The following is a 69,631-nucleotide window of genomic DNA, read 5'->3' as shown; positions in this document are numbered from 1 at the left end:
GTGTAGCCCCCGAGCCCCCGGGTGACTCGAGTTGAGTCGCTCGGGGGGTTGTGCCGGCCCCTTTGTGGGTAAGGCTGAAGGACTTAGTTTTTCATCAATCGGGTGTTTTTCCGAGTGGGTCGTGTCGTCCCGTTCGCTGGGGATTGAATCGGAGCTGTCATAACTGGTGCTTCTGCCCTTGATGGCGGATCGTTCGTGGATTCCTTTTTAGTTGGGCCGGTCGGCGAGTGTCTGGGCCCTTGGTGGTCCAAAGAGAAAAGAACAGGCCTTTGTGGCTGGCGCTTCCCCGGTGGGTAGAGAGTCCGGATTCACTTGGGGAAGGCGAACCGTCCACCGAGATTTTTGGGGTGAGAGGATAGGGACTGCAGGCGCGTGTCCCGCGACGTGACGCGGTGGCGCGCGTGGCAGGCCCAGAGATCGAGGCGGACGGTTGCCCTTCTCGCATCCGTCGCCCCCTATAAAACCACGGGGTTTGCCCCCAGGATCCCGTATTTCGCTCCCCTTCCTTTGCGTTCTGAAACATCCGTCGCCAATCTTTCCAGCCTCTCGCGCCCGCATCGCTTCCGTCGACCGGCCTGCGTTCGTGCTCCAGCCGCCGTTAAGCTCGCGCCTGTCCTTCCTCCCTACTGCTTCAATGGAGTTGTGGGGCAGATCAAGCATCACCTCCCAGCGTCTGGAGGGCCTCGTCCGCCATGGCCTTCTCCGCCCACTGTCTGCCGTCCAGGAGTGGTTACTTCCTGGCGACGAGGGTGAGCCGGTACCGCCTGAAGGGTATGTTGTCTCTTGTGCCCTATTCCATGAGCGGGGATTCGGGGTACCCGTGCATAGATTCCTTCGGGGGCTATTAGATTACTATGAGGTAGAGCTGCAGCATCTAACTGCCAATGGGATACAACATATGGCAGCGTTTGTTGCCCTGTGCGAGGGTTTCCTGGGGATCGATCCCCATTTTGATCTGTGGCGGTATTTCTTTAGCGTTAGTCTATCGAAGAGGAAGATTGGGGTGACAGAAGTGAACGTGCCGATGGGGTGTGCCAGCATTCATCTGCGCCATACCCGGTCGAAGGGTTACCCGTACATGCGTCTGGCTACATCCAACAAGGGATGGCATTCGCAGTAGTTTTATGTTAGGGATGATGTGAGTGCCCCCCTACCAAAGTACACCGGACGTCTTATTGTGGATGCTCCGACGTCGTGGGGCTGGGGCGTCCAGGCTAAAGACAAGAAGCACATCTCTGACCTTCTCTCCGCCCTCCATGCCCTGAAGGGTCGGGGTGTAAAGGGGTCGGGGATAATCGGTGCCTACCACGCGAGGAGGGTGGCGCCACTGATGGCGCGTGTGCTTCCCCTGCATCGGATGATGCCAGGGATATCGTTCGAGGGGACGGTGCTCGTTGACGAGGCGCTCCCTTATTCGGAAGTGGCGTAGCGTGTCAAGGAGGCAACGGAGCCAACGAAGGATTCTGCCGGCATGGTCCTCGACATCGTGTATCCGGTGCCCAGGCATCCTCCAATGTGGCCGGAGCCTGGGTTCTTTGAATTCGTAAGCCCTCTTCTCCTGCACTCTTTTCTTTCTCCTGAATCTCCCTTTTTTAATACTTGCTTTTGTGATGTTGGGGCTAGCCGAGGGGGCTAGTCTTCAAGGATAGTCCGGCTCCACTGCCGAAGGACAGGGCTGTGGCGGCGGCGAATCGACTCGTGGCCGAGCGGGACAAGAAAGCAAAAGAGGAGATGAAGAAGGCAAAACGACTAAAGCAGGAGGCACGGGATCGGGGAGAGGACGTGAGCAGTGAGGATGACGACGATGATGATGATGACGACGATGACGACGAGGTAGCCGTCGACGTGGATTGGGGCGTCCTGGAGGATGAGGAAACGCTGACAAGTGGCCACCCACCCGTGCAGGGGCCCTTCGCTTTTCACGCAGAGGGAAGTGAATCAATGAGGTCAGTGGAGGCCGACGAGTCCGCCGCTTCGCACGGCGTGCCGGCCGAGGATCGGTGGATGGGGGACGCCGGGCTTGCTGCCGCCGACCCTGAGGCGATCGTGGAGAGGGGTGGTACTGGAGTCGCGCTCGGCTTTGGTGCCGCGCCTCGTGAGGTGATGGAGGGGAGCAGCTCCGGTGCTGCGCCCCGTGAGACGATGGAGGGGGGCGGCTCCGGTGCCGTGCCCGACAAGACGATGGAGGGGAACGACTCCGGCGCCGCGCCCGACGAGATGAACCCCCCCTGCCCCGGAGCAGGGGGCAGGCATGAAACGGTCCCGTCCAGACGAGTCAGGGCAGGGATCTGGGGATCCATCCCCAAAATGCTTCCGCCGGCCGAGGACGTCAACGTAAGCTCTTGACTCCTCTATTTTCATCTTTTTTCCATTTTTATTTTGACTTATCGGTTATTACCTTTGTGTAGGTTCTTGCAGACGGGTCACCCTCTGGGGCTGGCACCCAAGAAGAGTCTCGCCCTTCAAGTGGGACAGACGGCGTCGCCTGGAGTCACCCCTGTTTCGGGCAGGAGTGGTGCCGATGTCGGGGCCGCGTTGGCCGAACCGACGGCGTCCATGGTGGCTCCCATGCCCGCGGAGGTGGAACAGCCGACCGAGGAGCGTATACCGCCGGTGAAGGTGATCGTGACTGCGCCAAGCCAGGATCAGCCAGGCGCGGTCGTGGTGGCACCTGAGGGCGTGGTGCAATCCACGCCGCCAGGCGCCCATGTGGATCCGCCCGTGGCGCCCGAAGCGGTCTAGACGGAGGAGGGTCCAGCCGGAGGGTCCTTGAGTGCAGCGATGGTGCCGCACAGGGTCAGAAGGGAGCCGCCACCGGCCCCTTTGTCGGGAGGAAGCCGCTCCCCTGCGCGGGGGGAGCCACCGCTCCAATGGATGGCCGCTCAGGACCCGTCGTCGGCTCTTTTCTCGCTCGATGATCATTCCGAGAGCATGCAGCGGGAGGGTCTTGATGTCGGGATCTCGACCATGCTGAACGCCCTGGACCAGGCCAGAGGGGCCCTCCGTGAAATCATTATCCCTACCACTCAGGTATTTTCTGGGCTTTCTTCTTTCTTCGTATGTTTTTGTGTTTTCGCATTTCTGATATCTGTCTTCTTCCTCCTCAGATTCTTGTTGCTCGTAGCCGGAAAAATCCCAATTCCTCCATGAGCAAAAGGCGGAGCGGGATCGCCTCTCCGAGGAGGCCCGGCTGCGAGCAAACATGGCCGCCCAGCTTGCTATCGTCCAGGAGCGGGAGGCCCGGGCGCGTTAGGATGCGGAGGAGGCGCACGGGATGTTCGAGGACTTGTCGGCGAGGTCCAAGCTGGATGGAGAGGAGATTGCCAGGCTCCAAAAAGAGCGAGACGAGCTGCTGCAGAGGAATGCCGCGGCCAATGAGAAGGCCGGCGAAGTCCTGAAGGAGCTAGAGATGGAGCGGGACCTCCGGCAGAAGGCCGAGAGTAGGGTCACAGCCCTCCAGCAGAAGGTGGACGAGGACGTCGAGGTGGTCCGCTCTCTCCGGGCGGAGCTTGATGATGCGGTGAAAGGAAAGTTGAGTGCCGAGAACGTCGCCACCAAGCTGGAGAAAGAGGCTGCCTATACGCGCAGGGCCCTTCAGGAGGAGAGCGATGAGCACGATCATCTACAAGCTGCGGTCGGGGTGGTCCTTAACGCCCTGAATGTGACGGAGCCGGTGGAGACCGGCCCGCTCGCAGCTCGTGTCGGAGGTATCACGGCTCGGGTGGGCCAACTTGAGGAGAGTGCCTTTCACGCCGGGATTACCCAGGCCTTCACCGTCGCCCATGCCCATTATGAGAAGGAAATAAACCTGAGGGTGATGAGTGAAGGCTTTCCGTCCACCTATGAGGATGAAGAGCTGGAGGAAATGGAGAAGATGGTCGCTCCCCTTGCGAAGAACCTGGCAGACAGTCTGAAAGAAATGGTTCTCCCTTCACAGGAGTAATTAATCGAACAATTTTGAGAACAGCTTATATGTAATATGTGGACAAGTGTCGGTACTTTTCGAGTCTGGACGCCTTTCGTGCTTTTGCGTCTTAATTTTGTTTTGTTTGATTTTTTGCGATTTGATTTTTTACGGTCTTACCAATATGTTCCCCTGAATTATGCCGCTGATTATAATGCGAGGAGATTGAGGAGGTAGCCGTACCTTAACAGCCCCCGAGTAAGGTCCGACCCCCGCACCTGCTGGGGTCGGGTGTTACTGGAGACCGGAATCGTGGTTTTGGTGACAATGGATGTCATCGCAATAATCCCCACCCTGTCTTCCAACAGAAATCCCAACTGGGGACTCTATGGGCTCGGCAAGGTGGGGCCTTTGAACCTGTGTCCCTGCATTTGTTTGGCCCGAGCCCCTGAGCCTTGTTAGGGTCTGATAGGGGTCGGCCATTATTTGCGTGTTACCCCGTCCTCGGTTTTCGCAATCGGAGGGGCTGAGTGAACGACACTTGCCTCGACGGCTTGAGTACCGCGCTCAACGAGCTCGCTAACGGGTACGTTCGTGTGGAATCCGGGTCCATCATTTGCTGATGGGGTCGGCAGAGCCCTCTGGTGGCACTCCACAACTTCTTAACCCGCCTCCCGGTAGATGCCTGAGTCGTTCGATAAGCTCAGGGGGCCCGATGGCCTCTCCTCGATGGAGATTCTGTGGGTTTGGCTCGAGGTTAGAATCGAACGAGAGAAGGTCGAGACGTCCCGGTTCGCTTTTGAGCGGGATCGGGCAGGGCTGCTGGGGCTCGTCTTGGTTATCTCTCCCTGACCCTGTTCGGCGTGAGGCGGCCTCGAGCCCTTCGTGGGCCGACCTTCGAACCTCAGCCTATGGTTGCCTATATCGAATGAGGCGACAGCCGTTTCGTGGTGCGACACGAATCGTTGGGATGCAATTTTTTGCATATGAAATGTTTTGAATGCAACATTTAATTGAAAATAAAGGCGGGGTCAGTAACGTTACCTTGGTGATATGAGTGGCGGAAAAGCTCCTACCAGATGGGTTCGGGCCCTGACGTTTGTGACGAGGTTGAAAAAACCTGCGTAAGAATTGATATTCTTTGTTTTCGTGTCTCGGTGACGATCCGAGCCGTTCGATTAACTTGGGCAGCCTGACAGCTTCTCCTTTGGGGGAGACTCTGTAGGCGGACCCCTCCGATCCCTTCTTTGAGAAGGCAGACATCGAAACTAGAGACGCGAGGGGCGTTGAGTAGGATTTTTCTGGTAAACAGAAACACCATAGCTATCGGGGCGTAGGGTTTGCTAGTTTGTCTAGTTTTACTCAAAGCTTTGTGCCTGTATGTCGCGCCCTTAGTTTCAGGCGTACGGAGGGGTCGGATGAAGAGGATGTCTAGACTGGTAGTCATCCTCGGTAGCCCCCGAGTGATGCTCGCGTCCCTGCTACTTGACGGGGTCGGAATCTTGCGAACGAATTTTAACGCATAAAGTGAGAAAGCTGAGAGGCTTATCTTTCTTTGGTCGTTCGTTCGTCGTGTCTTTTGGGCCGAACGGTCAACCCAGGAGATCTGAAAGGTCCCGTCGTCGGGTTGTCCGTGGTCCTGCATGGGGAGGCGAAAAGTTGTCTGCCTATGTGGGTGCCTTAATCGCCGCGTCCGGAGCGGGTCAGTGGCGGGCCATACCCAGGCAGTGTTTAGTTTGACCGAAGAGGGACGCCTCGCAAACCGGGGTTTGTCCCGTCACTTCTGGCGCGTCCCCTCATATATCAATCAGCATTGATTGCATATTAAAAAAGAGGGAAGGGAGAGGGTTTTTCGTCCGACCTTTCGCCTTTCCTTAGTTACAGCGCTTCCTCTTTAAATAGGGAGGGGGAGAGGAGCTCTCATCCCACCTCCCCTTCTGCCTCCAAGCCGCTATCTCTCCTTCTTCTTCCTTTCCGCCAAACGCGTCCGTGCGTCGCGGTGGTTCCTGAGTGAGGAAGAGTAATGCTAGAGGGAGATAGAGAACTTACAACCTTGCTCGTGAGTCTGGTGCGTGATGTCAAGCCGGAGGTTATCCAACATAGATGAGATGGTGCGCGCGGCCCTTGGTGAGGAGTCGCTGCTGCTGAAGGAGAAAAGACGTCGGTGGGCGTCGTACGTCGTTGACTGCGCCGTCGTTCGCTGCGCTCCTCCCTTGGCGGGAGGCGTTTCCTGCCCATACGCCGTTGTCAGGGTTATGGCTGGGGATGATGGCGTAGTCCCCACACGCCATGATAGTGGCGTTGCTGCCGGGGTTGCGGCTGACGACGATGGCGTAGTCCCCGGACGCTCCGGTGGAGGCGTCATAGATGGTGGCGCCTTCGAGGATCCAGCGAAGATGTCGCCGATGGAGAGCGTGGCACGGCATCCGCAGTAGACGAGCTGGCCCATGTACACGCCCCGGTCGTCACCGATGGAGCGCGTGGCACGGCGGCCGCAGTGGACGAACTGGCCCGTGTACACGCCCCCGATGTCGCCGATGGAGAGCATGGCGCGGCGACCGTAGTAGCACTTGTGGTAGAGCTGAGCCGAGACTGTAATGAAATAACGTTGTGGGGTAGCCCCCGAGTAAACAGTCTTCAGAGTATATTGTTCCTTTTTTGTAATGACATCGCTTTGTAAGTGGTGAATTCGTGCAAAAAATGAACAAAATTACATCCTTTGCTTATGGCAAGTCATTTTAGCGCTTTCCAACTCTTCTCATGGTCTAAGTCATAGGAAGCTAGGAACGTGGGCGAACTAATTCTGATTGAACTGGTGAGCAAAGAGGTTGCAGCCACTGGGGCGTGGGTGTCTCGTAGTCCTACCAGTTGTATTCAGAATTGGTTCCCAAGATCTTAGCCCTCGAGACTCATTTACGAGGCGAATGGAAAACTTATAGAATGTTTGTAAGTATAACACAGGGATTTTTTGCAAGCGCGATACTTGTATTACACATAACATATGTTACGATCACATGCCAGCCCCTGAGTGAGGTCTGACCCCTCACGATTTGTAGGGGTCGAAAATCACTAAGGATCGGGGTTCTGTTAAGACAAAAACTGATAAAGAAAAGTGTAAGCTTATTTTAAGGATAGAAACGACGTAGCTGCTCAATGTTCCAGGGGTTGGTGAAGACCTCGCCTTTGATGGTTTTCAACCGGTAGGCGCCTGGGCGAAGTATTTCCGTGACGATGTAGGGCCCTTCCTAGGGCGGGGAGAGTTTGTGACGATCCTTGTTGCTCTGTACAAGGCGGAGGACGAGGTCTCCGACATTGAAGGCTCGACCCCACACCCGTCGGCTGTGGTACTGCCGCAACGCTTGCTGGTACTTGGTTGAACGGAGGAGGGCGATGTCGCGGGCCTTGTCCAGCTGGTCCATGGCGTCTTGGTGAGATGCCTCGGCTCCCTTTGCGTCATATGCTCTGATTCTTGGTGCTCCATAGTCGAGGTCCATCGGGAGAACGGCCTCGGAGCCGTAGATCATGAAGAAGGGTGTGTAGCCGGTGGTCCGGCTAGGAGTCGTCCTTAGGCTCCAGAGCACAGCCGGGAGCTCAGCGAGCCAACACGCGCCGAACTTGTTCAACCGGTTGAAAATTCTGGGTTTGAGGCCTTGAAGAAGCATGCCGTTTGCGCGCTCAACCTGTCCGTTCGTCCGGGGGTGCGCGACGGCTGCCCAATCGATTCGGATGAGTTGGGAAGGTGTCGTCCTTCTCCTCCGTGTCGTTAGTGGTGGGAACAGGCTCCTTCCCCTGCTCCTCCTTGTTCAGACCCCCGGCCAAGTATTTGCGCATAAGGCCGCATTCCTTGTATAGGTGCTTGGCCGGAAAGGCGTGGTTTGGGCATGGCCCCTCGAGCATTTTTTCGAAGTGGTTCGGAGTGCCCTCCGCGGGCTTCCGGCCACCTTTGCGGTCGGCAGCGGCCATGAGCGAGGTGTCGCACCGTTGCTTCTTATTTTTTCCTTTGGCGGGATAGTTGGAGGCGCCTTCACTGGCGTCCTCGTCCCGCCTTGTCTTTCCGTCGGAGCGATCAAAGATGGCTCCGACCGCCTCCTCTCCAGAGGCATGACTGGTGGCGATGTCCAGAAGTTCCTTGGTAGTTCGCGGGCCCCTGCGTCCTAGCTTGTGGACCAGGGATTCACAGGTTGTTCCGGACAGAAAGGCTCCTATCACGTCGGCGTCGGCGACGTTCGGAAGCTCGTTGCACTGTCGGGAGAAGCGCCGGATGTACCCGCGGAGGGTTTCATCGGCCTTCTAACGGCAGTTCTTGAGGTCCCATGGGTTTCCAGGGCGTTTGTACGTGCCCTAGAAATTACCCACGAAGATCTCAGTTAGATCTGCCCAACTCTAAATAGCATTGGACGGTAGGTGCTCCAGCCATGCTCGTGCCGAGTCGGCCAAGAACAGCGGGAGATTGCGAATAATAAAATTATCATCACTCGCACCACCGGCCTGACATGCAAGCCGATAGTCTTCGAGCCAAAGCCCGGGATTTGTTTCGCCAGAATATTTAGGAATGTTCGTAGGTGGTCGATACCTTAGGGGGAACGCAGCGTTGAGGATGTGCCGGCCAAAGGCCTGAGGGCCTGGCAGAACGGGGCTCGGGCTTCGGTCCTCGTTGCTGTCGTAGCGCCCGCCACGTCGGGGATGATAGCCGTGGTGCGCTGCTTCTCCATCGTCGCCGTGGGCACGTCTCCGGGTGTCGATGATGCTACGTACGTCGCGGCCACGGCCGAGGCGTTGATGTACAGGGACAACGGAGGGCTGCCCGTCGGCTGGCGGTGTTTGGTGTACGGATGCATCTTTGGTGGGACACACTGAGGGCACGCGCTGGCTGGTGTCGGGTTCGCGTCATCGAGACAACAAACTTTCCGCCTGCTGCGCTGCTGCACGCTCGAGCAACGTGCGAATCTCCCGATGAGCGCGTCGATCCTCGGACGTCGTGGCCTCCGGGAGGCCATGCAGCAAGGCGGTTGCTGTGGCGATGTTCTGGCTGGCTCGAGCAAAGTGAGGAAAGGCCCCATCGTCGGTGAGGATCCTTTGATGTACGGTGCGGGCTGTGGCGCGCGCGCGCCCCCCGTCTTTGCGGCGTTCAATCTCGCGATTGATGTCCGCGTATTCCCGTGCGAGCCCTTGACCGGCCTCATTGATTTCCTGTTGACGAGCCTTTAGCTGCTCCATCCTCAAGTGAGATGGGGCTGTCCCCTCTTCCCCGGATCTGCTGTCAGGATTGTTTGTAGGGGTGGCCTCTTCCCTGGAGGCGCTTTCGACGTGACCCTCGGGGGTCTGCGTCATGTAGCATTCCCGGGAAGGGTGGTGACTCCCCCTACTGGAATCTGAGCTAGAGAGCGATACGGGCTCCTCGTTGAGGAGCTCGTAGAGGGTCTCCGTATCCCGCTCAATCGTCCCCACGAACTCGATGTCCGTGGGTGGTTGAACCACACGTAGCGCCAGAAGGCGGCCAGCGGTTGCCGCAACGTTGCGGAGACCGAACGGAAATGCTGTCGGGGCGCTCCATACGGACCCTTCCGGACACATGGTGGCGTTGTGAGAGGTCTCCTTGGGTGGCGGGACTCCCCAGGAGTTGCCCGGTGGGCCCTCAAGCCTGAGACGGCTGAGTTTGATCGAGGGGGGAGATGGGGCGGCTGAGTGAGTCAGCGCCAGTTCTCCTCCTAGTGTGATGATGAAATCCAGGTCGCCGAAACGCACGCATGTGCCCGGGGCCCAGGTGATTACGTGGGTGGCCATCCGAGACCTGATTTGGAACACGCAAAGCCCCTACCTGGCGCGCCAACTGTCGGTGTTTCGTACAAGCACCGGCAAGTAAATTTATAGTAATGCGCGTTAGGCTCGGATGGTGCACTAAAGGACACAGGATTTATACTGGTTCGGGCGGAACGTCCCTACGTCCAGTTTGTTGTTGCTTGTGTTATTAGCACCGTGAACGGTCTGTAGTAAGGGATACAAACTGCCAAGAGAGGGATTGGTCCTAAGTCTCTGATCGAAGGATTGAAAGGTGGTCGAGAGCTTCGTAGCTGCTCGTGTGTATGAGTGCGTTCTATTGTTTGGTCCTATTTTTTCCGTCCCTTTGATGGAGGATGCGCATCCCCTTTTATAGATGAAGGGGCTGGCTTTACAAGGGTGAGGACTCCAGGATGCGTATTCTACTTAGTCTTGTGGCTTACGTCTATCCGATCAGGTCCTTCATTCTGATGAGTGCGAAGGAAGATAAGTGCTTACAATATTGTCGATGTCTCTGTAGGATGTCAGGTTAGTCACAGAACGCTGCCCTGCACGGGGTATGGGCTGTAGTACGGTGGTTTTGACTTATGAGCCTCTCCCAGCCCCGCTCCATGCGCCTTCTGGTTCCCATGATTCCTTGTTGGGAGAGTTCGGGGTCGGGGTCCGGTGTGGCACCGTGGCCAAGGCCTTCCGACTGGGAGGACCTGAGGGGTCGGGAAGCGGGCGCCGCTCCCTCGGGTCCACAGCGTGGTGACGGAATACCCGTCGTCCGTGGAGATAGCAAATCCGTCCTTGGAGCGTAGCGGTTGTCGTATATCTTCGTTGGGTTCCATGTCCCAGAGCTGAAGGCGGCGCCTACAACTCTACAGGGTGAGGCGTACACACCTGTAATACCTTTTGGGCTCTGCGGCGCCCGAAAGGGTCTAAAGTATCAGTCTTGTCGTTCCCTGGCAGTCCTTTTCCTACCAGGGCGCAGGGTATGGTCGTTGGAGCCATGGTTGACCCGAATGTCTTGTCTCGTCCTGTACCCATCATTATGAGGGATAGATATCGATCAGGGCGAGGCTCGTTCTGGGCCGTCGGGTGAGGCGGAGATCAATCCCTATCTCTTGGGCGAGACTAACCCTATCCCTCTGGGATCGGGCGAGGCGGAATCCATCCCTTAGCCCTCGGGCGAGACCGAGCCCGCCCTATAAGCGTCGGGCGAGACGGAGTTTGGCTTTGAACCTTTGGGCGAGACAGGGTTATCCCACAAAGGCGTCGGGTGAGGCTGACCCTGTCCCTCCGGGATCGGGCGAGACGAAACTCATCCCTTAGCCCTCGGGCGAGACCGAGCCCGCCCTCAAGGCGTCGGGCGAGACGGAGTTTATCCCTCGGCCCTCGGGCGAGACCGAGCCCGTCCCAAAGGTGTCGGGCGAGGCGGAACCGAACTCCTGTTACTCGAACAAGGGATGACATGACGCCTTTATGCGTCCGGAAGTTTTTCACGTTTGGTGGTTATCGGTTCCGCCTTCTGGGGTACCCCGGTATTAGGTCCCCGACACCAAGCTTTGAGCACTTGATCATCACCATGGCCTCCACCATCGTCATGATCATCCTTCACTTGCTCCACCACTTGGATTGTACTAACCAATCTCATATTCACTTAGAGATAAAGGTTAGCACTTAGGGTTTTATTAATTCACCAAAACCAAACTAGAGCATTCAACCTTAAAGTGGCTTGTGACCAAGTGGCAATACTTTTGTATGAACTTTCAAGAATCTTGTACTAAATATTTTAGTCCCTAAACTATTTCAAATGAAAAGTTTTGAACTGAAAATTTTTAGATCTCATCCAACACTACATATTTGGTTTAGGGTGTTTCTCTCCATCCGAGGCCGTATGAAAAAAATTTAAATATAATTTTCAAAATCTAAGAACTTAAAACATATTTTTGGAACTTTAAATGATTTGAAATAAATTTTTTCAAGCTATATGTCTCTTTGACCTCTACAACTTTAATATAAAGTTTGTCTTCATCCAACTTGATTTGGAACAAAGTATGAATTTTTTTTGTGAGATGTACTTATTTTTAGAGGTGGGCCACATTGTTAGTCACCTCTAAGTTGATTTCGACATATGAGTGATATTTCTAGTTACCTCTAGAAATGCATCTATTTCTAGACGCGGTTGGAAACGCCAGCCACCTCGCCTATGAAAATAGAAGCCCCATTTCTAGAGGTAGATCCGTAGATAGAAACATCAGCCGGCTCTAAAATTCAATTTCTAGAGACAGATCATCTTACAAAACCATTTTTAGAGACCTAGAAAAGAAAACAGAGGCGTCTATAAAAATTGTTAGCAAATGTTACTATAATTAATAGCAGGGTCAACTTTGTAATACTCTATCCTGTGGCTAGTCCGGTTGAACAAAATGCGCTATCTCGATGACGTGAGGCCAGAAGCATCCTATTGCCGGCATTGGCGGGATGTGTAGGCCAACAATGGGCTTAGGAGTTGGGACATTGGTTTGGGGAATGGCGGGACATGGTAGATCAATATTGGGCTTGGTAGTTGTTTCTTGGATCATTTACAAGCGGTACGATATTCAAGCTCTTATTTTTGGAATGGTAGTCGCATAGGTGAATCCATGAAAGGTCGTCATCGTTGAATTAATTAGTTTTCAAAATAGTCTTCTTTTAGCTTAGCCCAATTTATATATATGATTTCGGATAATTCTCTTAGTTGGAAAACTAAATGATTCGAAGGTTGGAAAATTCTCTTAGTTGGAAAACTAATTTGAAGGCTTTAAGTAGACAATCTAGAGTTGTTGGAAAGAGAATAGACTATATATGGAAGATATAAAGTTTATACTAGATATGTGCCTGTGCGTTGCACGGAGTAGATGATGGTGTTACGGACACTCCAAAAAACTTGAGTTGAGCAACCAAACACACATCCAATCGCTATTCTTGCTTGGTAAAGTGCCACGATGCGTGGCAAAGGATCCATGGAGGTCCATCTCTTAACTTCCATAGTTTTTCATGGGTCCAACAACACTAATCTCTATTTATCAATCATATTTTAGGTACCTTTGGTATAGCTCTGCTAGCTCTGTGGATGCAGGGTGACAGGGTCTGTTTAGTTGCTTGCTACATTTTGCCATGCCTAAGGTTAAGAATTTGTCATATTGTGGCTTGCCACATTCTGTGGCAAAATCGATATGTTTGGTTCGTTACTAAACCGTGGCAAAATTGTGTGGCTGTTGTTTACATGGCTGCCACAAAAAATTGAACCCAAATTGCCACATATGGCTTAGATCAATTTATGTTAAAATCAATCACAAATTTGTACGATGTTTCTAATGAACAAAGAATAAACATGTAAATTAAGACTAATATAGATAATTAGTGGTCTAGAATACCCTTCTATTTTTTCTTTTCTTAAGTTTTCATTTATTTTATTTTTCCTTCTACTCTCTCTACCCCACCAGACTTCCTTTTATTTTTCTTTCTTTGATTCCTCCCCACGGACGTTATCTTCTTCATCCAGACTCCACCGCACGCGATGCGCCCACCCCAGGCGGCCTGACGGCAGCGCGCCCCCGCGGCCACGCACCGGCGCTCCCACGTCCCCGCGCCAGCGCTCGGGCGTCCCCGGAGGCCCGGCGGCTGCACGCAGGTGCTCGTGCTTCCCTTCGCCGCGACGGCCCGGCGTCCGGGTCTCGGCGCTCGCGCGTCCCGGCGCCCCGTCCACCTCGCGCGTCCCGACGCCCCGACGGCCTCGCGCGTGCGCTTCCCATCGCGGCCGTGCTCCCCGGTGGTCCGGACTCCTTCACCGCGAGTGCCGTGGCAAAGCAGTTCTGTGGCAGGAAAAAAACGGTGGCTCCTTCTCCGTTCCCGGCGGCCAGGCCCGATGCCAGCGCGTGGCAAAACACAGGTCGAGAACATCGCGAAGCTCCGCACGTCAACGCCCTGGCGGCCGCGCGGCCGCTAGGCCCGATGCCAGCGCCCCGACCCCAATGGCTGTAGCCGTGTGTCCTGTTCCGGCGGCTCCTTCTCCGTTCCCGGCGGTCGCGCTCGGCAGCTCCTTCGTCGTGCCCGGCGCCCGCGCCCGCGTCGACGGCTGCGCCGGGCGCGCGTACGGATCCTATTCGGGATCGGACGACGCGCACGCCCGCGCGCACACGAAGGCCTGTGTACGAAACCCGTCGAGGCTTTTTAGGTGGTAATAATAGATATGCATTCAGGTTGACGTAGTCAGTTTAGATCTATATCCTTAATGTCGTGAAATTGGGTAATTTGGTTACTGCTTTCGTTTTTATTTACAATTAGTGTTCAATCATGGATTAATTAGACTCAAAACGTTCGTCTCGTGATTTCCATCCAAACTGTGTAATTAGTTTTTTTCGTCTATATTTAATGCTCCATGCACGTATCGCAAAATTGTGATGGCTACCGTAGTACTTTTTGAAAAAGTTTTTGAAAACAAAACACAGCCTAAGACAATCATCTTTTGTGCGGGACATAGGATTGGGGATAGGTGTACAAACCCATGCATGGGTTTTGTGCTAGCACGTTCGCATGGGTTTGTGCTATTACGTTGAATGCATGGGCTTTGTGCTAGCACGTTCGCATGGGTTTGTGCTATTACGTTGAAGTCTAGGCCATGTTTAGTTCCCTCCAATTCCAAACTTTGATACTATAAAAAAAAAGATTCTCCGTCACATCAAACTTGCGGTACATACATGGAGTACTAAATGTTGACGAAATCAAAAACTAATTACACAGTTTGGTTGTACTTTGCAAGACGAACGTTTTGAGTCTAATTAGTCAACGATTAGACAATTGTTACCAAATAAAAACAAAACGATACTGTACCTACAGTGATTCGGCCGGCGCCAAATCGGCCGAACTAAACGTGGCCCCAGTGGTATGTTGAACCCCCCTCCCCCGATGAATCGGATACTCGTCGTGCCCATAGACCACGTCAGTGCAAACCCGATGACCTCATGGAAACAAAATTAGTAAACGAAATCGCAAAGCACATCCCACACAAGTTTATTAAACCGCAGATAATAATAGTGCATAAATTCTTTGTCGAGTGTTTTTTAGGCTTTGCGAGTGTCTGTGGCATACAGTAAAACTACTGTTGTTTCCGGTAGTGAGCATTGGACGAAGACTTATACTAATCTAATCTAAACTCTAACTTCCCCTGGCGAAACTATTCCAACCGACCGGCCGCTTTAATTTCTCTGCACTTCATCGTTCTACTTGTCACTGCAAATCAAAACGAAAGCAGATTAGTCTTGAATAACAAGATAACTCATACATATGGGAGACCGATCTACAGAAAAACAAGTGAAAAAAGAGGATCAGGATCAGGATCGGATGGTGGTTACCATATTATGCTGCCGGTGGTGCGGATGCTGACGCATCCATCGGCGGCACAGGCCCCCCTGTCAGTCCAATTCAGTCACAAAATTCACAGTGGATCGCATTAGCAATTAGTCAATATACACTCGAGAAGAATGTAGCATGCAGCTGGTTTACGTGTGTGTATGACTTACTGATGCACTTGCGAAGCGTGCCAAACGGCACAGCGACGCGGCACATGCGGGGGAGCGCCATCACGCGCAGGCGTAGCACGGGTGCCGACAGAACCTTGCCGAGGTCGCCGTTCATGGCGTGGCAGAGGCAGATGGGCGCGTCCTTCACCAGCGACTTGAGGCCGTCGCAGCACGTGGCCGCTGGGTGCGCCGAACCGCTGGTGGCGTTGGTGAGGAAGTTGGCGCACGGCGCCAGCCCCGACAGGGACGTGCGGCACTCTGTCGGCTGCGGCGGGTCGACCGGCGAAGGTGGCGCGCCGCCGCCGCCGCCTGACGACGACGATGAGTCGTTGTTGCAGGGCAGCAGCCACGGGAGCCGCGGCAGGCCCGGGATGCAAGGAAGCGGAGGGAGCGGCGGGTGCGGGACGATCGGTGCGCCGCCTGATGATGACGATGAGTCGTTGTTGCAGGGCGGCAGCCACGGCAGGCCTGGGATGCAAGGAAGCGGAGGGAGCGGCCGGGGACGCCACGCCGGCGGCCGTGGAGAAGAACCTGCTTCTTGGTCTGCGTCGAGGACTCTGGTCGCCGCCGACGGCTGCAGGGTGGCCGCCACCACGGCGAAGGTGATGGCGAATGCGAACCACATGCGCTTGGACGTCGCCATCTTCCAAGCTAGGTTTTGTTTCGCGTGTTGTTGGGTATGATGAACGACGCGCGGAGGGGTTTATTTATAGGGAGAATCTAAACGGTATAAGCAGCTGCAGCAGATCTAGAACTTAAAATTTTAGATTAGAGATCCCTCTGCGTACGAGCAATTTATCTCGAGTTTAAGCTGTATACTGTACGTATATCCTGTTTGTTGTATTTGTATAGGCGCGTATAGTATATATATATATCCGTATATCTCAGCATCTTTTTGACTCACAACAACAACAATGCCACACATAAGGATATACAAGTCCCATGGATATACATTATTAGTATATATTTATTGATTAAAATCGTGTTAGACGGTTTTGTAGCAGTCCCATGAACAACAATAACGTTACGTATGCCAATTTTCTCGTCTCTTGCACATAAAACGCGTGTTCCTAGACGAGTTGTGTCATTCTAGTATATGGCTTCTCCCCCCTCCGATCCGTTTATGTAACTCGACGTTGTTTCACTGCTACAGAAACACTATTATCGTTGAGATTTACAACTTTGTTAGTGCTAATTTTTCCATTGAGATTGTTTGCAAAATTTGAATTTAATAAAAAAGTAAGAACTTCAATTATAAACTTGGGACCATAAATGATTCCTAATAAAAAAGTTATCTACTACAAAGTTGTAGATCTCATCTACATCTACAACTTTGCTTCATTTTTTCGTCCGAGGTCGTTTGCAAAATTTGGATTTCAAAATGTTAGAACTTCAAACATAATTTTGGGACCCTAAATGATTTCTAATAAAAGAGTTGTCAATTGAAACTTTCACATCTCATCCATATCTACAACTTTGTTTCTGGTGATTTGAACATTTAAAAAAAAATGAATTTCAAACTATGAGAACTTCAAATAGATTTTTGGGACCATAAATTATTTCAAATGAAAAGTCATCAACTACAAAGTTATAGATCTCGTCAAGATATACAAATTTGATAAAACATTTGTTTTCATCAGACTTCTTTAGAAAAATTTCCTTGCATGCAAACCACATTTGTTCTCATCAATTACAATTTTTTTTTTTTGACTGTCAACGGGGGGAGAGGCTCCCCACCTGCTTGGATTTATTTCATTGATCTAGGCTCAATGAGCCCATCAGATTCAAGGATTACAACATCATCATTTACAAAACTGTTTACTGATTACATAGAGGCAACAAAAGTTGGCACCAAACATCTGCTACCTCCCTGTCTTTCTTGGGCAATCGTAACCTCCACAACTTTGCATCGTTGTGCATTAACAAGAAGACTTGACGGTGTGTGAGAGACTCTTGTCTGAATATTGCTGCATTCCGTCGTTTCCAGAGATGCCAGTAGTCATTAATTACAAATTTGCTTATTCCAATGTACCTAAATAATTTATGAAGTAGTGAAAATTCGATTGAGGTTGTGCAAGTGTAAGTATGTTGCCAATGTGTGGATGGCATACATACAGTAACGGGCTCTGATCAAGTTTGCCAACGTTGTTTTGATATTCCTGATGACACATCTCCTGCCATCCCTTTCGATTGCAGTGTTCTTTTCTGATTCTGATCATGGTACCCCATCGATGGATGACATTTCAGCCAAAAAGAAAGTGCTTTGTTGATGATCCTGATGAGGACTACAAGTTTGATTTTGATCTTCGGCAGATAGATGACTTGTCTCTTTTTTTTAACCTAGATAGATGACTTGCCTGATGAAGATGAGTTTTTTCGTGGGCATCATAGAGGAGACTGAGCCCGGTGGACAGAGGAGTTTGATGTCTTTGGCAATGGAGGGGGCGTGTAGGAACGGACCTCCTCGGTCCTCATGTGCCGCCTGTCGAGAACGACACCCCATCGAGGACGTGGATGGAGGGTCATCGCTGGCTGCCAGAACACGATAAAATAGGATCGGGGGAGGAGGGTGATGGAGGTCATCGCTGGCTGCCTGAATGAACACGATAAAATAGGATCGGGGGATGGTGATGCCGCCGTTCGCTTGGTCCGCCTGTTGCCACTCCTCCGGAATGCATGGTCGGCGCGGCGGCGCCGTCTCCTTCGACGAATCCACTAGTAGAAAGCGCAGCATGGGACAGGGATGGGAGACCTAATTTTAGCTTTGGGTTAGCCGGTTAGGGCTGGACTCAGCAGGGCGGGTTGGACAGCTAGCCATCCGTCTATGTAATAGAGCGTGCACGTTGGGCAGTAGTACCGTGGCATATTTTGCATGGATGACAGTTCCTAAATATTATTATTATAAGAATACTTCTAATAAACTTACTTATGATCGACATGCACGCTGTAAACAAGGTATGCAACTACTTACAGCTAACACACTGCTGCAGTGCTGCATGCATGCTACGTGAACACTAGGAACACTGGATGCCTATCAGCTAGAATCCTAAAAAGCATATCTAATTTGACTAGACTACTACTTGTGAAATACTGGCCGTAATTAAGATGATGGGGATGGAGTCGACGGCGACTCCGGTGGCGTAGCCACTGGCGTCGGCGGTGGATCGGACGGTGATTCTGGTGGCGTAGCTGTTGGCGTCGGCGGTGGATCAGATGGTGATTCCGGTGGCGTGGCTGCTGGCGTCGGCGGTGGGGTGGAGGGTGATTCTGGTGGTGATTCCGGTGGCGTAGCTTCTGGCGTCGGTGGTGGGGTGGAGGGTGATTCTGGTGGTGGAGTCGAGGGTGGGGAGTTAGGTGGCGCCACCGCTGGTGTGGGAGGTGGAGTCGATGGTGATTCTGGTGGAGGAACAGAGGGTGATTCCGGCGGTGATGCCGCTGGTGGAGTCGACGACGGTTCCGGTGGCGATGCTGCTGGTGATGGTTCCGGTGGTGATGCTGCTGGCGGAGTTGACGGTGATTCCGGTGGTGACGCTGCTGGTGGTTCCGGTGGTGATGATGCCGGCGGGGTCGATGGCGGTTCCGGTGGTGACGCTTCCGGCGGCGTCGATGGCGGTTCCGGTGGTGACGCTTCCGGCGGAGTCGACGGTGGTTCCGGTGGTGATGCTTCCGGCGGAGTCCATGGCGGCTCCGGTGGTGATGCTTCCGGTGGAGTTGATGGTGGTTCCGGTGGTGATGCTGCTGGCGGAGTCGGTGGCGATTCCGGTGGTGATGCTGCTGGCGGAGTCGGTGGTGATGGGGTTGGCTCAGGCGCCGGTGGTGGAGTCGATGGTGGAGGGTTCATCGGCGGCACAGGCCCCCCTGTTTAATTAAATTAAATCGACACGTGTATATTTGTTTCAATCAATCAATATAACAATGTAGCCATATATAAAACTCAAAAGGAAAATTGTTGCTTAATATATGATCAACTCACTGATGCACTGGCGAAGCGTGGCACGTGGGAAGGGGATGATGGCGCACAAGCGGGGGAGCTCCACCATGCGCCGCGGTATCATGGGCGCAGGCAGGAGCTTGCTGATGTCGCCGTTGACGACGTGGCATAGGCAGATGGGCGCGTCGGTGACGAGCGACCTAAGGCCGTTGCAGCAGGCGCTTGAGGGGGCCGGCGGCACCCCGGTGCTGGTGAGGAAGTCCGTGCACGGCATCAGCCCCGACAGCGATGTGTAGCACTCGGCTGGCTGCGGCGGCGGTGGGGAAGGCGGCGAGCAGGGTGGCAGCCACGGGGGCCGTGGCCGGCCCGGGATGCAGGGGATCGGCGGGAGCGTCTGCCGTGGAGCTTCTTCATAGGCGTTGGTGAAGGTGAAGGCAAGCAGGAGAGATAATAGAAAAACGCACAGGCACTTAAACTGCGCCATGGCTTGGATTGGATGGCGACCTGCTTGGGTTTGATGGTACGGTGCAATATATGTGGGGACTGGGATTATATAGATCGGGTGGGTTTGAGACAAAGGTGATTCTCCCTAGCATCTAGGCCTGAAAGACCGCATGCGCTAGGAACGAGTATGACGGGGGATCTAGTGCCTCCCGTAATTTCCTAGCCTCATACGCCGCTCCCGTCGGGTAGCGTTGGTTCCACCGCGAGTCACGTAGCTCTCGGCTGCCGAGTCGCATGGACTCATAGATGCCCAACGGGCCGGCCCGGTCCGGCACGGCACGGGCCTGATGGGGGTCGGGCCAGCATGGCACGCCAGGCCGCTCGGGCACCGTGCCTGACATACGGCCCAGGCACGGCCTGTTGGGCTGTTTTTCGGGCCGGCCCGGCCTGAGAAGCACGGCCAATCTAGCGTGTCAGGCTGGCCCGTGGCCCACGAGGAAGCGTGACCAGCCAGATAGAGGGGGAAGGGGAGGATCTGGCGTCGGGCAGAGCTCGGGGCCAACGAGCTCGCTCTTGGCACCGGATCTGGCGTCGGGCGGAGCTCGGGGCTAGCGAGCTCGCTCCTGCGGCGGCCTAGGCCGGTTCCGTAGCGGCATCGCTCGAGGAGAGGGAGAGGCAGAGGCCGTCGGCGCTGCGAGGAGAGGAGAGGTCACGCGAGGAGCCGAGGAGAGGGAGGAGGCGTCCCGGTCCTGACGGCCAACGCGAGGGAATGGGAGGGGGCGTCCGCGGCGCCGGTGCAAAGGTGAGGGACTGAGTGGAGGAGGAGCGAGTGCGAGCGTGCGACATTGTATCGTGGGGAGGTCGGGAGTGGGCTGCGTGAGGGGGCGGGGCCACGGGGGGAGGCTGGGAGGGGAAGAGAAAGGGAGCGAGACAGAGAGTTAGGGTTTGGGGATGAGGGCTTAGCAGGTCAGCTAGCCGGGCCGCTACCGGGTCGCGCTCTGTGGACCGGGCCGTGCCGTGCCAGCCCACGTGCCTGAGGAGCGGCCCAAGCACGACTTGCTCCACCGGACCGGGCCAGCCCGGGCTCACTGACCATCGGGCTGTGCCGTGCTTGGGCCAGACCAAAATAGCGTGCTTCGTGCCGGGCCGTCGTGCATCATGCTACGTAGACATTTATACATGGACTCTAACCGGTCACCGCCGCCGCCTGATCAATTAGCTATCTGGCCGGTGTATATTAATTTTTTTTGTTCGGTTCATACATGCAGGCGTCAGAGTACCCCAGGCAGATCAGACCTGGTCTAGTGGTGTTTGCATGTGGTCTTGGTAGAGACCTGTATAAGTATCGTGTGAGTGTACAACATTTTTTTTAAATAAAATACCCAGCCACAACTTTGGCGCTTTGGCTACTGTTTCACCAGATTTCGGCGCACAATCAGTTTTTAATTTCCAGTCATCAAAAAGTGGTGCCAACAGAGGATAAATTTGTTCCATTGCATTAATAAATGAGAACAGGCTGTCGAAACAGAAATTCTCATTTAATAAAGGAGTAAATAAAATGAGATGTCTTGATTAACAACACAGTTACATATTTTCATCAGAATTTAATAACTTTCTAGCAGATAAGGACATCGCAGCTTCTTGTTGAACTCCACGTAAGAGTTTGACATTGTTCATACACACAATTTGTAAAGTTTGACATTGTAGCATTAGCATCTCCGCCTCGGATGAATGGAGCAGCCATGGTTGAAGCATTTGCAAAATTAGGCATTGTGTAGCTACCAACATCAAGGTCCTGTGTCATATATATGAAATTGTTTGTAACAATTGTTTGTAAGTATATAAAATATGAAAAAAAAAATAATGAGCTCAAGTCATTTAGATCAAATGGTTTGGACCAGCGCTTTCATCTATATTCACTACTACTAAAATTATTTTCGGAGGCGGTCATTTTTTATTAACGAAGGCGGGCATTGCATCCTCCAACAAAATGCCTTCGTTAATCCCGCCACGCCTTAAAACGTTCACCTCTACGAACTCGCGCCGCGCCTTAAAACGTTCACCTCTACGAACTCGCGACCTAACTTTCAGCACAACTTGTCTCTATTACCATTGTATACTGCACACACATTTCTGTCTATATAATATGCTAGCTATCGTTTTATATCCACTTCTCATAATCTTATATTGGATATTTTTGCTACTAAATGAACTCAAATGAAAAAAAAACATTTAATTATAAAGTTTTAAATCTTGTTAAGTACTACAACTTTGGTATATGATGTATCTCCATCCGAGATTGGCTGCGTTCGGCTGGTATGGAAACCAGCCAGATTTCACTGTTCCCAGATCAAAACACTGTTTACGCTCTCATAAATTCCTTCAGATTCCTCTAAATTTCTCCAAGCGAACAGGCCCATTGTTTGAAAAATTCAAAAAAATGAATCTTAAAATATGTGAATTTACATATTTCATACTCTAAACGACTTTAAATAAAAAACTTACCAATAGCACACATGTAGCTCGGATCGGCCACTACAACTTTTGTATTAACTATGTGAACATTCATGACCGTTTAGGGATTCTAAATTTTGAATTTCAAATTCTGTAAACTTAGAACACATATTTGGGACTTTAAACGACATCAAATACAAATTTTTTAACTATAAAGTTGTAGATTGTATTGAGAACTATAACTTTCGTATAGATCGTCATGTCAATATCCGAGATTGTTTGATAATTTTAAATTTCAAATTCTAAAATCTGTGAATTTACTATAATATTTTGGGACCCTGAACAGTTTCAATTCAAAAAAAGTTTAACTACAAAGTTGTAGATAATGTCGAGAGCTACAATTTTAATATAAAGTTTGTCTTCATCCATGTTCATACGAAAAAGTAATGAATTAATTTTTGACGCAACTATTTACGGAGGCGCCATCAACCAATTTTAGGATACGAACGCTCAAAACAACCACCTTTGAAAATCAGCGATTAATAAAGACGGTCGTCTTAAGATGACCGCCTTTGATAATCGATTACGGAGGCAGTCGTCCCCCGTTAATCGATAATTTTCTTAGGCGGTCGTTTTAGATGCCCGCCTCCGTAAATGATTTTCAGAGGCAGGCAATTTCCTGCAACCCCTTGACCATTTACGGAGGTGGTCGCTAGGTGTGCGCGCCTCCAAAATAATTTGACATTTTATCCTAAAATCAATTTTTTATTACTGATTTTCTACAGCATTATTTGGACCTCCTCCTGTACCAGATATAAATTAAAAATGTGTCTACATACCTATCGATTCATACTTCCGGCAAGAACATGTAATGACATATTCGGACTGTTGAAAACAGTTGTTGCTCCATGATTTGATAGCATATGCGTAACCATATATGACAAGATTGACCCATCAGTATGTAACAATTTACAAGAGAATGAAAAATGTTCTTTAAATTCTTCCTTAAACTCCAGATACATCTTTCTTGTATATGATTCAACTGCGGTTTTCAATAGAGGTAACTTTGGGATGTAAGTAACAGGGTCCTTTTGACGTGAATTAAAATATGCATCTAACTCATTTTCATGAAGACTGTTGGAAACCTTCTCACATTCCACCAGGAGTTCAATAAGTCTAAGTTTTCTACGAAATCTTTTCTTGAAGACAATATTCATACCATCACTCATTTGAGTTGAAGTTATATTAGTTGTAAAAGAGTCACGGTATACAGCCCCCCACTTTTTCCTCAAAGCATATAGGTTTGTCATCCATTTGTTGTTCTCAAGGTTATATTTAACAATTCCTGATTTGTCTTCATAATACACGCATCTCTTAAAATCATGTAAGAATGTGTAAGGATAATTCTTAATTATGTGCCCTAGATGTTTAGCACCATTAAGATAGATATGCACAAATAAAGACAATGGCTTGTATTTCTAAATACGTAGGCAATTGCTCCTACCATGGCCGCGTCTTGATCAGTGAAAAATTGTGCTGGGATGCTGCCCTAACATTGCTGTTAGAAAGGTCTCAAAGAGCCAAGCAAATGATTTAAAAGTCTCATTAAGTATTAGTGCAACCCCAAAAGATATTGTTTGCTTGTGGTGGTTTATTCCAAGGAGTAGAGCAAAAGGCTTTTCAAACTTAGTCTGAAATGTGGTGTCAAAGGATACAACATCACCAAAGCATGCATAGTCTATAATAGACTGACCATCTACCTAGAAGAAATTAGCTAACTAGTCATCTTCCTCATCTATTTGAGCAGCATAAAAAAATATAGGATCATCTTTCTGCTTATTCTTCAGGTAATCCAACAATGATCATGCATCATTAGATTCTAAGTACTTCTCACGCTCATGCCCGATCTCATTATTGCTATCCATCTCTGTGAATGAAACTTTGCCAGGTCCTCCATAAAACTCTTTCATGAACTCATACACCTGGGGTGGACTCATCCCGACTTCCCTTATCTGATCAATTAGGTGTCTGTCTGCTCTGTAACACGACGCTGGGACTTCAGGTTGTGCAACCTATTTGGACTAGCAAGATATTGATTGTGTCAATCACAACCTTTTGCACTTTTCAAATCCCCGGCCGCTTTGTTGACACTAAACTGAACACGAGTATAACTTGTTCTTGTAATATCCCTATGTGATGACTCATTATCTCGATGCTCTTGATTACTACAACCTATGACTCATTATCTCGATGCTCTTGATTACTACAACCTACATGTTTCTGATATATAGTTTTATCTACTCGTTGTTTTGCATTGCTCTTTCCAATACTGAATCCAACCTTACCAGCATAGGTATTGTACATCTCATAAGTTTTATCCTCTTAATTGAAAGTCATTTTTCAACCTCAGGAACAATCAAATTTTGCCCAACTTTATGAACCACCCGTTATACATTGAGATGGAAATTAAAATTATTTCACAACGGATCTGTTAGACTACTATTAGCAAGATCCCTGATTGTCGCTCCTTGATTAGTGCCACAGCCGTGCATGTGCTTGCGACTAGGTCCGATAGACTAGTATTAGCAAGATCCTGATTATCGCTGCTTGACTTGTGCCACAGCCATGCATGTGCATCCTACTATTTTAGGTGAGTTCACATATCCTAGCAACCTCCTCCTTGTTTTTTTTATCATACCTCCTCCTTGTTTTGATTGGATACTGTTTCCAAAAGCCACAATGAAAGCCCTTTGTCGTCCGATCGACGACGTGATTTGGGTCACGACTCACGACACAGGGGTGAAGGTGTCGCTGCATATCAGAGTCGAAACCATCCGCCATTGTAGCCACTGCCGACGAATCAACCCTTGGATCTGCTGGCCGCCGCCAAGGCTCGTGCAGACGAGCGGTGCCTCCGCTAGGGCAACTGGCGAGCACGGAGTTGGGCCTCCTCACATGATATTTTTTTCCACTAGTTTTTGTTAGAATAATAGGTAATTTCCATGTCATTTTAATTCCATAATTTAACAGCATCATGATGACATATAAAGAAATATTAATCATTGAAATCATGATATCGATTATATCCATGGTGAAAATACATGCTAGATCATGTATCATGTGAAACATATGAAAATAAAAAACATGTGAACTTGATTCGTAAAACATAACAGAGAGAAACTGGCATGATATACATCTCATATTTGCAACAAGCATAAGGCTACATATGAAGCAACATGACTGTAACAATAAAGCACAAATGCAGAGCATATATTTGGCAGAAACAGACATAAGACATCTTATAAAACGGCAAGACTGGACATATGGAACAAACTGAGAGAAGATAAAACGATCATACCCTCCCGTCCGCAATTCCGAAGTCGACATGCTGTAGGAGAAGAAAATGTTTCCTCGAGGAAGGAGACGCCGGTGATCGGGAAGAAGACGATGTACGAAGACGGAGACTCTTGGGCAGTCGCGTAGACGCTCCCCAAAAACCTAATTGCCGATCCCCGTGCAAGGTCCCGAACGACAAGGGCTTCGAAGGCACCTGCCCTCTCGCTCGTCCGTGCGCGCAGAGTTACGAGATGAGGAAAGCCATCGAGCAACTGAACAGTGTTTCTAGAATGTGTTCTCTCTTTTAACTGGAGTTGGAAGAATCGCAAGGGGAGCCGAGAAGCCTCGGAGGCATGCGCCGGGAAGACCGAGAGACTCAGGGAGATCAAGCGTCAGGTCGAGTTAGTGGGTGCTAAAAATTAACACACCACGCCCGCCTGCCCGCCTGCCTCGCCACGCCCCGGCCCGAGCCCGGCCCGGCCCGGCCGGCGGCGGCGGCGGCACGCGCGCGCGTGTGGCACGCCCTTGTCCGTTTCTCAACTTCTTAAATTAGACGGATCTATTCCAATCATTTAAGTTGAGTCAACGTCCTTTTAACTTTCAATCCGGTACAAATAATAATACCTACAATTACAACCCATAGAGTTATTGATTTATTAGATATATAAATGGGTCTAGCCCATAATAAATCTAACAATCCCCACTAAACTCTAGGGTTTGTAACTGTATAGTTACAGAATCACAATTCTTTGATATACCAGTGTTTCGATGGAGACTGTTAAGTTGAACATCCACCTAGAACAAGAGTTTCACTTAGTCACAACTGAACAATGGACTATGCCTTGAATTGACAGTTTTATATGAGGTGAGATTCACTCAAGTCCTTTGCTGGTACTAGGTTGCAACAAGCATCCCCGCTGTTTGAAGCATATAAGTCACACTTCTATGCCTTTCATGAGTGTTTAGGGATAACCTAGGTCCCATAGACTGTGACCAGCAGTCTGACTCATATAGGTATACTTCTCAAAAAATGTTCTGTAGAACAACATCTCATCTTTATAAGACTCTCGAAATACATTAAGGTAAACACCATCATGTCTTATAGAAAGAAAGATATGCATCAGAGATAGGTTACAGGGAACTTTCCTCTCAATCTACTTATAGCTTGTTTCACCACTCTACTTCACGGGATCTTCGATCACATAGAGCAGGTTACCACTACAGTAGACTTTCACGTGGGTCTCATACCCATCTCTCTCGATGCACTTTCTATCACATTTCGTGACAGCCCCTTAGTGAATTGATCTGCCATATTATTCGACGTGTGAACATAGTCCAACGTTATAACTCCGGAGGTTTTCAACTTTCTGACAGTCTTTAATCTTCTTTTAACATGCCTTGTGGACTTCATGTTATTCCTGGAACTGTTGACCTTTGTGATCACAGTCTGGTTGTCACAGTTCATTGAAATAGCCGGTATCGTTTTTTTCAACTACCGGTAAATCCAACAGGAAATCACGAAGCCACTCGGCCTCAGCTCCAGCAGTGTCCAATGCAGCGAGTTCTGCTTCCATTGTAGACTTTGTTAAGATAGTCTGCTTGCAAGACTTCCAGGAAACAGCGCCACCTGCAAGCAGAAACACATATCCGCTCGTGGCATACAGCTCATCAGCATCAGAAATCCAGTTGGCATCACAATAGCCTTCCAGCACTTTTGGATGTCCAGTATAATAAATACCATAAGTCATAGTACCTTTCAGATAACGCAACACTCTCTCAAGAGCACGCCAGTGATCATCTTCCGGGTTTGACACAAACTGGCTCAGCTTGCTCACAGCATATGAGATGTCAGGCCTTGTCGCACTCGCAAGGTACATGAGTGAGCCAATGATCTGGGAGTATGTCAGTTGATCCCTTGCTATTCTTCGATTTTTCCTCAATAGCACGCTAGGATCATAAGGCGTGGGAGCAGGATCACAGTCACTAAAATCAAAGCGACTTAATACCTTTTCCACATAGTGGGACTGTAACAGAGTTACCCCACCATCACCTTCTCTAATAAGCTTGATGTTTAAAATAACATTAGCTTCTCCCAAATCTTTCATTTCAAAATTGCTCGATAGAAGTTTCTTTACTTCCTTAATCACATTGAGATTTGATCCAAAGATCAGGATGTCATCAACATATAGGCACAGCATAACAGCTTCACCCCCACCATATCGATAATACACACACGTGTCAGCTTCATTCACAGAGAAACCGTTAGATGTTAAAGTATTATCAAACCTTTCATGCCATTGCTTAGGTGCTTGTTTTAGGCCATATAATGATTTTAACAACCTGCACACCTTGTTCTCTTGACCATCCGTAATGAACCCTTCTGGCTGATCCATATAGATCTCCTCTTCTAACTCTCTATTCAGGAAAGCTGTCTTAACATCCATCTGATGAATGATAAGGCCATAAGAGGCAGCCACGGCAATTAAGGTACGAATTGTAGTCAATCGAGCAACTGGTGAATAGGTGTCAAAGAAATCTTCACCCTCTTTTTGGGTATATCCTTTGGCCACAAGTCTTGCCTTGTACCTCTCAATTGTACCATCAGGCCTAAGCTTTTTCTTGAAAATCCATTTGCAACCTATAGGTTGACAACCATAAGGATGGTCAACGACCTCCTAAGTTCCATTAGACATAATAGAATCCATCTCACTCCTTACTGCTTCCTTCCACAAGTCAGCATTAGGAGAAGAATATGCCTCTCTAATGGTGGTTGGTATGTCTTCCACAAGGTACACTAAATAGTCATCACCAAAGGATTTTACAACCCTCTGTCTCTTGCTCTTTCGAGTGACTATAGTGTCATCCTCCTCAGGGATGTGCACATGAGAATCTTCAGCATGATCTGTTGGAATAGACAGTTCGTGTTCATGGGGAATTATAGTCTCATGACTTGTTTCACTAGGTGTATTCTTCATTGGAAATTCATTCTCAAAGAATATAGCGTCTCTAGATTCCATGATTATATCAACATACATATCAGGAACTTCAGATTTTATAATTAAGAACCTATAACCAACGCTGTGAAATGCATAACCAAGGAAAATACAATCAACAGTTTTAGGCTCAAGTTTATGCTTTTTGTTGATTGGCACGTTTACTTTAGCCAAGCAACCCCAAGTGTGCAAATATGAGAGATTTAATCTTCTCTTTTCCCATTCCTAAAATGGTGTGATCTCTTTGTTCTTTGTTGGAACTCTGTTCAGGACATGACATGCTGTCAAAATCGCCTCACCCCACCATTTCTTAGATAATCCCGCTGTACTCAACATGACATTCACTAACTCTGTTAGAGTGTGGTTTTTCCTTTCAGCAATCCCATTGGATTGTGGTGAGAATGGCGGTGTCCTCTCATGAACAATATCATGTTCCACACAAAACTCATCGAAGACATTAGAGAAATATTCTCCACCTCGATCGGACCTTAACCGCTTTATTTTCCTCTCAAGTTGGTTCTCAACTTTAGCTTTATAGGTCTTAAAATAATTAAACGCTTCATCTTTTGTTTTTAAGAGATACACATAGCAAAACCTGGTGAAGTCGTCTATAAATATGAGAAAGTATCTTTTATTGCCTTTAGTCAAAATTCCATTTATTTCGCACAAATCAGAATGGACAAGTTCTAGAGGTGCTAAATTCCTCGCCTCAGCAGCCTTGTGAGGCTTGCGGGGCTGTTTTGATTCAACACATACATGGCACTTAGACTTTTTGACCAAATTGAATTTAGGAATTAAATTTAGATTTACTAACCGCATAAGACAGCCAAAACTTGCATGACAGAAACGTGAATGCCATAAATCCGACTCATCAGAAATATTAACATAATTCACCATTTTATTACACATATCATGCAGTGATAAGCGAAACAAGCCTCTGCAATCATATCCTTTACCAACAAAAGAACCATGTTTCGACACAACACATTTATTCAACTCTAGAACAATTTTGTAGCCATCTCGACATAGCATAGACGCACTAACAAGATTCTTCTTGATGGAGGACACATGCTGCATGCTCTTCCATGGCATCGTCTTTCCCAAAGTAAACTTCAGAATGACCGTACCAACACCAAGAACATAAGCACGCGACCCATTTCCCATCAACAAGGCGTCAGACCTCTCGACCTGGTATGAAGAAAACAGAGAAACATCAGTACACACATGAATGTTTGCACCACTATCCATCCACCACTCAGGTGAATTACATACTGAAAGAACAAATGGTAAAGAATTACCATACCCAGTTGCTCCTTCTCTAGTATCAGTAGTGACAACATTTGCTGATTTCTTTTCCTGCTTGAACTTGCGCTCAGGACACTCACTTGCCCAGTGATGTTCACTGCCACAAACAAAGCAGCCTCCATCTCTCTTGTTGTTCTTCTTCTTTTTAAACTGTGCTGTTTGAACAGGCTTAGTTGTGTTCTCTTGCTTGTTCTGGTTTTTCTTCTTTTTATACTTGCGGAATCCAGAGTTTCTCTTCTGTACCACATTAGTAGTAGAGGTCTCAACATTCTTTCTATTGTCTTTTGCTCTCGCTCTCTCCTCAACATCAAGAGTACCAATGAGCTCTTCAACATTGAACTCCCGTCTCTTATGTTTGAGTGAGGTAGCAAAGTCCTTCTAAGAAGGTGGTAACTTGGCGATTATACCGCTAGCCACAAACTTGTCAGGTAAGACACATAGAAAGAGCTCAAGTTCCTTAGCTAGTGCCTAAATCTCATGAGCTTATTCCACTACAGATCGGTTCTCAACCATCTTGTAGTCATACAGCTGCTCCATGAGATACAGCTCGCTACCAGCATCGGTAACTCCAAACTTTCCCACAAGTGTATCCCACAGCTCTTTCCCTGTAGGAAGGATGATATAGCTTTTCTGGAATTTTGGATCAAGTGCGCTAATCACTGCACCTCAAAAGAGGTTGTCATCAGCCTTAAACTTAGCCTCATCCTCAGGAGGCAAGTTAGCAGGTTTGCCATCAGAGATATGATAACATGACATTGCAGCGAGCCACAATTCCATCTTAGCTTTCCAAACCAAGAAGTTTTTACCATCAAAAGGGTCAGGCTTTAACACAACAGCAAAACCTCTGATAGAAAAAATGCCTATAATTAGGTTTTTGGATTGTTAGAATAATATGCAATTTCCATGTCATTTTAATTTCATAATTTAACAGCATGATGATGACATATAAAGAAATATTAATCATTGAAATCATGATATCGATTATATCCATGGTGAAAATACATGCTAGATCATGTATCATGTGAAACATATGAAAATCAAAAACATGTGAACTTGATTCATAAAACATAACAGAGAGAAACTGGCATGATATACATCTCATATTTGCAACAAGCATAAGGCTACATATGAAGCAACATGACTGTAACAATAAAGCACAAATGCAGAGCATATATTTGGCAGAAACAGACATAAGACATCTTATAAAACGGCAAGACTGGACATATGGAACAAACTGAGAGAAGATGAAACGATCATACCCTCCCGTCCGCAATTCCGAAGTCGACATGCTGTAGGAGAAGAAAATGTTTCCTCGAGGAAGGAGACGTCGGTGATCGGGAAGAAGACGACGTACGGAGACGGAGACTCTTGGACAGTCGCGTAGACGCTCCCCAAAAACCTAATTGCCGATCCCCCGTGCAAGGTCCCAAACGACAAGGGCTTCGGAGGCACCTGCCCTCTCGCTCGTCCGTGCGCGCAGAGTTACGAGATGAGGAAAGCCATCGAGCAACTGAACAGTGTTTCTGGAATGTGTTCTCTCTTTTAACTGGAGTTGGAAGAATCGCAAGGGGAGCCGAGAAGCCTCGGAGGCATGCGCCGGGAAGACCGAGAGACTCAAGGAGATCAAGCGTCATATCGAGTTAGTGGGTGCTAAAAATTAACACACCACGCCGGCCTCGCCACGGGCCCGGCCGGCGGCGGCGGCGCGCGCGCGTGTGGCACGCCCTTGTCCGTTTCTCAACTTCTCAAATTAGACGGATCTATTCCAATCATTTAAGTTGAGTCAACGTCCTTTTAACTTCCAATCCGGTACAAATAATAATACCTACAATTACAAGCCATAGAGTTATTGATTTATTAGATATATAAATGGGCCTAGCCCATAATAAATCCAACAGTTTTCGCCTAATACAACAGTAAAATAAGTGGGCTCATCACTCATCCAAATAGTATTTTCTTGATCGAGTTGTACAAATTTATGGGCCTCTAATTTACAATGATTTTGGGTCCAAAACCGACTTACAAACAGGCACTTATATTGTTTACGGACGCGGAATTCGTTGGCCGAAGCGCCGTGGTCTGGTCTGGTAGGAACGCAACGCCCGGAGGTACTCGTACTCCCCAAAATCCGGCCACATGACGTCCGAGAAGAAGAGCTCCGAGAACGCGGACTGCCACAGCCGGAAGTTGCTTAGCCTCAGCTCGACGCTGGTCCTGATGACCCGGTCAGGGCAGGAGAGCTCGCCGCCAGCGGCGACGCTGGTCCCCAGCTTCCCGGCGATGAGCGCCTCGTCGATGTCCTCCGGCCTCAGCAGGTCGCTCTGCACCTCCGTGGCGAGCTCTTGGCACGCCCGCGCAGTATGTCCCGCCGCCCGCTGTAGCCGATCGCCAGCATCAGGACCATCTCCGAGTTGCTCCGCGTGGCCTGGTGGGCTTTCCCTCGCCGCGCGCAGCAGCGAGGCTGGCCGTCCCGGCGAGTCGCCGATGAGATGCAGCCGGATTCCCTCCCTCCAGAACTTCTCGACGTTGTCACGGATAAACCCCTCGTACAGCTGCATGAGGAAGTCTATCTCCGCCTGCGAAATTCCAAGAACCGCGCGCGTCAGGCTCCTATATATACGTTACAGAAAGTGAAGTGAGCTCCTGATGGATGGCGTAGGCGGCAGACAGCCAGCCATGCATGCCTTGGGGCGGGTCATGTTCTCGTGGGAGCAGGCGAAGACGGTGAGCGCGCGGATGCCCCACGCTCGCGACAGCCGCACCGTGCGCTCCACCGTGCGCCGCCCCGTCGCGTGGCCCTCCGACACCGACAGCCCCCGGGCGCGCGCCCATCGGGCGTGCCCGTCAATCACTAACCCTACGTGCCGAGGCAGCGACTCCACCCGCACCCCGCTGCGGAGGAGCTGGAGCGGCGGCGCCTCGCGATCGGGCGTGGCCGAGGCGGTGCGCGTGTCCGTGGTCGCCGCGGCCGACAGAGCGAATGGAGACGGCCGGATAATGCGACCGCGGCGCGAGATGGCGGGTGATGCAACCGGACGATGCCAAGCGACGGCGCCGGCAGATGGAGAGTGTTGCGCGAGCAGAATAGGCTCGTTCATCATCCTATTCCTATCTGTGGAGAATCCGGTTATAAGTCGTGACTAAAATCTTGCTCACTCTCGAAGTTGATCGCTTGTTCACTTGCCAACAAGATGCTATACGAAGTCCCAAAGCCTCAATCATGCATGGTGTGTGTGTGTGTGTGTGTGTGTGTGTGTGTGTGTGTGTGTGTGTCTCGTGGGTTAGAGAAACAAACAACATATGCCATAAGTACGGCGTGCCTCTCACACAGCTGAGTATTGCTATTGCAGCAATTTCGTTGGTCCTTAGTGTTCTCATTAAGTGTCATATACTGTCATATGCATGCATGTCGTCGCAAGGTGCCTTGTTGCTCATGTGGTCCGCGAGTGTATGTAAGTGTTTAGTGGCCTCAAACGGGAGAGAAAGGGACATTTTATCAGCAACTAAGCATGGGGCATGGGCATGATTGATCCTTTGCATCAGCATCCATGCATTGTGTGAGAAAATATCCAACTGGATAAAGTTTAGCCCGGGTCGCATCGGATGTTTAAATACTAATTAGGAGGGCTAAGCATGAGCTAATTATAAAACTAATTGCATAAGCCGTGACTAATTCGCGAGACGAATTTATTAAGTCTAATTAATCTATGATTAGTATATATTTACTGTAGCATCACATTCGCTAATTATGGACTAATTAGGCTTAATAAATTCGTCTCGTGAATTAGCTTTCATTTATGCAATTAGTTTTGTAATTAGTCTATATTTAATACTCCTAATTAGGATCCAAACACCCCCTAATCCTAGTAGCTAGTGGGGGCAAACGGAAATGCTGGGGTTAGGGCGTCCAATCGTCCGAACGCGCCCCCGTTGTCGTGGGCCATGATGGTACAAGCGGCCCAACTATCACGGATGCCTCCTCTGATCGGTTGTTTGGTAAAAAAACGTACGGTTGTCTTCTTCACTCACGAGTCTCCCGAAACATCATTCCCCAATCCCCACTCGCCATCGAATTCCAATTTCCGCGCTCCCGCGGTGCTCTCGACCGCGGCTAGCCGGCAGCTATCCTCCATATCCACCTCACCTGAGCGCCGCTGACCACCTTCCTCCCTCTCCACCATAGTTCACCCATCGCGCGGCTTCAGTTCGTCGTGCCTGTCCAACCGCTTCCATCCCTCTCCGACGGCACCTCAGGCAAGGAGGGACGACTAATCAGCCTCCGCCACTCTTCCTCTACATAGAGCTCGGTCAGCATCCTCCCTCGACGACGTCGCCCCACTCTGCTGGCGCTGGTGGTGCCGTCACGCGCCTCAGATCGGTCCCCACCGAGCCAACGAAGTGCGGCCCATGCTGGTGATGCTCGCGCGTTGCCGCTCGGCGCCGACTCCCACTCCGAGGCTAGAATCAACCGGCCCTGGCGTCTCCCTCCCCCTATGTTGCAAATATATGTTTTAATTGTTTCATATGTAATCAAAGGTATGTTGCAAGTGTTTCATATAGATGTTGCAAAAGTAGATCGGGATGTTGCATATGTTGCAAGTGTTTCAGAGGCATGTTGCAAGTGTTTCAGATGATGTTGCAAGCGTTTGTTCAAAATGTTTTATCTGTTTCACACATCTATTGCAAGCGTTTTTTATCTGGATGTTGCACATGTTTCACACATATGTTGCAAGAGTATGTTTGAAGTGTTTCAACTGTCTCTGTCATATGTTGTGTTTTCATGTTGCAAGTTGCAAGTGTTTTATCTGAATGTTGCATATATTCCATACACATGTTGCAAGTGTATGTTCCAGATGTTTCATTTGCTTTAGACGTATGTTGCATTCAAGTGTTTCATGTTGCAAGTGTTTCGTGTTTTAGAGGTATGTTTAGAGAGTCATGGGGGCATGGCCTGGGCGCCAGGGGAAGGGGTGCAACGAGCCGGGTGCTGGCGCATGGGGCACGTGGCGTGCCTGGGGTCCTACAGATGGGGCGTGCTTGTCCTCATCTCAGCTCCTGGGTCGCGCCCGCGTGTAGAGAGAGGAGGGGTTAGGTGGGAGGAGCGGCGGGCGCGGGGCGGGCAGGCGGACAAGGGCGGGGTACGCGTGTAGGACGGACGAGACTGATGGGGACGGACACACGCGTGCAGCAACGAACAGCTCAACGGTAGGAGCGGGCGGGCGGGCTGGCAACCTAGGAAGTCGGGGTCACGCGATGGAGTTTTTCTGATGGACCGTTCCGCTACGACATTTCGGTGGAAGTGTGCCCATGTTACCGTGTCCTATCCCATCAGATGTCCAGACGCTAGCAATTCCTAAAGAAAAAGAGAGAGGTGCGGCAGTACGGCACTTGGTGTCTGTCTAGCCACCAGCCGACATATATGATGAAAATTTGATGGTAATAATAAGTAAGTTTTTCGTTTGGCAATGTAGGAGTAGATGCGTCCCTGATCCTAGCAGGAGGGGTCATGAAGATGCTTTGAATAAAACCATCTTGTTCAGGACTCCCACAATTTAATCTTCAAGAATGTACCACCTCAGACACGCTGAATGCTCAGAATCACGCGGAATCAGAAAGTCTACCGATTTCAGAGAGCATGTGTCAGCTGCTTAGACGTCACGCACTTGTGGCTGCTTAGACGTCAGTACGTCACGCACTTGGTCGCATGCGTCCTGTTCGGGAGGCCGTATCGTATCGTGGATTATTTACTGCGAACAGGACGTATCGTATCGTGGATTATTTACTGCTGGCTGGTTTGGTGTGAGAGAAAAACACTATTCCTGACTGGAAATTTACGATCGTTTACGAGCAAGCGAACAGGCTGAAGAAACATGTGTGTCAGCTCTCTGTGGTCGCTTAACCACAATGGACAATTTTCTGTTAATTCGATGTGCAAGGCAAATCTAGATCGTGAGTTGTGATGGTCCATGGATAGTTGCTTTGATTGGAACTTGAAACTACATACCTCTAAACATTCAGGTATTTATGCTAAAAAAAAGTATCGTTCTCACAAAAGATGACTTAGTTCAGAGTACTGAAGGATTCGGCATAGAAGTTTTTTTTTTTAAAAAAAAACTCCTGTTAGTTTTACCAACATGTTCGAATCATGGCTAACAGAAATGGGGAAGAAGCTTAATTAAACATCCAAATTGGATTGGTGCAGGTGTGGTATGTTGGTCACTTTGGTTCAGGCCTTGTTTAGTTGGCGAAATTTTTTGGAAAATGGTACTGTAGCACTTTCGTTGTTATTTGGCAATTAGGATCCAATCATAGTCTAATTAGGCTTAAAAGATTCGTCTCGTGAATTTCGTCAAAACTGTGTAATTAGTTTTATTTTTTATTTATATTTAATGCTTCATGCATGCGTCCAAAGATTCGATGTGACGAGGAATCTTAAAAAATTTTACAAAATTTTGGAAACTAAACAGTACCTCAGTCGAAATGATGTGGTTTGGTACATGGCCAAAGTACACTGTGTGTCGCATGTTGGAGACGGCAACTACGAACAGATTTGCTAAGGCGAGAGAGGCTTAGCAATGATTGTGTGATTGATAGAGAACATTTCCTATTTGTTAAGCCTGTAGTTGTCAGAAGGTTGCGGTAATTGGAATATATATTATGGTAGACGAATTCTGCTATATCATTAGCATAAAAAAATCGTCCTCGGACTGCCATGAAAGATTGGTTGAAATAAAATGAAAGCTTAGAAAACAGAGAGCAGCCATGTAAATGGATTGTTATCATCACCTTTTGAGCACAAACTTTTAGAAGCCTTACGTGCGCCCTTGTATTTTTTTCTGATATCATTATCAGTAAAAACAGCTGCCATGCTCACTTGCCTTCAGATTCTCTCACGTGCTTATCAGTAACCTTCACATTTGCAATGTAGGATTACTGATTCGCAAACGCAGGCAGTAGCGCCCGGTCGTCCGGCGCACGCAGCACGTCAGGACGCAACTCCTAGTTTCAGCAAACCGAACCGTGACCCAGCTCCCGGTCACAAGCCCACCGCAGCCCGCCCACCGTTCGTCTTCACCCCGCCCCACGTGCGCACTCCATCCCCGTCTCTGCACCCGCCGGTCGCCCCTAACACCCTCCTCTCTCCGCGCCGGCGACACTTAGGAGCCGAGATGAGCAGCTGAGAACGAGCACGCCCCCAACATGCCCTGACCGTAGCACCCCGTCCATCGTCCCCCGGCCAACATAAAACACTTACAACATGAATGCAACATAAGACCTAAAACAGATGAAACATTTGGAAACATACTTTTGCAACATATATGTGAAACACATTAAACATCCAGAAAAAATAAAACACTTGCAACTTGCAACATTAAACCATTTGCTGCAATATAAGACTGAAACAACTGAAATATTATTTGGAAAACATATTGTTGCAACATATGAAACATTCAGATAAAAAAATAATTGCAACATACGTCTGGAAATAGATAAAACATTTTGAACAAACCCTTGCAACATGCCTCAGAAAACACTTGCAATATATGCAACATGTGCAACATCCCTCGATCTACGTTTACAACATCAAGATGAAAACAATTGCAACATACATCTGAAACGTCTGAAACACTTGAAACATACATATGCAACATAGGGGAGGGAAAGGTCATGCTAGTCGGTTTCGGCCGTCGGGGTCGGGGTCGGCGGCGAGCACCACCAGCACCACCCGCGCTCGTGTGTGCCCTTGGCTCGGCCGCAGAAGACCCAAGGCGCAATGACACATGCGCCCCAGAGGCCATGGTGAGGTCAACGGCGTGCGCGGCGATGAAGGGAGACGAACAGATGACGAGGGAGCGAGCGGCGCAGGTGTTTGGGACGGACGCGCGGCGCGGCCGGCGATGGGGCATGGCGCGGCAGCAGACGAGCGCGTGGTGGGAGAAAGGGCGTGGACAATGAACGGCCACGCTGCTTCGGGGCCCGCGGATAAGCACGAAGTATTTAGGGCACGGGCGGGCGGATAAGCATGAGAGGGCGAGGGATTTTGTTTTTTTGTTTGAGATCCGCTCCTGGGGAGCCACGTCCGGACAAGAGTCACGGACGGACGCCCCAGTTGAATCATTTTCGATTCGCAAAACATGCCCAAATATGAAGAGACTCGTGAACCAAATTCCCTGTACTCCCATCGAGTATGCTTCTTTGCAAGCTGCCAGAATACCGGGTGATCTTCATGAATGACATGAATCGTGGAGTGAGGGCAGCACTTGTAAATCCATAGGGGGGCAGCGAATATTCCATCACTTGACATGAATGGACAATGGTTAGAAATAGTGCACTTGACCTTTCATTTATGTATACAGCAAACGAAGGAAAACCACAGAAGTATTGCAAAAATACAGGATCGGTTGTGGACAATATTATGTGTCAGTGTTCCAGTAAGAAAATGGAACTGTAATTTGATGATATTGGCATCAAGTCCAGTTCCACATTTTGCAATTAGTATCTCCAGAAAGTTAAACAACTCGATCAATCCATCCCTTCCAACTTGATACAAGATGCAATTTTCAGGAAAAACATATTATGGTATCATCCTGATTATTAAACTAACCACCATGCAAAGTGGAGATGAAAACAACAACATCCTTCTCTTCCAACTCTGCATCAAGGCCACCACACAGCTCCCAATCACAGTCATTTATAAGGACAAGAATCCCAGGCCTCCTGCATGCATGAAGGAAGAAAAAACATGAAAACTAAACATCTGGTTGAGCCTGAACTCAGAAAAGAAGAAATTTTCTGAATCTCTATCTCGTTACATTTTGAAATATATCAAATGCTCTCCAAAATTACTGCACTGAAAGCATACACATGTCTGCACCACCAATAAAAAGTAACCTATATGTTTATACAACTTCATTGGCAAGAAAAAAAAGTTAAATAAAAAAGGCAAGAAGGTATTCATGGCAGTTCGCTTTTGCTAGCAATGGAAAACGAATTATGGGATGACACAGATGCAGTGTTCACTACGACTAGCATGATGTCTTCATAGGCTAGTCTGTGCCTCAGCGAGTTATAGAAAACAAGGTCAGGGGTTAAACATAGAACTAGATAGCTAGACCATCTAGATGGTTAAACTTGGTCACAAAAAGTCTAGACATTGCAGCTGGAAACTTACTGGGCTGCCCTTCTGTAAATGCCCATACAAGTGATGCGACTCCTAGTCCTCTGCCTGCAGCACTGTGCTGCAAATGGCCATCAAAATTCCTTTGTGCTGGCTTGTGCCTTTGTACCCACTCTGTTGCCCGCTACTATGCTAATGGCTACTGCTACCACTAGGCATGCTCTGAAGTCTGATGAACAGATGCTTATTGCTTGCTTGGGCTTGGGCCTGAGCTCCCAATTGAATAACTGGCTGTGAATTGTGATAGGCAGGTAGCTCTAATCACACCTTTGTGGGTTGTGGCTAGTGCCAACTTTTGGTACCATACCACTGCGACTGCAAGTTGTTTGATGCATTTGTACCTTTACAAGCTATGCATCAAATCTCACTTTTGAAAAATAAGTATGGATTTACCTGTTTGCACGTTTGCAGCTACAATTTAAAAAAAAAACATCTAGACCATCTGTAGTCATCATCTTGACTGCCTAGACACTAATTGTAGGGTGAATGTTTGTCTATCTCTACTATCAAGCATCTAGATGGCCGTAAAAGCTAGTTTTTAAATTAATTGAATAAGTTTGATCAGTGTTTCCTTCTTTTCCTTGAATACATGGGAGGACCATGCATATTTATTTTAGCGAAGGAACACATTGATTTGTTACATCACAAGACACATGAATGTACTATCTTAGGGGCGGAAAAAAATGCCACTCTTAGGGATAATGGTCTCGAAATAAGCAATAGGAAAGAAACAATAACAGCTAGTAAAGCCTACCTAGCTCAGGACTGAAAGGCTCCCAGATATTTTGCATCACCTGCAGCCCATAAGAAGAGCTCTTTTTTGGTTTTGTAAATGGTTTGTGCTTTCAAGCTCTAATTCCTGAGCCTAATACCCCTCTCTAGGAAATAGTAAAAACCACAGCACAATTAGTTGGTGTTGATTGTCAAATTAAACCACAGGGGAGTTAGAAATAATTTGGATTTATCAAATCTTGGAGTCAGTTGCAGTCTACAGGCCACAGTTAACTTGTACTAGGAACTAAGTATCAATCCGCACTAGTTACCCGTCAGGAAACTGCCATTCATCATAAGAGAGATGGCAGCAACCAAAGCATACCAAGAGCTTGGCGCACAATCACACTACCTACACAAGTCAATGAAGAGAGAGGGGAGCAAAACAACACATACACGGAATCGCCCTTGACGAACATCTCCGGCCGCTCCTTGATCAGATTGTCCTTGACCCAAGAGAGCAACAACTTCATCGGCACCTTGCCTTGGCCATCCTTGGGCGTGGTGACCTCCACCACCTTGTCTTGGCCGTCCTTGGGCGTGGTGACCTCCACCTTGTGCACCTTGGTGGAGTTCTCCAGAAGCAGCTCCAGCCCGCCCCTGCAACCCCAAACCAGCGGTTGCTTTTTAATCGTCAGGGACCGCGGGCGCGCAGCGCTACGCACAAAGGAGAGAGGAATCCGGGGGGAAAGTGACAGGTCCAGGGAGAAGGATTACCCGAATTCGAGAGTGAGATGCATCGCCAGAGGTCACCGAGGGCTGGGAACTCGTTCCTGGGTTTAGGGTTTCTTAGCCGTCGAGGCCGGGGACGGAGGGAGCGTGGCGGCCGGGGATCGAAGGAGACGGCGCTGGTTCGGGCGGCGCTGCGAGGCTGTGACCGGCTGACCGCCTGTTTGCTTGGTCCAATTTGGGCCGCTCCATGTGGCCTGGTTTGGGCCGTGATCTGTGTCGGCATACGCACCAACCCTGAAAGGCAAGCACTTTAGGAAGGGTGGTACGCAAGCTATGTCGTCGCGGAACAACGGCTCTGGAAGCCTGGAACCAGACTATGGTTCTGTCCATCCGTCAGCAGCACATAGAGCCTCAAAGGCCTATGGTCCAAGACCAATCCCCTGTGCAGCCCATCATCGGAACACGGCCGCCAGCGCCTCGCCGCCTCCGTCCGCTCCTCTCATGTGGTGAGTCTGGTGACAGAATGTGATGCCTTTTCTTCTTTATTACTACAAAATACATAACAGAAACGAGTTCAAAAAAAAAAGAAAAAGGACGTAACAGAACCTACCAAAAAAAAAGGACGTAACAGAACTGCGTGCGCGCGAGGGCCGTTGCGCCCATGGCGAGGCATCGCCGTGGCAGAGGGCGCCAAGCCAACCCGCGGCGGGGCTCCGGCGGCAGCGGGCGAGACGAGGCGAACGGCGTTGAAGCGGGAAACCGCAACGGGCACAGCTACGACGACCACTCGCGCGTCGCCCAGAGCCAGCCGGCCGATCAGAGCCAAGCCGCGCCACCCCTCGCGGAGGAGCCCGCCGCGCTGCTGCGGAAGGAGTTCGAGGCGATCGGCATCCACGTCCGCCGCGCCGAGCCCGTGTCCCCGCCGGGCCCAGGGTACGGCGCCGCGGGGACGCCCTGCGTCGGCAGGGCCAACCGCTTCCTCGGCCGCCTCATCGACGAGGGCCTGCACCAGTACAACGTAAGTGCCCTCATCCATTCTTCGTTGTTGGCTTTGACCTGATGATCTGACCTAGCGCCATTGCCGTGGGTTCCCGTGTTTGTGGTGGTTCGTTTCGTTGTAGGTGACCATTTCGCCGGAGCCGACGGCCAAGGGCGCGTACAGGGAGGTCATGACGAAGTTGGTGTCCGAGAACCAGCACACGGAGCTCGGCGGCCGCTTCCCCGCGTACACGGCCCCGACTTGCTTTTCACCCAGGGCGCACCGGAGGCCGAGCGCTGCGCTGCTGTTGCGGCGCAGCCAGGAAGGCTGCCGCGCGACGCTCGTACGCCCGAGCGTAGTACATGGCCGACTGAAGGTCGAGCGGGTGGCGCATCTCGACGTCGACCTTGATGTGCTCGGGAAGGCCACCCACGAACAGTTCCGCCTTCTGGCGAGGATTGAGGTCGTGAGCATGGCAGAGCACGGCATTATAGCGGTCCGAATACTCCTGGACCGATGACTGAAAGGGTAGCCGGGCGAGCTCGGCCAGCCGCGTGCCTTGCGTCGGGGGGCCGAAGCGGAGCTGGCACAGATCGCGGAAGCGTTCCAGGTCGGCATGCCTTCATCTTGTTCCAGCGCATAGTACCAAGTTTGAGCAGCGCCGCGAAGATGGTACGAAGCTAGCCATGTGCGATCCAAAGCCAATGTTCGCTGGCCGTGGAAAAATTGCTCGTAGTGGTTGAGCCAATTGAGCAGATCAGCGGCGCCGTCGAACGACGGGAACTCCAGCTTGTAAAATTTGGGAGGGGCATGGGCGCCGTTGGGAGAAGCGACAGACGAGTCCTCAACGGATAGGGCGCCGCCGGAGTACCCGCCTCCACCGTAGATGAGGATACCGTCCGTCCCTCCATAGAAGATGCCGCTGGTCGGGGGTGGCTGGTGTGCCCCGGAGGACGCCGCGACCGCGGCCGCCAACGGTGTAGGAGTCGTGGCCATTGTGTAGATGGGCGGAGTCGTCGAGCCCATTGCCCACGACGGGATGGGAGACAACGAGGCCGGCCACCGCAGCAAGTGGAGGGGCACCCCCGTCCCACTGGTCTGGGGCATGCCGTAGGGGAAGATCGCCTGCGGCTGCGACGGCTGTGGAGGTGGTGGTGGTGCCGGCTGTTGTGGAGGGGGAGGTGGTGGGATGAGGGCGGCCAGGGTCGCCTGCATGGCCGCCATGCCGTGGGCAATCGTAGCCACGTCGCGGCCAAAGATTCCAACGTCAGGGGCGCTCCCGAGGATGTGGACGACAACCCCGACGCGGCCGACGACGCTGGCGCTGATGGCATGGGCGAGGAGGCGAAGGTGGACGACGGCTGCGTGGATGTGGATGGAGGACCTGACAGCTCTGATACCAGGCTGTTAGGGCTTGATGCCCTAGCGTTAAAGGACGTGGTCTATACTCTCGACGCCGGCGAGGGGCCGTGGCGGCGAGAGCGCGGCGGCTGCTGTTGCAGCCCTAGAACTCTCATGGTGCTACAGTAGCAGCGGCGCTGTTCACGCGACCACAGCAGGAGGTGGCTAGGGTTAGGAAATCCCGGCTCCCTTCAGGAAGCCAGAAACAATTATGTTTCTGCTTAATTCTCCAAAGTAGTCTTATAAAGTATTTATATGTCCTACTAATAATAATAGAAATAACCCCCTAATAATTATAGTAATTCCGATAAAAAGTAAATGCTGATGACTTGGGTCTTCTGGCCTCCTCCTGCGCGAGCGTGGCCTAGCCACTGGAGGGGTTGCGCCTGGTGTACTGGAGGCCCGTCATACCAACAGCCTAGAACTGAAATACAAATCTCTCCCATGCATCGATGTTGGCAGCGTGCAGAAGCCAATTTATCTTCCTATAGAGGTTGGTCATTATGGACTTCTCAACTTTAACATGATGTTTTATGCATCTATATTCCTTACCCTCCCATATATTCTGCTGCTATTTCCGAATGTCAATTTGAATGTCAAATTGAATTTCAGGTTTGCAAGATAGTTCCCCGGCAGTGTTACCAGAAGAACTTGGAATGCAGTCAGGTGTCTACTCTAAGGAAGTCAGCCTCCATCCAGCCTGAACCGGAGCAGTCCAGTCATCAGGTTCATGATCTCGCTGTCAGCTGTAAACTGATAAAACTATCTTTAAGTTTTCTCTAACCTAACTTCCACTTGTCTTAGGTTGTTGACCGCAAACGCACTAAACGTGCAAATGAATTTGGCATAGAATTCGATGACAATCTTACAACAGTTGATGCTAGAGTTCTACTGCCTCCAAATGTACTCCTACTTCCATGAGTTGTTGTTGTTGTTGTTGTTGTTCCTTTTGTTGTTGTTGTTGTAGCTTAAATATCATGATTCTGGACCTCAGAAAACGTGGTTTCCAATGAATGGGCACTGGAATATGAAAGACAAGGTATGTCATGAGCTGCTAAACCAATCTTAAAGTTGGTTCAATGAAGGTCCATTTTAAGAACCTTTTCCTGTACTGTCATACTGTCATTTACTTTCTCTTATGTTCTTTAGCGAAGTAATGAATCAATAAAATTTTTTCTTTAATTTTCCATGAATTTTGATTGTACATATATTTCTTCTTAATCTATAACCATTGTTTGCATATTTTATTTGGATTGTTTGCAGAAAGTAATAAATGGTGCCAAAATCAGCAACTGGGCATGTGTTAATTTTTGTGAGGATTTATCCAAGCATTGAGGAGTTTTGCTTTAAGCTGGCTGAAATGTCTCGCATTATTTGAGCGGTAATATGCCTTTTCACCATCCTTTCAACGTCTCTAGGTCCAAACTGTATTGTCTACCATTTTTCACTTTAATTTCAGGACTTTGCTAATTTGAAGCTCCCAATATTCACTGCACGTTCAGATGAAGTTGAACATGATATTTGTATATATGGCTACCCAATTGTTACTGAACTATTGACTGAAATCTGTGCAGGGTATATATGGCTACCCAACTGAAATCCAGGCTCTCTTTTTCATGGCTATGAGATGTGCCTTAAGTTGGCTTGACTTCGGAACAATTAATGATATATACGGCTACAAGACTGAAGAGTACTCACAGACAGCTTTGAGCAAGTTCAATGTGATACCCGAATCAGTATCTGATTGCATATTTGACTTCATGCCCATCCACGGTGGATACCTCATTGGCAATGTTGGCCCTGCCATGGATTTCCGCTGGTTTTGCTTAGGCATTTTTATTGCAACTCTGTCATCATTAGCCACCGGAGAGCAAGGCAATGCTGGATATTGTGGAGGAGTGCTGGCAACGACTCATTGGGGAGATGCCACTCAAGATCTGTTACCCTGCAATGGAAAACCAGAAAATCACTGGATGTGGCCCAAAGAACACCAGGTGGAGCTACGACAATGAAGGATCATGGCCAGGTGAGAATAATTTGGAAACTTGATATGGAGCATTGCATTATGTTATTAAACACCTTGACAATTATCTGCTGTTTGTTTTGTATTTTGTGGTTTAGCGAGTAAGTAGTTACATTTTCAAATCGAGTAATAAACAGATGAGATTGACCATTCATTGACCTGAACTTTATCTGTGTTTGAGAAATTGGTAACACTACGAACATGGTTTGTCAGTATGAAACTCTTTGGGTATATAAAATCTTTAAAAACCCAGTAGAAGAATCAATGTGTTCGCTGCATGCGATTGCAGATGTCGCTCGGGAAGCGCTCAAGAGGTCAATTGTTTACTTGAGAGGTCAGCCAATTGAGACTGTTGCTGCAATCGATAAATCTCAGGGGCAGAACTCAGTGATGCTCAGGTGAACTTTTGTTTGTTTCGAGTTAAAGCATTGGTACTGCTGTCAGTTTTAAAGATTTCTTGCCACTTTTATATCATCGTTCGCCTTGTTATTTTTATATGACTGCTTATTTTGCATCCATTGTTATCAGAAGTGTTGTCCTAATCCTAATGGAGAGTATTCTTTCGTTATTATGATTGACAACATATCATAATCTTGTGCGAAAAGTTTCTGATGCTCATTAGTTAATAAATGGCTTTTATTGCGGATAGTACCCCACGGTTTTTCTCCAAAACAACTTATGGATATTGTTCGAAAGATGAGTGTTAGCAATAAAGTCACTGTCTGCTTGGATAAATCTGAGGATGGATCTAATGATATGTGCTTAAAAAGTTTAGGATTGGAGCTACTCGATTATCGTGTTTGAAATATGGCATGCACTATGATTTTTCGCATATTTATGGAGCCACGGTCTTTTATTTTACAACTCCACCAGGGGCGACCTTCTATATAAGATTGAAATTTGAGGGAAGATCTATCACACCCTACTATTGGCCAGAAGGGATCTGTACATAAAAGGCTAAAGGGATGAGTCGCATGGATCCTTTGAAATAAGAATGGAGCATTGTGCAGCATACATGCTTGGAAAGGTGAAAGTGATGAATAACAAGAAGAATTATCCATTCTTGTCCACGAGTGGCAAAGTAGGTGGAACAAGGATAGGTCTTCATAGGCATTTAATATTCTGTTTAAGTATAAAGGTGAGAGGTCCCCAGAGGTCAGACGAGCAATTGATGTGTTTGCCATCAACTTTCCAGAGGCTATTAGAATTCAAAAGGTATATAAGACTGTGGACTCTGATCAACAAGTATTTTATTCCATTCCCATAGCACCTGATGAACCGACACCGGATCCCAAAGATACGAACATGCTATGGATTGAGAACTATGGTCACTATAGTCGTCAGGCAATATTGGATGAAAATGCCCGTGACTCTGGAACAGATCCACAAGGAATTGGCAATCGAGATGGTGCCAATGTAGAATCAGCTACTGAGATATTTAGAGAGATCTGGGTAGCCTTACGTGATGCTTGTGCACAAGCTAAAAATGAGACAAAACCTCATAAAATTGAAGATCCTGACAACAAAATAAATAACAAAATAAATGAATCTTTTATTCCTAAGCCCATGCCTAGAACCCGAAAGAAAAGAAGAAGAAAGGGAAAAGTTCCCGACTTAGAGGGAGGAGATGGAGAATCAGTAAGTGCTGAATCAGTTGCTCTGTTCCTCTTAGAAGAGGAGCTTTCAGAAGAAGATGAGATTGACGATGATGAGAATAGAAAGCAAAAAGGTTCAGACTTAGAGGGAAGAGGAAAATCAGAAGACGATAAGATTGCCGATGATGAGATTAGAACTGGAAAGAAAAAGAGAAACAAAAAAGGTTCGAACTCAGACGGAGGAGATAGAGAGTCGAAAGAAGAGATTGCCGATGATAAGCAAGAGAGCAAAGCTAAAGAAGTTGAATGGGTTAACTTTTCTGTTGGGAAGTTTTTGCTGAGAATGATGGAAAAAAAAGATTCGGACTATGAGGATAAGTGAGTGGTTGTCGAACAAGCTGCAAAAGACAGAAAACTTTCATCAAATCAGTCAGTTCAATGCTGAGAAGGCTACAGTAAGGAAGTTTATCCCCCCAAAGCCACATAGCATGTTGCAGTGGAATACAGTAAGTTTGGGGCAGGACAACCACTCATTTATCCTCATAGTCCGAATCTTTTCTTTCATCCTTCTCATCAAAAACTTCCCAACGGAAAAGTTAACCCATTCAACTTCTTTAGCTTTCCTCTCTTGCTTATCATCGACAATCTTTTCTTCCGACTCTCTATCTCCTCCGTCTGAGTTCGAACCTTTTTCGTTTCTCTTTTTCTTTACACTTTCAATCTCATCATCGGCAATCTCATCGTCTTCTGATTCTCCATCTCCTCCCTCTAAGTCTGAACCTTTTTGCTTTCTATTCTCATCATCGTCAATCTTATCTTCTTCTGAAAGCCAGTCTTTCAAGAGGAACAGATCAACTAATTCAGCACTTACCGATTCTCCATCTCCTCCCTCTAAGTCGAGAGCTTTTCCCTTTCTTCTTTTTTTCTTTCTGGTTCTAGGCATGAGCTTAGGAATAAAAGATTCATTTATTTTGTCATCAGGATCTTCAATTTTCTGAGGTTTTATCTCATTTTCAGCTCGTGGACAAGCATCACGTAAGCCTACCCGGATCTCTCTGAATATCTCAGTAGCTAATTCTACATTGGCACCATCTCGATTGCCAATTCCTTTTGAATATGTTCTAGAGTCACGGGCATTTTCATACAACATTGCCTGACGACTATAGTGACCATAGTTCTCAATCCATAGCGTGTTCGTATCTTCGGGATCCGGTGTCGGTTCATCAGGTGCTATGAGAAGGGGATAAAATACTTGTTGATCAGAGTCCACAATCTTATATACCTTTTGAATTCTAATAGCCTCTGGAAAGTTGACGGCAAACAAATCAATTGCTCGTCTGACCTCTGGGGACCTCTCAGCTTTATACTTAAACAGAATATTAAATGTCTATCAAGACCTATCCTTGTTCCACCTACTTTGTCACTCGTGGACAAGAATGAATAATTCTTCTCGATATTCATCACTTTCACCTTTCCAAGCATGTATGTTGCACAATGCTCCATTCTTATTTCAAAGGATCTATGCGACTCATCCCTCCAGCCTTGTACAGATCCCTTTCGGCCAATAGTAGGGTGATAGATCTTCCCTCAAATTTCAATGTTATATAGAAGGTCCCTCCTGGTGGAGTTGTAAAAGAAAAGACGGTGGCTTCATAAATATGCGAAAAATTATAGTGCAAGCCATATTTCAAATACGATAATCGAGTAGCTCCAATCCCAACTTGAAAACTTTTTAAGCACATATCATTAAATCCATCCTCAGATTTATCCAAGTAGATAGTGACTTTATTGCTAACACTCATCTTTCAAACAATATCCATAAATTATTTTGGAGAAAAACCGTGGGGTACTGTCCGCAACAAAAGTTATTTATTAACTAATGAGCACCAGAAACTTTTTGCACAAGATTATGATATGTTGTCAATCATAATAATGAAATAATACTCTTCATTAGGATTAGGACAACACTTCTGATAACAATGGATGCAAAATAGGCAGTCATATAAAAATAACAAGGCGAAGCATGATATAAAAGGGGCAAGAAATCTTTAAAACTGACAGCAGTACCAATGCTTTAACACGAAACAAACAAAAGGTCACCTGAGCGTCACTAAGTTCTGCCCCCTGAGATTTGTCGATTGCAGCAACAGTCCCAATTGGCTGGCCTCTCAAGTAAACAATTGACCTCTTGAGCGCTTTTCGAGCAGCATTCGCAATCGCATGCAACTATGGCGAATGGGCGGTGATCATGAAGGTCAAGCTCAGAGCCCGACGGCTCTGGAATGCCATTGACAAGGGCACTGACAACGAAGAAGACGACATGTCAGCATTAGAAGCTATCCTCGCTGCTGTGCCAGCGGAGTACAGGGAGTCGTTGGGGGCGAAGAGCTCTGCTAAGGAGGCGTGGGAGGCCATTGCGGCGATGCGCGTCGATTCCGACCGCACAAAGAAGACGACGGCCCAGCTGCGAAGCAGGAGTACGCCAACCTCAAGTTCAAAGATGGTGAATCGGTGGACTTCTGCCTCCGCCTGCAGATGCTCATCAGCAAACTGAGGAGCCACGGTGTCACCATCAATCAAGAAGAGGCGGTCTCCAAGTACCTCCACTCCGTGCTGACGAAGTACATCCAGATTGCTCTCTCCATAGAGACGATACTGGACTTATCCACCCTCACCATTGAGGATGTGACAGGTCGTCTACGGGCGGTGGACGAGCGCATGGGGCAAGCCACAACAACGACGGACAGCGGCAAGCTGCTGCTGACAGAGGAGTGGGCTGCCCGGATGAAGAAGAAGAAGTCTGGGGAAGCCTCCTCCAGCCACGGTGGCGATGGCAAGCGCCACAGCAAGGCTTCTTCGGAGAAGAGGAAGAAGAAGGTAGACCCCAACGCCTGCCGACGCTATGGGAAGACGGGCCATTGGGCAAAGGAGTGCCCAAATCGCAAACAGGAGAAGAAGGCTGAGGCTCATCTGGCGCAGGCTGATGATGATGATGAGGCCACTCTCATGATGGCGACGTTCTGTGCACTGCACGACGTTAAGGCCAAGGAGAAGGGAAAGGTGATGGCGGTGGAAGGGCATGGGAAGGCTCTGAAAGCTGTCAACCTCGATGAACCGCGCGCCCAAGTCCACCTCGGACGTGTGGACGACGAGCGGTGGTACCTGGACTCCGGCGCCAGCAACCACATGACGGGCTCCAAGGCAGCCTTCTCCGAGCTCGACGATGACGTGACCGACACGGTGAAGTTCGGTGACGGCTCAAGGGTGGCGATCCGAGGGTGCGGCCCATCATCTTCAGGTGCCAGAACGGCGAGCACCGCGCGCTAACGGATGCATATTACATCCTGCAGCTGCGTTTAAGCATCATCAGCATTGGCCAGCTGGATGAGCACGACAGCGAGGTACTGATCAAGGACGGCGTCCTCAGGATCAAGGACCAGGAGCAGCGGCTTCTTGCCAAGGTGAAAAGATCTGAAAACCGACTGTACCTGCTCGACCTCAAGATGGAGCAGCCCATCTGCTTGGCTGCACGGCGCACGGAGGAGCCATGGCTGTGGCATGCCCGGTATGGACATCTCAGTTTCGACGCTCTTGGTCGGCTGGAGAAGATGGTGACTGGGCTACCTCACATCGAGCACGCAGGCGAGCTGTGTGGCAGCTGTCTAGCCTGGAAGCAAAGAAGGTTGTCGTTCCCGAAGACGACGAAGTACCGCTCGGCAAAGACCCTCGAGCTGGTCCATGGTGACCTCTGCGGGCCAATCACGCCAGCGACGCCCGGCGGGCGCAAGTACTTCATCTTGTTGGTGGATGACTGCAGCCGATACATGTGACTGCAGCTTCTGACCAGCAAGACCAAGGCGGCGAAAGCAGTCAAGAAGTTCAAGGCGCACGCGGAGGCGGAGAGCGGCAAGAAGCTGCGCGTGCTGCGGACTGATCGTGGTGGCGAATTCACTTCGGTGGAATTCACTGCTGCGCGGATCAGGGCATGATACGACACCACACCGCACCGTACTCGTCACAACAGAATGGCGTGGTGGAGCAGCGGAACCAGACGATGGTCGGCATGGCTCGATCCATGATGAAGGCAAAGAAGATGCCGACGGAGTTCTGGGGAGAGGCGGTGACCACGACGGTGTTTATCCTCAACCGCGCACCCACCAAGGCCCTGAAGGGCAAGACGTCGTTCGAGGCTTGGCATGGACGCAAGCTGAATGTGTCCTTCCTCAAGACATTTGGCTGCGTCGGCTATGTGAAGAACAGCAAGCCTCACCTCAGCAAGCTGGAAGACAGGAGCACGTCGATGGTGCTCCTGCGCTACGAGGAGGGCAGCAAGGCCTATCGGCTTTATGATCCCAAGAGAGGCAAGGTAGTGATCTCTAGGGATGTGGTGTTTGATGAGAAGGCGACCTGGGACTAAGACAGTACAGGCACGAGGGAAGCTGGCGGCTTCACCAGCACCTTCGTCGTCAAGCGAATGGTCATTCATGGTGGTGGAGACGCTGGAGAGGAGGTGCCGACCACTCTATCAACAGAGCCGAGCACTCCTGGGGCAGTGCCGAGCACTCCGGGAGGAGTGCCGAGCACTGCAGAGGGGCTGCCAAGCACTGCAGCAGCAGTGCAGAGCGCTCCAGCAGTAGAGTCGACCACTCCAGGAGTGGTGCCGACCGCTCTAGCAGTGGATTCAACCACTCCGGCAATGGTGCGGAGCAGTCCAGCAGCGATGCCGACTACTCTAGAAGTGGTGCCGAGCGGTCCAGCAGCGATGCCGACCACTCCGATAGAACAGGGAAGCCAGGGACCACCGATCAAGTTCATCTCCCCTCCAAGCGACATCAGCGAGTTCGTGGATGCCTTCCACGACGGCGAGGAGGTCTGGTTCCGCAGGCTGGACAACATCGTTGGCAATGCAGGGGCCACAGGCCTGGCGAGTCGGCTGCTCGACGATCCAGAGCTGCTCCTTGTTAGTGCCAAGGAGCCACCGACGTTTGCAGTGGCTGAACGCGATGCCAATTGACGACGGACGATGTTGGAAGAGATGAAGGCCATCGAGGATAATGGCACATGGGAGCTGGTAGATCCACCGATAGGCTGCAAGCCGATCAGCTTGAAGTGGGTCTACAAGGTGAAGCGGGACAAGCGCGGCGCCATTGTCAAGTACAAGGCTCGGCTCGTCGCCCACGGCTTCGTGCAATGTGAGGGCATCGACTTCGAGGAAGTCTTTGCTCCGGTGGCGCGAATGGAGTCCGTTCGCTTGCTGTTGGCCATGGCAGCAGCGAAGGATTGGCGTGTCTACCACCTCGACGTCAAGTCTACATTCCTCATCGACGAGCTCGCGAAGACGGTCTTCGTCAAGCAAGCTCCGGGCTTCACCGTCAAGGGCGCTGAGCACATGGTGCTCAAGCTGTGCAACGCGCTCTACGGGCTGCGGCAGGCCCCTCGGGCGTGGAACGCCAAGCTCGACGCCACCTTGGGCGTGCTTGGGTTCACTCGTTGCGCTACAGAGCACGCGCTCTACACACGACGACGGAGGAAGGAGGAGCTCGTCGTCGACATGTACGTGGATGACTTAATCATCACCGGAGCGCGAGCAGAGGACGTCTACGGTTTCAAGCGTAAGATGGCGGCTCGTTTCAAGATGAGCGATCTCAGCGCACTCTTCTACTACCTCGGCATCGAGGTGAGGCAGGAGAAGCAGAGCATCTCCCTAGGTCAGCGCGCCTACACGGAGAAGCTGCTGGAGCGCGGCGGCATGGCAGAGTGCAAGCCGTGCGCGACTCTAATGGAGGAGCAGCTGAAGCTGAGCAAGCACAGCACTGCTGCAAAGGTGGACGCGACGCGCTACCGAAGTATCGTCGGCGGGCTGCGCTCCTCCTCATACCCGACCGGACATTGCGTTTGCGGTTGGGTACATCAGCCGTTTCATAGAGGACCCGCGGGAAGATAACTGGTCGGCAGTGAAAAGGTTGTTGCGCTACATCAAGGGGATGCTCGATCAAGCGATCATCTTCCTCAAGAGTGGCGGCAAGGGAGGGTTGCGGCTCACGGTGTTCAGTGAGGCACCCCCAAGGCAAAGGAAGGTGAGCCGGAGCTCACTGTTTTCAGCGATGCGGACATGGCGGGCAACATTGATGGGCGACGAAGCACCTCCGGCGTGCTCATCTTCTTTGGAGCGGACCCCATTACTTGGCAGTCGCTGAAGCAAAAGATCGTGGCGCTGTCGACGTGTGAGGCGGAGTACGTCGCAGCGGCCGCGGCGGCGTGCCAGGCTGTCTGGCTACGCCGGCTGCTGGGCAAGCTGACCGACGAGGAAGCTCACCCGCCAGCTCTGATGGTGGTCAACCAGCCCGCCATCGCCCTCTCCAAGAACCCTGTCCTCCACGACCGGAGCAAGCACATCGACCCTAGTAATTTAAAATAATTGCAGATAATTATTGATGTGCACCTGCTCCACAATGATGGGATCATCCCTACTAAAACTCATGACATAATTATGCAATGGATCCAAAGCATCCCTCACTGCTATATATCCATACAACTCTACCAAGCCACCATCCACATGAATTTTAGCCAACTTTATTGAGAAAATTTGCAACATCGTACGAGGTCCACGGAGTATGGAACGTGCACATGCAGGATCTGATAAACTCATTGGCTTCAACCAAGCTTCATCATAAAAAAATATGAGTTATAACCAGAAAAGGTAAACATACAGCTTGACGATTCCATGGCACCATTGGATGTTTTCCTTTCCATCAAAGCAGAAACTTTATGTGTTCTTTTTACTAGGGTTTCATTCGAAAAGTTCTTTTAGCAAAACACAAGAGAATAACCAGGCTAACCCAGCTGGACTCTAGTAGACCTCCAACCCAAACCCTAACCCCTAACTTGGAGATAAAAAATGAAATCACAAAAGTAAAACCATACCCCTAAATTGGAGAAACAAAAAAAGTCAAAGAGAGGAGATAAAAAAAGGATGTAGGGGAATAGAGAAATACCCAATTATCAAATAGCTCTCCCATATCTAATCATCTCAAAAAGATAACTTCATCTTTACTCACCCCTAAACCCCTAAACTATTGTTGGATTCACTTTACCCCAAGAACTACTGAAACCGTTAATTGAATTTGTCCTTTTGTTTCTCCTTGTACAAATCTTTTTATAAGTTTATTTCATCTAGCAAATAACAACTTACCCTATGTTACAATTTTCATACTTATTTGCATAGGTTGGGAGGCCCCGAAGTTGTTTAACACTAATAGGAGTAACAAGCTGCCATGATGCCATCCATAACCTCAGAAAATTTCAACGCAGAACATAACTTTATCAAAATTGGGAGGAAGCAAGTGATTTGTAAATGTGAACCAAGAGATAGTTTCAGGTGTCAACTTGTCAACTAAAAAACTTTAGGGGAGATATAAAACCTAATGAATCACAACCTCAAGCATGTTGTCTGCCAGCGAGGTGGGACTAGGGCCTACAGGCAAGAAACATCTTAAACGGTGAGCCGAAGCCAAAGGCAACAACCATTAAACGGGGAGCCGAAGCCAAAGGCAACAAGCAATGGTGCAAGCTACAATATGGTTAGGGCGTGACAGATGTCTCCTACTTTTGCAAACATGTACCAATGCAACCCCTAAGTAACATTTGACAAGTTTCGTTTTATCGGTGGCAAAAAATGAGCATTCAATTAGTAAAAGTAAACAAAATAAAGAAAAACTAGACTCAAGATTTTAATAGAGAATATACGAGTTAACACTGTCTGGGAAATGTACTACAAACAAATAAATATAGGAAAAGAGATATTTATTACTTACTCTCACGAGGGTCTGCAAAATGGAATCTTTCTTTCCATCTCTCTGTGGCCCTGTATATGGAACCATCTCGGTGCCTACTCCTTGGAAGTCCCCTTAGAGGGTATACAGGGTGACGAGGTATCTGTGCTGCCCAGCCCTCTTGTAATGGTTTATCCAACTTGTCGCCTTTTACTCTAGTGCTGATGGGCATGTTCTGATATCCATGTGGACATCTAATACAAAAGCGTGTAGAAAACCAATCTCAGCATCAGACACAAATAATATGGTATCAAGCGTCAGCATTAAAATCGCTATGTAAGATATCTATAAGCCTGAAATCGATTTCTTGAGTTCTTTTTGCCTTTTTCTCTATTTTAGGATTTATAATAATATGGGATCAACAAAAAGATTTCCCCCCTGATAATTAACATATAAGAACAGTATACACAAAAAACCCAAACTTATTTGGTCACAATCTAAATTCAAGGCGCTAACTTAAACATCAGAAAGAAAACGAACCGGGGAAGACGACGGACAGGTGGATTGGGAGCCGCCATGGGTGGGGAAACTCGTCGCGCAAGCGCTGGAGGAGCAGAGGCCATGAAGGAGATGAGAGCCCGCGAGTGATGGGAGAGGTGGTGCAGGGCGGTGGAGACATCAGGGCGTCCGGAGAGGCGAAAAAACTGCATCTGGTGTACCTCGCACCTCGCTCTGGTTTGTGGGTTCTTCCGAGCTGAGCACCTCGCTCTGGTTTGTGGGTTCTTCCGAGCTGTTTGATTATGATTACTTGTTAAAGAGGATTTCAGATACTTTAACAAGTAATCATAATCAAACAGAACTGCAGTCGGAGGAATAAAAAATTGTAATTTTGAAAAGTCAACAATACATATAAGAATCAACTTGGTGATCTCAAATCTGCTTTAGCCCCAACAATTCACATCTTCATCATAGCACATATAATTGACATCCAACATATCCAACAAGAGAGGAATACAGAAACGAAAAAAAAAAGTCTCCAGATCGAAAATACACATATATACAAGGTGGATCCTCTTCGCCGAGCAATCAGACAGTCATAAAAAGCAGATCCGCCGATCGACGATGCTTACCTAGGGTTACTAGTGGGAGCGTTAGCAGGGGCGACGGCGGACGAAGAAGAATTTAATTGCTTCATCTCTCTGTATCCGATCCCTTTTGCTCCCCCTAGGAGTCCCCTACCGACCCCACTTTATCCCCGGGCGATGGCCAGAGGTGGGGGTTCTCGACGGAGCTTCTTCTTCTGCTGCTGCTTCCCTCGCCGGCGATATTGGATTGGTTAGAGGTGGGAGCAGCACACATCGACCGACGACGGCGGCGGCGCAGGGCGAAGGTGGGAGGAAGACAGGAGGTATGCGGCGGTAGAAATTATGGGGAAATTCTACGTGTGACGTTAGAAAAGATCCCAATGTTCAGATTGTTCGCTCGTTGGTTTCAGCCAGCCCAAACCAGCCAACTAATAATATTTTTTTCTCATAATAAATTAGCATCAGCTAGCTCAAATCAGTTCAGAAACTAACCAGCGAACAGGCCGGTTATGTTTTATGTGCCATAGAAAAGTTGAACGTTACTGCTTTAATTTTTTTTTCCCTCGATATCACCGCTGTTAGCGTGTAAAAAGTCAAAAATACCCTTAAATCTAAAACTATTATTAATGTTTTTAACGTCTTAACGACTTCAAATGAAAAAACTCAAAACTAGAAAGTTGTAGATCTCATCGAGATCTATAATTTTCGTATAAAAATTATCTTCATTTAATTCCAAAAAAAAAATATGATTTGATAAGATTAATATATTTTAGAAAAATCATATTTTTTGTGAAATTAAATGAAGATAATTTTTATATAAAAATTATAGATCTCGACGAGATCTACAACTTTCTAGTTTTGAGTTTTTTCATTTGAAGTCGTTAAGATGCTCAAAAAAATTAATATCATATTTAGACTTAAGGATATTTTCGATTTTTCACACCTGCGGTTTAACGGCGTTAGAGCCTAGACTAACGATAGTGGCATGGAGGGTAAAAAAAATTAAAACAGTGACACTGAAAATCGCTAAACTTTTCTAGAGACACATAAAACATTATGATTTTTTTAATGACACACCAAGAATTCCTTCCGAAATTATTGGACTCGGAGCGGAAGAGACGAGGGCGAGGTCCACGCACGCGCCACGGCTTTGGCGTGACCCCACTTGGGTTATTATTAGTACGGTCTATCCCCACCCACCGCCCTATGTCCTTAATCGCTCACTGACACATGGGCCCGGACCCCACCTGGGCGCGGGTACGCGTGGCGCTAAACTTAGATGTCAAGCTGCCATCCCCATTCCTTGCGCCGTAAGCAAAATGGAACCAGATCCCCTGAAGTGAAGCGACTTGTCTCCACAGTGCATCTAGCCGTTCACTTCTATCCGACGATAGAGCCAGAAACATGCGCCGCTGCACTTGGCTTCCTGGGCCAGCCCAACATCACGACGCACGTCGACTCTGCCGCCACCGCCGATGCCCTGGTCGGCGTTCCTCTCCCCAGCCGTCTGCCACCGCCGATGCCCTGGTCGGCGTTCCTCTCCCCAGAGCTTCCTACCTCGCCGGCGCTCCCCTCCCCTCTCCTCTCTGATCCGGCGGCGTGGCACGTCAGCAGGCTCCTACCTCGCCAGCGCTAGCCTTCCCCGCCCCCACCATAGCGGTCAAGATGACGCCGTCGCCGTAGACGCTGCCAGCCCGTCGCTGGTTATGGCGACAGCGTTCCTCGCCTAGCCGTCGCTCACATCTGTACCACCGCGACGCTCCGGCTTCATGGCTGCAGGCCTTGTCGCCCTATGGTCGTCGGTGGCGGACATCCGCTCGTCGGAGGCCGGCACATCGAAGGTCGTGTCGTCTCCGCGCGCGGCCTCGCACGACAGCGCGGCCACGGCGATCAGAGCCGCGAGCGCGACGGCGATGGGCGCAGAAGCAGCGGCCTTGTCGCGGGAGCCCAGCGGCAGCGCAGCGGCGAGGTCGAGCGAGTCCGTGACGCAGGCAGCTGTGGTGGCGGTGACGAGCGCGGAGGCAGAGTCGGACGTGATGAGAACAAGCATGTTCAGCAGCACCGCGGCGGCGGGCATCTTGAGCGAAGCATCTTGTGCGGCGGCGACGCTGGTGATTGGCTCGACGGAGCTCGAGCGAAGCGAAAGGGCGAAAAGCAGGCCGACGAGCATCTTGAGCTCGGCCATAGCTCCTCCAGGCAACGTCGTTGTTGGGCCGAGGCCCAGTGCGTGAAGGGTGTAGTGCCTGGGAGAAACTGTGTACCATCCGATTCTACTAAACGGTTCAGATCACTGACTGCAGAGAAAAGTCGTCCTCATCGACTGTAGAGGATCTGGTTCCACGAGGTTTACCTCTGTCTAATAAAAAGAAGAAAAAGAAAGGAAACCGGGGACCTCCCTCTCCCTCGAGCCTGTTAGCGGCCGAGCGCGCTGTAGGTGGCCAGAGCCCACCGGTTTGCGAGCCTGACTGCGTGGCGGGGGTCGGTTTGGGCCGTGTGATGTGTCTCATCTATCTGGGCTCCGGTCATAGGATGCAAGCGGAGCGGGGCTACGGACAGGGAATAACCCGTGCGCCGACCCTCTGGCCCAACTTGTGTTTTGCATGCTTTGTGGGTGGGTGTCCCGTGTCCGCTGCGGGCTCATCTCATTTGACAGGCTTTCTTTCCTACTCAGGTTAAGTCCTCCCATTGACATGGAAGCATCCGTGGTGATATATCGGTTTAGTTTTGATGCGTCTACGGTGACTTCGTAAATATCAGGATCAGCCGATTTAATCTTTTAAATGTGCTCATAAGGATAAGGTTTATGTACGTGAGTTCATAGGTGCGAGTGTGTGCGTATTGTGAGCGTCGTACCGTGAAATTAAAAAAAATGACAGGCTTGCCGCAAACCTCTGTTTGGGCCTAGGCGTGGGTGGAGTAAAGTTGCAACACAGCCAGGGCGGACACAGCGGTGGGACGAGGGGCTCAAGCCCCCCATCCAGATCGGAGCAGTGGAACCCTGTGGAGCCCTCATGAAATTTTAGGCAAAGTTCTATAGTGTAGGAGTTGAGACTTAAGATCGAACAACAGTGTTATTCAGCTCCCTGAAATATTTCTTGGGTCCGCCGCTGAACACAGCTGAGAGCCTAAAACCAGTTATTCATGGAAGGGCAACTATAAAGTGGAACACCAAGCTACATCCATAAATAGCGTGAGGTATCATTATTGAAATTCAGAGACCGAGGAGCTTAGGACCGAGAACATAGCATGGAAATTCGAAAGAACGAGAGAGGAAACCGTATTGCGTTATGTATCTCTACTGGAGGAGTAATACTCAGCCTGTTCGGGAGACCGTATCGTATCGTGAATTATTTACTGCTGGCTAGTTTGGTGTGAGAGAAAAACACTGTTCCTAGCTGAAAATTTACGACCGTTTACGAGCAAGCGAACAGGCTAAGTAATCCTGCGACTGCAATGATGCGAACAAGTGCACGGCCACTGCAGGAGCCAGGAGCAGCACTTGCAGTGTATTACCAGTACCACCAGGCACCAACCGTATAAAATATGGCAGTGTCACAGCGTCCTTGCCGTTCCTCGTACAATAATTTCGTTCGGCTAGCTGGTTCTATCACTCACAAAATCACTATTCATATTCTGTTAGAACAGTATTTTTTCTCAAAACAATTAGTCGAAACAGTATTTTTTAGTCCTGCCAAACAGGCCCCCAAATCCAGCGCTGAAAATTTACGATCATTTACGATTAAGCGAACAGACTGACTATCCTCGGACTGCAATGATGCGAACAAGTGCACGGCCACTGCAGGAGCCAGGAGCAGCACTTGCAGTGTATTACCAGTACCACCAGGCACCAACCGTATAAAATATGGCAGTGTCACAGCGTCCTTGCCGTTCCTCGTACAATAATTCCGTTGGGCTAGCTGGTTCTGTCACTCACGAAATTACTATTTATATTCTGCTAGAACAGTATTTTTTCTCAAAACAATTAGTTAAAACAGTATTTTTCAGTCCTACCAAACACGCCCCCAGATCCGGCTTATCCACGCCTTGTTTTTTCTGACCGTGTCACATTGAATATCACTTAGAGAGATGTCAATACTAATAAAAAAATAAATTACAGAATCCATCAGTAAACTACGAGACGAATTTATTAAGCCTAATTAATCTATCATTAGCATATGTGTTACTGTAACACTTTATTATCAAATCATGGACTAATCAGGCTTAAAAGATTCGTCTTGTAAATTAGTCGTAATCTGTGTAATTAATTATTTTTTAGTCTATATTTAATACTCATGTATGTGTGGTATAAAGTTTTGAGGTGAAACTAAACAAGCTCAATTTGTTTGTTTATGTATACAAATCCGCTGGCTTCTGTAAGGACTGGGTTTTTATTTTTGCCGTCGTACCGTACCTATAGCAGTAGGAGGAGGTACGACGTACGAATAATAACTGCACTCAGAAGACAATAAACAATATGACGTACTTGAGATCAAGTGCACACAAAGTCTCAAGTGCTCACATAACCTACTGTACTTAGGTTAAAAATTAAATCAAGATACATACTGTTATCTGTAAGAGAAGCTTCACTAGCTAATCTTAGACAATGAAGATGCACGTAGATATCTACGCTCCACGGGACTCAAGTGTGCCACAATCAAACTTGCCATCCACGCGTTTCATTTCATCTCTTTGAATTATTACTTATTAGGGCATGTTTGGTTGGTGGGGTCTGGCCAGCTTGTCTGGCTAGGCAACACCATCCAACCTCGGGTCATAAAAAATGGACGTCTGAGATAGTTGTCTAGACCCGACAGTTTTTCTAGAGTCCAATTTAAACTAGCCATAAATCTTTTTTTCAGTATATGTATATTATACCAAGGTGTTATATCCAACATTACCATGTCAATAGAATAGTGGTAAGAAAAAGATATACAAACAACTCCTATAGTGTGTTGTATTGTATGTTATTTTCTATGTCACTCAATAGAGTGAATCCAAAAATCTGAGCATGATTTTCTACTATTGGAATATCAAAGGACAAATATATCAGAGTCCTACATGGCAACCCATTAGGCCTCGTTCAGCGGGTATGGAGGAAGTACTGTTCATGGCTGAATTTCACTGTTCGCGAATGATTTCATCTCTCAAATTTCTCCAGATTCTTCCAAATTCCTCTAAGCGAACGGGGCCTTAGTGTCTAAGATACTATACACTAGAATTAGCCTAATCATAGTGGCACCCAACCACACCCTAGTTGGCTGAGCTCATTGACAGAGTGCAAAGGAAGATTTTCTTTTTATCAATGGGGAACACCGATTTTTTTCTAGGTAAATTTTTTCTATAGTGCAAAGGATGGCCGAGCTCATTGACAGAGTGCAAAGGAAAATTTTCTTTTTATCAATGGGGAACACCAATTTTTTTTATCAATGGGGCTCTACCACTACCTAATCCTGTGCTTGTCCCTCTGGCACCCTATGCTACTAGTAGCAAATAACATTACCCTTCATGGTTGAAATGGTAATTAACTTCAACACCATGAGGAAGTCTTAGGGTCTGTTTGGTTCAGCTCTAAGCTATAAAAAAATGTTATGAGTTGTGAGATATAGAAAAGTTGTTGTTAGCCGTGTTGTGAAAAGTTGAAAGTCATTTGGTTGAAACCTACCACCTCTCTTTATCTCTCTTGAAACAATTGTGAAACACTCTATTTCCACATGTTTGGAAAAGTATAAACCGAAAGCTGAAAGCAAGGTTTAAGGTACTGCGAAAATAGTGGTTTCTGGAAAAAACAGCTTCAGACTCGCCTATTTGGTTAGTGTTTTGCCTTTTGGCAACCGAAACACTTTCTATAAGCTGAACCAAACACAGGTTCAATACTCTTCCTCCCATTCTCTTCTTATGGAAAAGAGTAAGGGGTTGTTTGATTGCGTCTGCCAAGCATCGCCTCGCCTGGCCCAAGTAGTGTTCCCAGACATCTAATTTCATAAGCCTGGGGTTGCGATCGTGGATGGATACCTGATCGACAGTGCCCAAGCCAGATACGCAACCTAACAACCAAACACACCCTAAGAGCATCTCCAAGAGATATGCTATCCTTGTTCTGTATGGTATATTTAGATTTTTACAGGAAAAATTGAACTCCAACAAATATCCTATTTGGTTTTGTATAATAGCAAGTATGCTATCCCTGAAATCTCGTTGGGCATAGATAGCAAGCGAACCTGGCTCGCCATCTTCCGAAATAGCTAGCCACGGTGGATGCCCCGCACGCGCGATCCTTCCCGCACGCCAGAAACTAGCTTCCCGCCCGTGCACTGAACTCTCCCATCGTGGGGATCCAGGCACAACTCGCTCCATTCAACGATTCCCAACTCCCAAGCTCGTCCATCGCCTCCTCCCCTTTGCCGTCCCTGCCACCGCCGCACCACGGAAGCTGCTACTCGCTGGCCCTCTGAATCGCCCTTTCCTTATTCGCCGTGATGTCGCATCGTCCTCATGGACAGGCTCCGCCATCTGAGATGGGAGATCCCAACTACGCTGCCCTTTTATTCCAACAATAGGCGGATGGGAGTACCAGGTGGATTGGAGCAGCATCAAGCGGATGGGAGCAACAGTTTGGATGGGAGCAGCAGACGGATGGGAGATCCCAACTTGCAGCAGGACTCCCCGGTGCTGCCGTGGTTGGAGAATACGACGCAAGGAGGCCAGCGACGACGAGTCCTTCCACCCAACAGTGCTGCTGCTACTACATCGAATCCATTCCTCGACGTGTGCTCTGGTGAGTCTAATTTTCAGTGGGCCTCTCTCACCGTTGTTCAGTACATCCATTATTGTTTCCCCAATTTTCTATTGCTATTGTGGAACCGTAGTGCCAATTTTCTATCTACACATTGTTCTGTTCAATTGTATTCAGTGAATTCAGTGGGCACACATGACACTTGAAGTTTTTGTTGGGTGAGAATGTGAGGTGATATCAAAGTGGTAGTAGTGACTGGTGGCTGATGATGGAGGATGATAATTACGTGCCTCTATTAGTGTCTTATAGTTGGCAGGGAGTTCATCAGCAGCTTCATATGATTGGTGATATGCAGTTGTCCTGGACTCCTGATGTACTGCATAATAGTGCTTTATCGCCTAAATATTCCTTTGTGGCCTACCTTTGAAAATTGCAGTGAGCTGACTTCATAATGTTCAGTCATGGGCACTCGATTTTCTTCACTTCATTGTAATAGATCTTGCAAATGGATGTAGAAAAGGCACTATCTGGAAGACACTATCTGAATGCCTAAAACACTAACTGAATGGAAACTGAAAATACCTAGCCTACTGTACATATCCGGCAACAGACTAAATTATTCTGTAGCTTTGGTTTGCATCCCAAGAAATTTATGTTCATCTGATTGCTAGGTTCATGTTGAAGATATATTGTCTTTTTTTTGTCAAATATCAATTTTATTCAAGCATTTCTTGCAAACTGCAAATTAGGACAATCCATTATGGTAATCTAACAGATTGTCTGAAACTAAGTTGCTAGAGTTTCAGAATGTCTAAAACTCTATCTGCTAATTAAAAGTACTCATTGAATGTTTGAAACGTTAAATGAATGGAAACTAAAAATAGAAAGCCTACTGTACATATCCGGCAACAGGCTAAATTGCTAACATTCTGTAGCTAAGTTTTGTTGCTATTTGTTTTTACAGCCGAAATGGATTCAAGCAGATCTTTGACCGACATGATTATGGAAGGTTTCCCTCCAGGTGGAGTGTCTGACAATATCTCACCTCATAATGAAATACAAGCACGCGATGAGGTCCCTACTGCGGTCAAAGGAAATAAAAGAAGGTCCAAAAATTTCACTCTTAAAGAGGACGAGATGTTGGTGTCAGCGTGGCTAAATGTGAGTTTAGATCCTGTGAGAGGAGCCAATCAATCAAAAGATACCTATTGGAAAAGAATACATGATTACTTTCATTCAAAAAAAGGATTTTGAATCTCATCGCACACAAAGTTCTCTAATGAGTCGGTGGTCTAGTATACTACATGACTACAACATATTTGCTGGTTGTGTTTCGAAGGTAGAGGCCCAAAATCAGAGTGGTGCATCTGTTGATGACAAGGTTAGATGACCTACCTTCACATGCTAATTTCCTATATGTTTTAGCTGAATCTCATGTGTCATCTTTGTTTCCCATTGTAGCAAGCAAATGCATTAACTATGTATAAGAATGACGACCCATTACACAGGACTTTCCAGTACATACATTGCTAGAAAATACTGAAAGACCATTTGAAGTGGATGAATAGGCGCTAGCCAACTGGACCTTAGAAACCATTAAGCAAAAAGCAAAAGACCACCGCTAATTCAACTCCTGCTATTGATGCACCAGACCCTGTCATTGGTACTGTAGCTGAGACTGAAACCACAATAACCACAGTACCGAGGCCTACAGGGACTAAGAAGGAAAATCTGAAATTAAAGCAGCGTTCAAGCATTGAAGCTTTGGATTATTTATTGGCAAAGAAGAAAGAGGTGGATGCTGAGAAGGAGTTGAAGAAAGAGGAGAGGGAGTTGAAGAAACAAGAGATGTGCCAAAAAGTCGTTGCCTTGCAGGAAGAAAGGATAAAACTTGACAAAGAAAAATTTGATTTTGAGCGGGATCGAGAAGAAGAAAGAATTATAAATATTGATATGAGCACCATGTCAACCAGACAGCAACAGTTCTACGATGATCAACAGAAGAAAATACTTGCAAGACGGCTTGGAAATTAGTAGAACCATGATTTCGATTTTTTTTAGATTTGAACATAGTGTGAGACATGTTTAATTTTCTGAAACATTTTAGTTCACAGCATATCGGATTGATTAATGTTCTTGCATGAACCTTGTTATCTATATTATTCTGTAAAGGAGCTTCTTTTGACGTTTGCACCATCACAAATATATTTGGGCTTGTGACACTGCATTTGCTCTCTGGAACCTACTGTAGCATGTTCGACAATACATAGAAGTGCAGGTTGGACACTGCCCTCAGGTCCTCTTCATAGCAGATTAATTTAGTCAGCTACTGTATTATGTATTGCAACCTGCCTAGTGTTTTGTACCTTTGCATCTGGGGTTTTATGTTTTTAACAAATATACAGTTATGTTTTTAACAAATGAGTCATGTCAGGCTATGATGAGTGCTTCCACTGCTAAACTGTCAACAAAAGACATGTTGGTCTGAAACTGACAGCAAACTATTTTTGGAGGACTAAGTTTGCCCTTCTGCTCTGCAGTACAAGTACTTGCATCTGAGAGCCATTGTACATGCAACAGGGAAAAGAACCATTCCTTGCACCAAAGCAATGTTTGCAACTAGTGTTGCAGGCTTTCAAGCAAAACATTCAGGCTTTCAATATAAATGAAAGGCAAGCTTCTCACAAAAAATATGCCTTGAACTATTACAATATGTAGTAAATCAAACAAAGAACATAGGTCTAGAAACTAATACATAATGCCTTGATGTTGTGATAGTAAATGAAATTATTCAACAATAATATTTGTATATAAATCTAGAAAATTATGCCACAAGTGCTCGATAAGGTCGGCTTGAAGCTGTGTGTGTGTCTCCTTGTCCTTGATCTTCTTGTAATTCTGCATAAATGCATCAAACTCAGGTGTAGCATCGTGTGAAACAGTCACCTTTTCTCCCACATCATCATATCTAAAATCTTTTTCGTCAACTCCCTCGTCTTCAACAATCATATTGTGCATAATGATACAAGCCGTCATGACAAGTTGAATTGTATCCTCATCCCACACACATGTCGACGCTCGAACAATGGCAAAGCGAGCTTGTAGAACCCCAAATGCTTGTTCGACATCCTTCCTACAAGCTTTTTGTGCTTTTGCAAAATATTTGTTCTTATTACCCTGTGGCTCAGGTATGGTCTTCACGAATGTGGCCCAAGATGGATATATACCATCTGCTAGATAGTAACCCATAGTATAATCATTCCCATTGATGCTATAATTTACTTGTGGCCCTTGACCTTCAGCAAGCCTTGCAAATATAGGAGATCTATGAAGAACATTTATATCATTGTGCGAACCTGGCATCCCAAAGAAAACATGCCAAATCCAAAGATCTTTAGAAGCAACAGCTTCAAGAATAATTGTAGGCTCCTTTTTATGTCCCCTATACATACCTTGCCATGCATAAGGACAATTCTTCCAGCTCCCGTGCATACAATCAATGGAACCAAGCATGCCAGGAAAACCTCTACTCTCACCAATCGCAAGTAATCTAGCAGTATCATCCTCATTGGGCAACCTCAAGTATTATGTCCAAATACATGAACAACAGCTCTGACAAACTTTCTAAGACTTTCTAGAGCAGTACTCTCCCCAATACAGATATAGTCATCCATAGCATCAGCTAACATTCGGAATGCCGCCACCACCTTCTGCAAACAAGATAGTCCTAGGGTTCCGGCTGCATTCCTCTTCTGCACGAAATAGTCATCATACTTCTCAACGGCATTCATTATGCGGACAAACACGTGACACCGCATTCGAAACCTATGACGTCAGATTAAAAAATTATTCATACCTCAATGCATACACTAAACATAAGTCAATAAAATTTGAGAGAATTAACCTGCGCCTGAAATAACTCTCTACGGATCCACGATGGCATGCTGGATTGACAATGTCTGATAGTACTATATGCTCTGCTGCAGTATATACCTCATCATCATCATCCGACGATGACGACGACGACGACGGAGAATCCATCAGCTCATTAACTACATCTTCAAATTCCATTATGAACCTTTGATTAGGAGGGTCCTAGGAATCTACTTGAACACCTAACCAGGATTAAAGAAAGAAGATGTGTGCCGATCTACTGATTTGATAACGTGACCTAAAGAAAAATCATATCAAGGATACACGATGACCTACCTGAACACGTACAGGGTAGCAGCAGCCCGTCGCCACTAGGATCAGCGTCTTGTGCTGGTGACGCACGCGCGATGTCGCCGCCAAGAGCCCAAAACGCGACGATCTTCTATTGACGCGAAGGAGCATAGCCGCCGCCAGGACGTTGCTGCGGATGACTCCAAAGGAATAGATCGTAGAAAATTTCAATCGGGCAGGTGGAATAGGTCCATGGTAGTTGGTGACATGGCAATTTTTTAATATACAAGATGAGAAATAGCAAGTCTATTGGAAAACTCTTCTTTTTTGAGGACTTCTATATTTTACAAAAGAGCTAAACTATGTAATTTGACTATTTATTTTACCACATCTGTTGGAGATGCTCTAAATGTTCTTTAGTGAAACACCATTAACTGCCGTAACAAAATGCCCGGAAAATCTATCTACATGTAGTACAATTGTACTACTGGTACTTCTAGCAGATACAGACATTAAGTTATATTGATGTCCCTAGATGGCTAGATCTCAAAAATCATAAAGCAACCATCAAGAGCTTGTATCAATGAATAATAACTTCGCTGCCAACAGAACCACAATATACCTGAAGGACCACGGCAAATCATAAGCTCATGACTTCATTGTTCATCACAGATAATTCCCGATGTCCATACATCTCACTACATGTATCACCTGTCACTAACGCTTCCCACAATCATGAAGCCTAGTCTTGTTAACATGAGCAGCTTACTTTATTCTGATTGAAGGATCGATGCGTCGTGTAGTTTATCATGACATACAGATAGTGTTCAGCTCGACGCTCAACATGACACTAGGGCAAAACTCAAAGGAAACCTCATCTACTTCTTAACGAGCAGGGGACCCACATTATCACCGGTTGCTTTGTTGTGCTTCACATGGGCTCCATCGCACAGTGGGAATGTTCCTGATCTCCAACACCTTATCATAAAGCAATCAAGGTCAGAACAGTTTGAAATGGTGAATAAATGCAATGCTGAAAATTAATTATGAAATTTGTACTCTAATTGGCTAAAACCATTCAGAACTCTGAACATGCATACATCTGCACTCTGCAGTATAAATTCAATCAATCTGTGTAAAAGTATCTGTGATGAACTGGGTTCTAATTACGCAGATTTGTACCAGATGCATGCACATGTACAGATAGGTCATATAGGTGGGATCAAAATAAGCCCATGCTTGATATTGAAAATGGTAATATCGTGAGCATTCTTAGTTCACTAAGACAAATAAAGTGTCTGTGGGATGTGTAAATTTCCTATGTCCGACCCTACTGCTAGCACAGGAATTTTGTTTGGATTGTTTTACACTGGCAAATATTCTAATTGGCTGACATTTCGAATTGCATATGATGTCACTGCAAGTTCATCTGCTGTTAGGTCATAATTCGATACAGTATATAACTCAATAAATCATTCATATGGCTACAATTGCGCTTGTTTGCAGAGATGTTTAACTCCAGCCAAATGCTCCATATTCTTTTTATTACCTGATACAATTTACTGTGCTCTGTGGCACAGCATCTCTGATATTTGCACAACAAATTCCAGAGAGTTCCGAGGACCACGAAGCAGAGCATAAAAAGAGATTACTCGGTCACAGGGAAACTACTACCTTTAGCTTAGTTCTTCCTCGCCTCCTCGGCACCTTGCATAGTTGCATCGACAGTTTAATATAACAAATCAGAAGTACTATGGGTAGAAGTTTCTATATACTTATTCTGAAAGGTGGTTTTCTTTAAGCTCTTCAAAGCTAGTTTTCTTTAAGCTCCTTCAAGGCTATAGAGAAGGAAATGTATAAGCTGCTATTAGGATCAGTAGCACACTTTTATTTATATTCAAGAGAGTCAAAGTATTAACAAGAAGACCTGCCCTTGAGTTTTGGGCTTTTGGCTATTGACCTCTTGTTAGAATTATCATGGGAACACATTGTTTGAGGTTCAGTTGAACACGTTGCCTCGATATGAAGGTTAGCATGCACAAATGTTTAGGTGCATTTTAAAGAACAGGAGTGCGAGATTGCAAGTGGTGCATCCCCAGCAAAAGCAGAAATTCCACCGTGCAATCAGAACGCGGTCAAATTACTAATCTAAATCACAACATAGCATCCTCTGCTCGTATCCCTCCCAAACTCCCCCAGCCCCTCCCTCGATCGGCGTCAAGCAAGCATACTGGCATGCAGGAGAGAGGAAATTAACCCGGTGAGAAAGCCGTACCGGCAATAGGCGTTGAGCGGCTTGGCGAGCTCGCTGGTGAGGACGGTGTCGACCACTTTGTCCTCCTCCTTCCGGATGGCCGGGTTTATCCCGCCGCCCGCCTCCGCGCGCACCGCCACCAGGCCGCGCCGGGGCCTGGGCGGCCGCGCGGCGGCAGGGGACGGGGCGGGGACGGCGAGGCGGCAGCGGCGCAGGACGGGGACGCCATGGCTCTCTTGGTTGGTGGCTGGTGGCTGGATTGGTTTGGTGGGACTGGGAGGGGACTACCGGACGAGCGAGCGACGGAAAAGTCGTGGCTGCCTCTCGCTGGCTCGGTACATCAAGTCGCCACGTCGGGGGTAGGCGCGTGGTGAAGATTCGGGGGTAGGCGCATGGTGAGCACATGCCCCGCCGGCGCGCTCGTCACGGATGGATGGACGATGAGGATACCACCAGCTACATCCTTTGTCGTTTGTCACCTGTTGCACGGCTGATATGGTCTTCTTTCCTTATTTAAAAATGTGTTAACGTTTTTATTAGAAAATTCAAAATTTCTATTAACATGTTTAAGAAAACAAGCTCCTGAAGATGCGGGAGAAGCTATGCCAAACTAGATCTTAGAGATAAGAGTCCCGATTGTTTTATCGTCTCATCTCTAGCCCATGCTCGTACGAGCTTAATAGCATGTGTACGGCCACGGCACATAGTCTGATTCTAAGATGTATTATTGTAACAAATGATACAAGTACATTCTATCACAACGTACATGTATATTTGTTAGTCTTAGGTAACCTTTTTCTTACCGGAAACTGTGGAGCTTTGCTCTCAGGGCTTTTATATTAATAAAGAAAAACCAGACAGAGGTAACTTGACTTAGCCTACAACTAGAATTACATTCTGTTTTTGGACGGAAGTGGTACGAAGGATATTCAAACATATATCTTGACATGTAAAGTTCTCTAGAGAAACCACTATATTTTTAGATTGGGTAGTTGACTCAGGTTGCTCTTCTCCAAGATATTTGGGATACACTGAATACTTTTGTCTCGTACAGTACATATGATTCCTTTACGTATATGACATTTCAAGCACTGGTGATATACCTTGTCGCATGTACGGCTCGTAGTAATTTTGGGTGGATTCAACACGTTGACAATGCGTGGTTGATGGTCCTATGTATGAGTGGTTTAATTTATCCTCCAAGTTGAACTATAGGCGCTTTCATCTCGTGGTTCTATCTCGTAGCATTTCAATTGATATAAATAAACAAAAAACATAAAGTGTATAGATCAATTAATATACAGCAATAA

At 48.0% G+C, this 69,631-nt stretch overlaps 6 protein-coding genes and 3 pseudogenes across 6 annotated transcripts; 1 reads left to right on the top strand and 8 right to left on the bottom strand.

Annotated features, from left to right (window-relative positions):
- Positions 1-14,752: 14,752 nt before the first annotated feature.
- Positions 14,753-19,675, bottom strand: LOC136544326 (vegetative cell wall protein gp1-like). Its single transcript, XM_066536526.1, has 5 exons — positions 19,205-19,675; positions 18,335-19,089; positions 15,232-15,886; positions 15,064-15,120; positions 14,753-14,941 (listed from the first exon to the last, which is right to left on the bottom strand). Exons 1-4 carry the CDS (start codon positions 19,644-19,646, stop codon positions 15,068-15,070), a joined length of 1,905 nt encoding a protein of 634 aa, XP_066392623.1. The 5' UTR covers positions 19,647-19,675; the 3' UTR covers positions 14,753-14,941; positions 15,064-15,067.
- An 8,572-nt stretch (positions 19,676-28,247) lies between these two features.
- On the bottom strand, positions 28,248-30,471 carry LOC136544325 (uncharacterized). The gene is made up of 5 exons (XM_066536525.1): positions 30,444-30,471; positions 30,190-30,353; positions 29,662-30,072; positions 29,434-29,577; positions 28,248-28,298 (listed from the first exon to the last, which is right to left on the bottom strand). The coding sequence occupies exons 1-5, from the start codon at positions 30,469-30,471 to the stop codon at positions 28,248-28,250; spliced, it is 798 nt and encodes a 265-aa protein (XP_066392622.1).
- Positions 30,472-31,529: 1,058 nt separating this feature from the next.
- On the bottom strand, positions 31,530-33,002 carry LOC136546745 (cis-prenyltransferase 4, chloroplastic-like; annotated as a pseudogene).
- Positions 33,003-38,031: 5,029 nt separating this feature from the next.
- LOC136542289 (ubiquitin-related modifier 1 homolog) lies at positions 38,032-41,081 on the bottom strand. Its single transcript, XM_066534654.1, has 4 exons — positions 40,950-41,081; positions 40,361-40,863; positions 40,040-40,243; positions 38,032-38,412 (listed from the first exon to the last, which is right to left on the bottom strand). Exons 2-4 carry the CDS (start codon positions 40,381-40,383, stop codon positions 38,295-38,297), a joined length of 345 nt encoding a protein of 114 aa, XP_066390751.1. The 5' UTR covers positions 40,384-40,863; positions 40,950-41,081; the 3' UTR covers positions 38,032-38,294.
- Positions 41,082-41,212: 131 nt separating this feature from the next.
- LOC136542288 (uncharacterized) lies at positions 41,213-42,518 on the bottom strand. The gene is made up of 2 exons (XM_066534653.1): positions 41,385-42,518; positions 41,213-41,318 (listed from the first exon to the last, which is right to left on the bottom strand). The coding sequence occupies exon 1, from the start codon at positions 42,516-42,518 to the stop codon at positions 41,385-41,387; it is 1,134 nt and encodes a 377-aa protein (XP_066390750.1). The 3' UTR covers positions 41,213-41,318.
- A 10,204-nt stretch (positions 42,519-52,722) lies between these two features.
- On the bottom strand, positions 52,723-55,526 carry LOC136542290 (uncharacterized). The gene is made up of 3 exons (XM_066534656.1): positions 54,626-55,526; positions 54,128-54,339; positions 52,723-52,976 (listed from the first exon to the last, which is right to left on the bottom strand). The coding sequence occupies exons 1-3, from the start codon at positions 54,793-54,795 to the stop codon at positions 52,723-52,725; spliced, it is 636 nt and encodes a 211-aa protein (XP_066390753.1). The 5' UTR covers positions 54,796-55,526.
- A 6,136-nt stretch (positions 55,527-61,662) lies between these two features.
- LOC136544324 (glutathione S-transferase T3-like) lies at positions 61,663-64,072 on the top strand (annotated as a pseudogene).
- Positions 64,073-64,690: 618 nt separating this feature from the next.
- LOC136544323 (uncharacterized) lies at positions 64,691-65,974 on the bottom strand. Its single transcript, XM_066536524.1, has 4 exons — positions 65,897-65,974; positions 65,525-65,655; positions 65,356-65,429; positions 64,691-65,259 (listed from the first exon to the last, which is right to left on the bottom strand). Exons 1-4 carry the CDS (start codon positions 65,972-65,974, stop codon positions 64,691-64,693), a joined length of 852 nt encoding a protein of 283 aa, XP_066392621.1.
- An 841-nt stretch (positions 65,975-66,815) lies between these two features.
- LOC136546744 (CDGSH iron-sulfur domain-containing protein NEET-like) lies at positions 66,816-68,550 on the bottom strand (annotated as a pseudogene).
- Between the last annotated feature and the right edge of the window lie 1,081 nt (positions 68,551-69,631).

The sequence above is a fragment of the Miscanthus floridulus genome, chromosome 3, assembly GCF_019320115.1.
Source record: "Miscanthus floridulus cultivar M001 chromosome 3, ASM1932011v1, whole genome shotgun sequence".
Classification (NCBI taxonomy): Eukaryota; Viridiplantae; Streptophyta; class Magnoliopsida; order Poales; family Poaceae; genus Miscanthus; species Miscanthus floridulus.
The sequence above is the reverse complement of the archived record's forward strand: the minus strand, read 5'-3'. Positions and strand labels throughout refer to the sequence as shown.

Coding starts and splice junctions, on each gene's coding strand:
- LOC136544326 (XM_066536526.1), bottom strand. CDS start 19,646: ATGGCGCAGTTTAAGTGCCTGTGCGTTTTTCTATTATCTCTCCTGCTT. Junction 19,090..19,204: donor CACGCTTCGCCAGTGCATCA/GTGAGTTGATCA, acceptor TTAATTAAACAG/GGGGGCCTGTGCCGCCGATG. Junction 15,887..18,334: donor CGACTCCATCCCCATCATCT/TAATTACGGCCA, acceptor GCGAAACAAAAC/CTAGCTTGGAAGATGGCGAC.
- LOC136544325 (XM_066536525.1), bottom strand. CDS start 30,471: ATGGAATTGTGGCTCGCTGCAATGTCAT. Junction 30,354..30,443: donor GTGGCTCGCTGCAATGTCAT/GTTATCATATCT, acceptor TTTGAGGTGCAG/TGATTAGCGCACTTGATCCA. Junction 29,578..29,661: donor CTTTACCATTTGTTCTTTCA/GTATGTAATTCA, acceptor TCTTCATACCAG/GTCGAGAGGTCTGACGCCTT.
- LOC136542289 (XM_066534654.1), bottom strand. CDS start 40,383: ATGCATCTCACTCTCGAATTCGG. Junction 40,244..40,360: donor CATCTCACTCTCGAATTCGG/GTAATCCTTCTC, acceptor TTGGGGTTGCAG/GGGCGGGCTGGAGCTGCTTC. Junction 38,413..40,039: donor TTCGTCAAGGGCGATTCCGT/GTATGTGTTGTT, acceptor TCATGCATGCAG/GAGGCCTGGGATTCTTGTCC.
- LOC136542288 (XM_066534653.1), bottom strand. CDS start 42,518: ATGGCGGCCATGCAGGCGACCCTGGCCGCCCTCATCCCACCACCTCCC.
- LOC136542290 (XM_066534656.1), bottom strand. CDS start 54,795: ATGCAGTTTTTTCGCCTCTCCGGACGCCCTGATGTCTCCACCGCCCTG. Junction 54,340..54,625: donor CCTGTCCGTCGTCTTCCCCG/GTTCGTTTTCTT, acceptor CTTTTGTATTAG/ATGTCCACATGGATATCAGA. Junction 52,977..54,127: donor TTTTGCAGACCCTCGTGAGA/GTAAGTAATAAA, acceptor TTTATGATGAAG/CTTGGTTGAAGCCAATGAGT.
- LOC136544323 (XM_066536524.1), bottom strand. CDS start 65,974: ATGGAATTTGAAGATGTAGTTAATGAGCTGATGGATTCTCCGTCGTCG. Junction 65,656..65,896: donor CGTCGGATGATGATGATGAG/GTATATACTGCA, acceptor TATTTCGTGCAG/AAGAGGAATGCAGCCGGAAC. Junction 65,430..65,524: donor GCTCTAGAAAGTCTTAGAAA/GTTTGTCAGAGC, acceptor TGGTGAGAGTAG/AGGTTTTCCTGGCATGCTTG.